Source organism: Cannabis sativa, chromosome 4 (genome assembly GCF_029168945.1).
Source record: "Cannabis sativa cultivar Pink pepper isolate KNU-18-1 chromosome 4, ASM2916894v1, whole genome shotgun sequence".
Lineage (NCBI taxonomy): Eukaryota > Viridiplantae > Streptophyta > Magnoliopsida > Rosales > Cannabaceae > Cannabis > Cannabis sativa.
In genome coordinates, this window is record NC_083604.1 from 65,683,424 (window position 1) to 65,755,512 (window position 72,089).

Genomic DNA, 72,089 nt, shown 5'->3' on the forward strand with positions numbered 1-72,089 from the left:
ATAAATTTGGTAATAAATAATTAAATGCACAATTATACAAATTGCACAATTATTACATGCCTAAATAAATCATGTAATTAATTACCATATTAAAACAAATTTCCATTTTCAGTTTATACTAAATAACATATTAATTCTAAATATATGTATTAAATTAAAAATGGAAATTAATGAATGTAATTTATTGACTAAATTAACAATAGGAGAATAATTTATATTTCCAAATAAATAAAAAAGTATATAAAAAAAAAATCGAAATTTTTTTTTTCCCTTTTTTTTTTTTTTTTGAAAAATACACTGCCATAAGCGACATGATAAAATTTCCTTAAACTTCCAAAAATCATGAAATCAATTCCAAATGAATCTAAATGCAAAAATTAAGACATTCATATAGATTTTATGCATCGAAAATACATAAAACAAAGACTTTAAAAATCACCAAAATTTTCTGAAAAATAATTTTGAGATTTCTTTGTTTTTTCAAAGTGGATTTTCATGCTTAGAACAATATTCTATATTAATATATGAATGTATTAATACATATACAATATATATATAAATATATATACATATATATACAGAAAAATAAAAATACTGTATGTATATATATAAACATGAAATGTATATATGTATATATTTGTATATAGCATTTAGATATATAAATAATATATATATATACAACATATATACGTAATGAAATGAAGAAAAAATATATATATATATGTATATGAATATATATATATGAACTGAATGAATAAACAAGTATATATGTATGAAAATATATATGTATATATATAATTGGGATTGAATGAATATGAATATATAAATATATACACAAACGAAAATAAATATATATATCAACACTGAATTAAATATATATATGTATAAACACTGTATATACGAGTATATATATATATATATGAAACTCAAATACAATCAAGACAGAGATAAAACCGCTCTGATACCAACTGTTAGACATTTATATGTATAAACTGAAATATATATGTTTAAGTATAAAGTGCGGAATTAATCAAACATATATGCACTATAATTTAAGGATCGAAATACCTCCAGCCATTGATTCTTGAGCTTCAAACCCACATAAGCTTTGATCTGCAAAGGAAATTGACTACCATGGGTAATCGGGCTTCCTCGCTCTCTCAACTCTCTTTAGATGGAATTTGCTGTTATGAACAGAATGAGTGAGGAGCTCGGGGACCGAGACTTTATATTTATAGGTGAGATACTCCATCAGTATCTGTGCCACATTAATTGTCAGAATATTTTGACAATTAATTCAGGAAATCAAATCAGGTAATGAATATAAAAATCTGACCATATATAGAATATTACGTAATTGATTCTGTCAAGATTCAATGAATATAAAATATTCATTTATCAGAATCAATAATATTATCTTATTTCCTTAATTAGAAATATTCTAATACTCTAAACTCACTTCTCACCAGGGTAGTCACTACTTTCAGCCACCATGCTAGTCGAACAACCTTGTTCTTTTTGTTCTTTATATATATGACAATTCTTCTAGTTAATCATATTTTGACACATCATTAAGTAAATGTTGCTTAATCTTGTGTGCAACACAGGAGATTATTAAAATTTTGCGTTTTTTTTTTCTTTTTAAATTGAAAAAAGTAAATGGTATGTGAGTGAAAAGCCAAACATTGTCGTAGTGTTTTCTAATTTCTCCTATTGCCATTGAAGCTTTTAGTATTAGTTTTTTGAAATAGGAACCTAGTCCATTTTGATGGTAATTATATTATTTGGATAATTTTCATTGTAAATTTGTTGTATTTATGTTGTTTCAAACCAAACTAATATGTTTCAAGTGAATTGGTTTGATTTGAGCATTTTCTTCGTCTATTTTGGTTTTAAACTTTTAAAAAACCATATATTTTGGTTTGGTTCCAAAAAGTGACAATACACACCAAATCAATTGAGAAACACCCTTAAATTGTATTTCTCTGTATTTGGATCACCACTTCAATTTGGTATCTTTTATTGTACAATATTTTTGTAATATATATTTTCATGTGATGTCCAAAGGCATCATTTTATTTTAACTACCTAAAATTATTCAAACAACTCCAATGTTCATGGTCAACTCATTAATATTTTAATATGTATTAGTTGTATTGAATTATCAGTTTCTCTTATTTATTTATTTGCTAATGTGATGTTATCATTGAATGTTCATTCAAAGTCCAAACCATGCGCGTTGGTGTGCTTTTTCAAAAAGGGTGCATATCCACGGAAAGGTGAGAGGAGACAGTCTAAAAAGAAAAATGAGAAAAAAACAGAATATCTATTTTATATAAAATGTAAAGATTATTGGATGATTTTTATTAACGGAATGCACTTATAGTGATCGTAACCTAATTCCCTAGAAAATTGTAAGCTTGATAGCGATAATAAAACTAACTCTCCTAAAATTGTGATTCTATTCGTACCCTTCATACCCCATTCCAACGTTGAAATCAGATATTAAAAAGACTTTCAAAGAATATTTTCGTCCTCCTATTCTCCGACGAAATCCTACTCACTATTCTCGCCAAGCTTCCCGTGTCTCATCGCAACACCAACTCACTCGTTTGCAAAAGATGGCTCAGTCTTCAAGATCGTCTGGTACAGTCTCTCAAGCTTCTCGATTGGGGCTTTCTTCAGTCGGGTAGGCTGACCCTTAGGTTCCCAAATTTGACCCATGTTGCTTTGCTTTCTGGGTCTTTGATTTCGATCCTGAATTCTGATATTTTGTTGAACCACAAAATGTTTTCTGTTCAAATTGGTTCTCATTTTTCGGCGGATGCTCAAGCTTTCCAGGCCCATTTGCTTCCTCCCGAGGTTATTGATAGAGGGCTTCAAGAACTAGCTAACGGTTGCCCAAATCTTCACAAAGTGGCAATGGTTGGTGCTACTGAACTGGGTCTGTTAAGTTTAGCCGAAGAATGCTCGACTTTGCAAGATTTAGAATTGCACAAGTGCAACGACAATGTCTTGCGTGGTATAGCATCATGTGAGAATTTATAGGTACTGAAGTTGGTAGGCAATGTGAAAGGGTTTTATAGTTCAACGGTCTCTGTTTGTTGTTCTATTATACAAATTAGAATAAAGATTAACAAGAGCATAAATACTTATTATGTATAGTACGGTAAATTAATTAAGTTTTTTTTTTACCATTTCACAATTTTATTGTTAAGTCCATAAAAAATTAAAAATTCCTTCAATAATGCTTTTTTTTCCTTTTCATTTAATAATTCTTCTCTTTTAATTATCAAAATTGTATGTTTCTTTTTTTTTTTTGAATAATATATGTTTCTTTTTAATTTGAAAACTTCTTACATTGTTTTCTTTAATTTAATAAATCTTAAGCATTATTTTTTCAAATATATATCAACAATATTTAATTTTAATTTTATAAATTTATAATTATTGCTTTTAAATATTTTATTAACATTTTGAGTTTAATTTTTATTTCTCAAAACTTTACACAATGTATATTTTTTTTAATATATTACATAATTATACATTCTCTTTCTTCAAATTATTATTATTATTTCCACAATTATCACTCTATATTAAGCATTATTTATTTTAAAATTACGTATGACATTTGAAAAAAAACTATAACTATAACTAAAACCTAAAACAAAACTAACTATGTGGCTAGGCACGTAACTTCTGTCTAGTATATATATATGTATTTTTTTTTGGCTAGTGAGGATTTATATATATGGAATACATAAGTATTACTTATTATGATTAAATAAATTTAATTATAAATATTAATTTTAAAAATATTAAATTATTAGATTTTGATTCAATAACGAATAATGAAAGAAAAATTTCAATATCTATACTTAATTTATGTACTTTATTAAAAAAAAATATCAAAAAATATATCTTTTTACACTATATTAAAAATAAGTTTAGAAATAAAATATTTAAGTCAAACTCAATTTTTTTTTATCTCTTTTTTATTGCCGAAAAACTTTTTTTTTTAATTTTTTTTCAGCTGATGGAACAATTCTAACCCATATAATATAAAAATAAGAGATTAAACTAATTAGATAGAAAAATTATGTTTAAAAACTAAAATTTACACATCCATATACATATATATATATATATTTATAATTAAATGTGATAAATATAAAGATAATAATAACTTTAGCATGTTGGTTAGGCTATCTCATATATATTATAAAGATTAAAAGTTTCAATCCTAATAAAAATATTTTTACTTTTAATATTTAATTTACTTTTTACCCTCATTACCAAAAAAGAAGTATGCCCCTCTTTAATTCTAAGTCAAAAAATCTTACTTTTAGTCACAATAAAAATTTGTGACTAAAAGTGAAAAACTTGTGACTAATTATGAATTATTATTCGTATGTTGTGACTAAAAGGTCCGTAGCTAAAGTATTAGTCACAACAATTACAATTTGTTATGACTAAAAGTATTTTTAGTCACAATACTTGTTGTGACTAAAGCTAAATTAATTAGTGACAATTTGTAACTAAATAATATATTTTAGTCACAAGTAACATTTTGCTGTGATTAAAAGTCACGTTTAGTCACAAAAAAATTATATTGAGAGTAAAAATTTATCACTAAAAGTAGCAGTTTTTTGTAGTATCTGCCACGATATGGGAGAAACGAATAAGTGGTGGTGGTTGTCATTTGAGCACTAGCGATTAACTCGAGAGAGCGACTACAAAGAGTGCTAGGATATTAAAATGCGATAAACAAAAATAATAAAAATAAGACAAATTACAACTCTAAAGTTACAATAACTAAAAGAGATTAATAAAGGATATTTACAAAAATATGAAAAAAAAAAAAACACTAAAGATGATATTTTTTAAAAAAAAAAACCTTGAAAATATAAAATAAATCAATTATTAAAGATAAGAAATACCATAAAAAAAATTAAAATCGTGATTTTTAATAGCAACTACAGAAGCTAGTTTTTTTTAGTAAAACCAAACTACAAAAGTTAAAACAATACTTGATATAATTTTGTTCATGCAATAAGTTAAGAAATCTATATATTCAAAATTGGTTTCTTAAGGCATTCCAAAACTCATATATAAATTTTACATGCTTCTCAGAACTCTAAGACTCGACCATCAACCCACTATTAAAGTTAAAACCAATAACACAGTAACCAAATTTAAACCAGTTACAAACTTCTATCTCGACAATCAAACCACTACCAAAACAGTCACTATTCGATAAGATAAAAAAATAGAATAAAAATATTTGCTAGAGTTATTATCATCATCAGAACAGTCATCGAAAAATTCATCAAAATTATTGTTGTTACTAAAAAGTCTTCACAGTTAGACACTGAAGTTGTCATAGTACTAAATCTTAGAACTAATTACGTAAAATATAATAAAAGCAATAATTACATACAGAAACTAGTTTACAATTAACTAATTATATGACACATAAATAATGAAAAGATAATCAAATACGAAAATTAATTACTTAAAATAAATATATATATATATATATACCATAGAAGAATTTTTAACAATGACTTATAAATTAAATCACAAAAACTAAAACTAATTACATCAAACAACTTAGTGAAAATCTGACAAAAAAATCAATTACGTAAAATAACTAAATTAAAAATTAACTCACATAAACTCGTTACCTAATTAACTTAAGATCAGGACTAACAAGAATGGTTGGGACAACAAATATAACAAAAATTAAATTCAAAAAATTGTTACAATAAATAAATATTTTGTTGGAAATTATTTTACCAGGATCTTAGATCTATTCACAAGTATGTTGATTAACACCCTAAATATGAACTTTCTAAAACGATGAAATAAACACATATAAAGTTTAGGAAACCTTACATTGGGTGCAGCGGAATTAAATGACTCCTTCCGTTCAGATCTCTAACCCTTGTATCCTTTCTGTCGCAGAGTATTATCAAGATCTGAACCTGGATCTCTTTCTCTGAATCTTTGATGCTGAAACTCCTTTTGCTGAAAATCTTTCTTCACGATCTTCCTCACTATGATTGAGGTATTGCTTGCTGTGTGTGGGCACTACTCTAATCACTAAGGGGTTTCGAAATTTTCAAGGAAGAAGAGAGAGAGAGAGTGGCGGCCAAGGTAGAGAGAGAGAGGCTCAAGTTTTTCTGAATGAAAAGTGTAATTTTCCTGAAGCCTTCACTACCTATTTATAGCATTCCACTAGGGTTAGGTTTGAATTATTTGGCATTAAAATAATGAAAATATCAGAGGTAAAACTCCTATAAAAGTGGCCGTCCATGGCTTATTGGATTTGGGCCTCACTTTTTACAATTTTGCAGTTTTATCACTTTTGTATCTGATTTTCTCAAAAACGCCAATTTTCTAATTCAACCATTTAAATGCCAATTCTAACTATTTAATAACTATAAATAATTATTAAATAATATTGTCATTTATCATATTTATTAATTGAACCATACAAAGTATCATAATTAACAAATATGCCCCTAATAACTCCTTCTTTACAATTTTGCCCTTACTTAGTGAAAATTTCACAAATAGACATAGTATAATATGAGAATGATAATTGATTAATCAAAACCAATTACATGAGTCTTACAAACAATATTATCACTAAAATTCACTAACTTATTAACTCTTCGTTGAATCCACGCATAGAACTTAGAATTGCACTCTCAGTATATAGAATGCTCTATATGTTCCACCATATAGACGCATCATTAGTCATCCATTGTTATAATCCTAATTTGATCAATGATCCTCTATATGAATGATCTACACTGTAAAGGGATTAGATTACCGTTACACCCTACAATGTATTTATTCCTTAAAACACTTGACCCCGTATAAATGATATTTCAGCTTATGTGAAATGAGTACTCCACCATTTATGTGTTGGAAGTTATTTTACCAGGAACTTAGATCTACTCACAAGTATGTTGATTTAACAACCTAAATATGAACTTCTAAAACGATAGAAAATTAAACACATAAGAGTATCAGAAATCTTACATTGGGTGCAGCGGAATATATGTCTCCTCCCACTCAGATTTCTAACCCTTGATTCCTTTCTGTAGCAGAGTATAATCAAGATCTGAGCCCGATAGTCCTTCTTTGTTGTTTCTGAATTCTACACAGCCTTCCTCACTATGATTGAGGTATCACTTGATGTGTGTGGGCACTACTCTAGCACTTATAGATTTCGAAACAGTGAAGGAATAGAGAGAGAGAGGGTGGCGGCTCAGAGAGAATTTTCAGAGAGAAAATTCTGTCAGAATAATGTTGTGTATCAGTTATTTTTAATACTGAAGCCTTTGCCTTCTATTTATAGAAGACTACCCAGGGCTATGATTGAATTAATTGACATTTAATATTGAAAAAATCAAAGGGAAAAGGGAACTTAAGTGGCCGGCCTAGGCATTGTGGAAACAAGGCTTGCCACTTTTCCAACTTTCCTTTTCCTACACTGATAGTTTCCTATTTTGTCAAAAACTGCCAATTCCTTTGTTCAACCACATAAATGTCAAATCTAATTATTTAATAATTAAAATTAATTATCAAATAATATATTGTCATTTATTTTATTAATAATGAAACTAATTAAAGTTTCCTAATTAATAAATATGCCCTTCAAAATCTCTATTTACTGTTTTGCCCTTAATAAGTGATAAATTCTCAAATAGACACAGTCTATCTTGAGAATTTTAATTGATTAATTAAAATCAATTAAATGAGTCTTACAAGTAATATTATCTCAACTAGTGGGGGGGACCATGGGTCTATATATCCGAGCTTCCAATAAGCAAATCTAGAGTTTACCACTTAAATTCACTGACTTATTAATTCTTCGTTGAATCCACACATAGAACTCAGAATTGCACTCTCAGTATATAGAATGCTCTATATGTTCCACCATATAGACACGTCATTAGTTATCCATTGTTATAATCCTAATGTGATCAATGATCCTCTATATGGATGATTTACACTGTAAAGGGACTAAATTACCGTAACACCCTACAATGTATTTTATCCTTAAAACACTTAACCCTGTATAAATGATATTTCAACTAAGTGAAATGAGTACTCAATCATTTATCTCGTTTGGTTAAGCTCGATGGAAATCACCCTTTGCTTACTATTCGCCAGATAGAAGCTATAGATTCCATATTTATGTTAGCGCTCCCACTCAATCGCACTACCGTGTTCCCAAAATGTATGTATTGCCCTGACCAAAAATTAGGCTTAACTAACAAATCAAAGAACACGAATAACACTCTTGAGATTGAGCCTAACCATATCAGGATTTCGATCATGTGATCTAGGATCAACTTATGATATTGAATTGAATAGATATTTACGGTAAGTTTCAAAAATCTATTTCAAAGTTTAATATCGGTCCATTCCAATGCATACTCCATGCATCCAACCTTAGCTTTACTTTAACCTATGTTCTGGAAAGAACATAACTTTTCTCCAAATGCAAGTAAACTCTGTTGTAGATTCTCATATCAGTAAAACCCAGTGTTCTGATAAATCTAGGAATACTTTATTCACATAGTCATGTTTACTTTCCACTGTGTTGACAACACAATAAACATGATCAAGTATGTGAAAAGGGGTTTGGATGAATTTATAAATCAAATAGACAAACAATTGATTAAGTGAACCAAAACATACACAAATGAATGAAAAATACTTATGTTACTTTATTGATATTGAATAATCAGGATTACATTGAAATAGAGTTTTATTTAGGGCATAAAACCCAACAAACTCCCACTTGCACTAACATAAAATAAATCAGTACATTTCAATTAATCCTAAATTCTGACGGTGCTTTTCGAATGAAGTTATTGCCAAGACTTTGGTGAATGGATCAGCTAAGTTGTCCTGCGTGTCCACTTTCTCCACCAGTACATCCCCTCTTGCCACATATTCTCTGATAATATGATACTTTCTTTCTATATGCTTACTTCTCTTGTGGCTCCGAGGTTCCTTACTGTTGGCTATAGCTCCATTGTTATCACAAAGCAGGACTAGAGGCTTTTCCATTCCAGGAACTACACCAAGACTGGTGAAGAACTTCCTAAGCCAGACAACCTCTTTAGCTGCTTCAGCCGCAGCTATGTATTCTGCCTCCATGGTAGAATCCGAAATCGCAGTTTGTTTAGCACTTCTCCAAACCACTGCTCCACCCCCAAGAGTAAACACCATCCCAGATGTAGATTTTCTGTCTTCAAGACATCCCTAGAAATCTGAGTCAGTATAGCCTAAGGGATTTAAAGCACCACCCTTGTAGACTAATACATAATCTCTTGTACTCTTTAAGTATTTCAAAATATACTTAACAGCATTCCAATGTACCCGTCCTGGATTTGACAGATACCTGCTCACGATTCCAACTGCATAGCAGATGTCAGGTCTAGTGCATAGCATAGCATACATTAGACTTCCAACTGCAGAAGCATAAGGAATTTTTGCCATGTCTTCTATCTCTTGAGGATCAGTAGGATACTGTTCCTTAGATAGACAGATACCATGTCTAGAGGGCATATTTGCCCCATTGGTATTGGTCATGGAAAATCTCTCTAGAACTTTGTCAATGTAAGCTGTTTGAGAGAGAGCAAGGGATCTGTTCTTCCGGTTTCTAATAATCTGAATACCGAGAACATAGGCTGCCTCACCCAAGTCTTTCATGTCGAATTGAGTGTCAAGCCATTCCTTGATGTGAGTCATTTTCTTGACATTGTTGCCAATGATCAAAATGTCATCAACATAAAGGACCAGGAATACTACTACTTGGTTTTCCTTGAGTTGGTAAACACAAGGTTCATCTTCATTCTGATGAAAGCCTTAGGTTTTGATGATCTCATCAAACCTTTTATTCCATGAGCGAGAAGCTTGCTTAGGTCCATATATGGACCTATTTAATTTGCAAACTTTATTCTCCTGCCCAGGAAGAACATAACCTTCTGGTTGCTCCATATAGATGGTTTCTTCAAGAAGCCCATTAAGAAAGGCTGTTTTGACATCCATTTGCCAAATTTCATAATCTAAAGCGGCAGCTATGGAGAGAAGAATTCGGATGGATTTGAGCATGGCAACCGGACTAAAAGTTTCCTCATAGTCCACACCTTCTCTTTGGGTATAACCATTGGCGACCAGTCTAGCTTTGAAAGTTTCGACTTCGCCTCCAGCACCTCTTTTCTTCTTGTAGACCCATTTACATCCAATTGGACGAAAATCATCAGGTGGTTCTACATATTCCCAGACTTTGTTCTTTTTCATGGAATCCATTTCTGAATCCATGCCGGCTGACCATCGCTTCCGTTGCGGACTTGCCATTGCCTGTTTATAGGTTAATGGGTCCTCATCAATACCGTCACCAACGACCATATTGATTTCACCATCCAAGCCATAACGAGATGGTTTTGTAGAAACCCTCCCACTACGACGAGGAGCGGTGACCTTTTGAACAGGAGCTTTGGTAGTAGTTTTCTCAGTTGCTACAACTGAGGGAGTGGGATGTTCCTCTTCTTGAGTAGAAGAGGATGGTACATTTGAAGGAACAGTATCTGTGAGCATTTCCTCTAATACAATTTCACTTTTCGGTTTGTTGTCTTTCATATAGTTATCTTCAAGGAAAGTAGAATTTGTAGAAACAAACACTTTGTTATCCTTGTGACTATAGAATAGTCCACCCCTAGTCTCTTTAGAATTTCCGACAAACATGCAAACTTCAGTTCGCGATTCCAGTTTGCCTTCTTTCTTTCTCAAGACGTGAGCAGGGCACCCCCAAATCCTATAATGGCGTAAACTAGGTGTACGACCATTCCATAGTTCGACGGGTGTCTTAGGGACTGCTTTAGATGGTACAACATTTAAAATGTCGTTTGCCATTTGAATAGCATATCCCCAGAAGGACGTAGACAGAGTTGAATAACTCAGCATAGACCTAACCATTTCCAAGAGAGTGCGATTTCTTCTTTCTGCAACTCCATTCTGCTGTGGAGTGCTTGGGGCAGTATATTGGGATTCAATTCCAAGTTCAGTTAAATGATCTTTGAACTGCATATCCATATATTCTCCACCCCTATCAGTTCGCAAGATCTTTAATGTTTTACCTAATTGGTTTTGAGCCAAAGCATGAAATTCCTGAAACTTTTCAAACGTTTCAGATTTCTTTTGCATTAGGTAAAGAAAACTATATCTAGAGAAATCGTCAATGAAAGTGACGAAATACTCATAACCTCCTCTGGCTTTTACATTCAGCGGTCCGCAAACATCTGAATGCACTAACCCTAGGGGTTGTTTGGCACGCTCTCCCTTCGCAGAGAAAGAACGTTTGGTCATTTTTCCTTCTAGGCAAGACTCGCAAACTGGCAGTTCTCCTAAGACGATATTTTTCAATGGACCGTCTTTGGTTAGCCTATTGAGTCTATCTAAGCCTATATGACCTAAACGTAAATGTCATAGATAAGTTTGATCATCATTATCAATCTCTTTTCTCTTAAGGCTTCTAGGTTTAGCTACATTGAAAAGTTCAGTATTTAGTGAGATTTGAGTATCAGGTCTTAAAACATAAAACCTTTGTTCCATGTTTGCAACACATATATGAAATCCATTACGAGAAATTGAACAATTTGAACTCGAAAAATTCAATATATAAAATTATGTTTGTAAACATGAAACGCTAATCAAGTTTCTACTAAAATTAGGAATATATAAAACATTCTCTAAAAGTAAAAACTTCTTAGAATTAAACTTGATTCAGGTTGTTCCTCTTGCTTTAACTGATACCAACTCGCCATTTCCAACCTTAAGCTTTAACTCATCTGGGTGAAGATTCTCCCAAGTTTCAAGCAGCTGCAATGAAGAACATACATGGTTAGTAGATCCAGAATCAACAATCCATGTGGATTTGTCGTTCTCTAAAACACATGATTCAAATACAAAAGCATCACCTTCGTTTGAATTGTCTAGAAGCCTAGGACATTGTTCTTCTTTATGTCCCTTTCCATTACAATTCGCACATAGAACATGATGTCTGATAATTGTACTTGAAGAAGCAGCTTTGTTAGAGCCCTCATGCTTAATCTTCTTCCTCTGATTAAAGTTTGCAATACCAGGAGGTCCCATTGCAATCAGATTCCGCTCATGGGCCCTTAACTCAGTCTCGAGTTTGTCCATGTCGGAGGAGTGAGGATTGTTCAATAAGTAATATAGAACAAAACTATCATACTCCTGAGGAAGACTATTAAGTATGAGTCTTACCCATTGTTCCTTTGATAAATCAATTCCTAGTAGATTGGCCTTTTGGAATTTCAGATTCATCAACAACAGGTGCGAGTTAATGCAACTACCAGGATGCATTTTCACACTATTGAGTTCTTTTGCAAAGATACTAACTAGGAGTGGATCGGGATGAGGGTTATTCATATTGGCTCTACAACATATCAATAAATAAAAGTAAGGTTTTGGTTCTATAAATTCATACACAGGTTCAGAAAACAAATAATCACATATGTTATAAAAATACTAAATCTAACATAGTTTATTTTCCAAGGTTTCCAACGAACTGATACAGTGTCCCGTTTAGGCGAGAGTCAAAGCATCATCCATTGAGTAGAGTTGTCAATTCATCTAAAATGTCAAACATTCTAGCAACCTTTTATTCGATCAAGATTGGAATTCAGCGTTGTCCTGTTTAGGCGAGAGTCAAGGCAATTCTATCTTATGAGCTTCTACCATTTTAGAAGATATTCCATTTTAAGTTCCCATATTTATAAAATATCAACTTAAAAAATATCTAAAGAATCTTAATAACCAATTCCTAAAATTCCTCAACTTAATTTATAATAAGAAATTCAAAAATATTCAAATCTAAGTTGATTTGATAGATTTAACTACATCTCAACTTAAATAGGAATATTTAATGAAATCATGAAATTAAGATTCAGAAAGAATTTATATGGTTATAATTCCATATTTAATTAAACACAAGAAAAATACATATAGTTTTCCAGAATATAACTATTCAAACTATGTTTTTCTTAAATTAATTTCAAGGAAGAATGAAATTAATTATGTTGCTAATCAATTTTTTATTAGGTCAAACTAATATAATTAACCTAGCACAGTTATCCAAATCAGGCAAATGGGTCTTCACAATTGGGGTTGTTCATGTGAGGGGGGCTGGGTCCAGTATGTCGTACCCACTTCTAAGGCTCCCAACTCTCACACAAGGCCCAAAAGAGAGGAATTTAACCTTAAAATGAACAACTGTTATTAATTGAATAGGCTCACTACTAAATGAGCCTAAATAAAATCTATCAGTTATGATATTTTATTTAGCAACAACAACCTATATGTATCTATAACAGAAATTAAACATATAGGCTCACACAGGCATACACATTTGGATGGATCCTATCATGTTACTAGGTCATACACAGATGAAAGAAGTTTGTAAAAATTACCTGTTACAAATTATTTACTTGATCTATCATCAATTGAACCATTGGTTAAAATTAGATCATTGGATCTATCATCAAGTTAACCAAGGCAATTTAGATCAAGCAATAATAGGTTTTAGAAAACTTACAAACAATCTAAAACACATACTCCTGCAACAAGGTTAGATTTGGATAGTTGGATGTAGGATTTATTTAATTTTAAACATGTATTTTGAAAAATAAAAAAATTAAAATTAAACCTACCATTTTGAAAAATTAGGTTTTGGGTAACCTAAATGTCATTTCAAAATTAAATTGCTAACTTTCCTTTTAAATTTCATGTTATTTAATAAATTAAATAATAAAATAGAAAATGGTAAATACATACCCTTTTCTTGTTTTACAATTTAATTTAATTAAAAATAACAAAATTTAAAAATTAACAAAAATACCTTATTTCCTCTTTTAAAATTATCATGATTATTTTGATCTTATTCTATTTAAGGTCAAGTTACCAAAAAAAATTAATATCTGACCTTAAAAAAAAAAAAATAATCAAATTTTAAAGGAAATAAGAAAAGAGGTAAGCAAAACTTGATTTTTTCTATTTTCAAAATTAAATTACACTAATAAATAAAATTAATTTATTTCTGATAATTAGATTTGAAATTTGAAAAATAAAAATCAACATACAAAACTACACAAAAAATCGGAATTTAATTCCATGAAATAGCATGAAAAATCGAAAAAATTGAAAAAATTATGAACTGTACGGATGGCATGCCATGCATGCTCATCCGCGCGCGTATCTGGGGTACACGCCGAGGAATCACGGCGCAGGAAGGCTGCTTGCAGCCATTCCGCGCGCGTGATGAGGGTGCTCATCACCCTGATTTTTCTAATTTTCAAAAATTCATAACTAATTCAAATTAAATCGAAATCGAGTTCTGTAAAAAAGTAAATTGCTTAGAATTTTCCAAACTATCCAACAAAAAAAATTACAGAGACAGAAAAGTAACTATTTTTCCCAGAATTCACAAACAACAACCAAACATCAGTTTGACACACAAAGCAACATGATACCATCCAAAACACAAGCAAATCGTTTTAAGTCCAAATTTCTTGCAAGCAAATCAATTATCATGGCTCTGGTACCAGTTGCTGGAAGTTATTTTACCAGGAACTTAGATCTACTCACAAGTATGTTGATTTAACAACCTAAATATGAACTTCTAAAACGATAGAAAATTAAACACATAAGAGTATCAGAAATCTTACATTGGGTGCAGCGGAATATATGTCTCCTCCCACTCAGATCTCTAACCCTTGATTCCTTTCTGTAGCAGAGTATAATCAAGATCTGAGCCCGATAGTCCTTCTTTGTTGTTTCTGAATTCTACACAGCCTTCCTCACTATGATTGAGGTATCACTTGATGTGTGTGGGCACTACTCTAGCACTTATAGATTTCGAAACAGTGAAGGAATAGAGAGAGAGAGGGTGGCGGCTCAGAGAGAATTTTCAGAGAGAAAATTCTGTCAGAATAATGTTGTTTATCAGTTATTTTTAATACTGAAACCTTTGCCTTCCATTTATAGAAGACCACCCAGGGCTATGATTGAATTAATTGACATTTAATATTGAAAAAATCAAAGGAAAAAGGGAACTTAAGTGGCCGGCCTAGGCATTGTGGAAACAAGGCTTGCCACTTTTCCAACTTTCCTTTTCCTACACTGATAGTTTCCTGTTTTGTCAAAAACTGCCAATTCCTTTGTTCAACCACATAAATGTCAAATCTAATTATTTAATAATTAAAATTAATTATCAAATAATATATTGTCATTTATTTTATTAATAATGAAACTAATTAAAGTTTTCTAATTAATAAATATGCCCTTCAAAATCTCTATTTACTGTTTTGCCCTTAATAAGTGATAAATTCTCAAATAGACACAGTCTATCTTGAGAATTTTAATTGATTAATTAAAATCAATTAAATGAGTCTTACAAGTAATATTATCTCAACTAGTGGGGGGACCATGGGTCTATATATCCGAGCTTCCAATAAGCAGATCTAGAATTTACCACTTAAATTCACTGACTTATTAATTCTTCGTTGAATCCACACATAGAACTCAGAATTGCACTCTCAGTATATAGAATGCTCTATATGTTCCACCATATAGACACATCATTAGTTATCCATTGTTATAATCCTAATGTGATCAATGATCCTCTATATGGATGATTTACACTGTAAAGGGACTAAATTACCGTAACACCCTACAATGTATTTTATCCTTAAAACACTTAACCCTGTATAAATGATATTTCAACTAAGTGAAATGAGTACTCAATCATTTATCTCGTTTGGTTAAGCTCGAAGGAAATCATCCTTTGCTTACTATTCGCCAGATAGAAGCTATAGATTCCATATTTATGTTAGCGCTCCCACTCAATCGCACTACCGTGTTCCCAAAATGTATGTATTGCCGTGACCAAAAATTAGGCTTAACTAATAAATCAAAGAACACGAATAACACTCTTGAGATTGAGCCTTACCATATCAGGATTTCGATCATGTGATCTAGGATCATCTTATGATATTGAATTGAATAGATATTTACGGTAAGTTTCAAAAATCTATTTTAAAGTTCAATATCAGTCCATTCCAATGCATACTCCATGCATCCAACCTGAGCTTTACTTTAACCTATGTTCTGGAAAGAACATAACATTTCTCCAAATGCAAGTAAACTCTGTTGTAGATTGTCATATCAGTAAAACCCAATGTTCTGATAGATCTAGGAATACTTTATTCACATAGTCATGTTTACTTTCCACTGTGTTGACAACACAATAAACATGATCAAGTATGTGAAAAGGGGTTTGGATGAATTTATAAATCAAATAGACAAACAATTGATTAAGTGAACCAAAACATACACAAATGAATGAAAAATACTTATGTTACTTTATTGATATTGAATAATCTGGATTACATTGAAATAGAGTTTTATTTAGGGCATAAAACCCAACATTATGTTCGTTTGGTCAAGCTCAAAGGAGATCATCCTTAGCTTACTATTCGCCAGATAGAAGCTATAGATTCCATGTTTATGTTAGCGCTCCCACTCAATAGCACTACCGTGTTCCCAAAATGTACGTATCACCCTGACCTAAAAGTAGGCTTAACTAACAAATCAAAGAACACGAATAGCCTTTCAAGATTGAGCCTAATCATAACAGGATTAAGAACATTTGATCTAGGATCAACTAGGCGATATTGACTTGAATAGATTTTACGGTAAGTTTAATAAATCTAAGTCAAAGTTCAATATCGGTCCCTTCCGATGCATACTCCATGCATCCAACCTGAGCTTTACTTTAACCAATGTTCTGGAAAGAACATAGCATTTCTCCAAATGCAAGTAAACTCTTGTTGTAGATTATCATATCAGTAAAACCCTGTGTCTGATAAATCTAGGAAACTTTATTCACATAGTCATGTTTACTTTCCAAAGTGATGACAACACAATAAACAGGATCAAGTATGTGAAAAGAGTTTAAGATGAATTTATAAATCAAATAGACAAGCAATTGATAAAGTGAACCAAAACATACACTACAAGAATTATGGTCAATACCAACGCCACTATTACCAACGCCTAAAAGTCCTCATTAAAAATGAAGGTATCAATAACGACATTTGAATGTCGTTGGGAAAGCTATTCAATTTTTTTTTTTTTTAAAAAAATAGTTTATTAATAACGACTTTTTTTCTCAATAACGACATTGTCGTTGGGAATGTGTGAGTGGTTTTTGAAAAAGAGCCATTGATTTGGGCGGCAATTTTCCCCCCAAAACTGTCCCCAACGACATGCCCCAACGACTATGTCGTTGGTGGCAGACTGACACGTTGCAGTGTCAGTCTGCCACCAACGACATAGTCGTTGGGGACAGTTTTGTATAAAAAAAAAATTGCAGATGAAAACCCTCATTTCATCTCGCCTCTCTCCCCAATTTTCCTAATTTCCACTCCGCCTCTCTCCCCCTAATCCCTCATCAGTCCACTCCGCCCATCCTCAGCCGCCCGTCGTCGTCGTCGTCGACTGGAGTGGAGCCGAACCTTCGACTACCACCACCACAACCTTCGACTGGTATTTTTTTAAAATTATTTTTAGTTTAAACAGATTGAAAAAATATATATATTATATGATAAAGAAAAAATAAAAATAATATATATTATATACGGTTTTTACCAAAAAAAAATATATATTATGTTTTTTAATTTTTTTACATGCAAATTTTATTAAAATTATTAGAATTAGTAGTTAGATTAGAGTTAAATTTGTGTATTTTAGTTTAAACAGGTTATGTTATTATTATTTTTATTATTTATTATTGTGAAGTTGTGATTATAATTTATTTTATGTGTTTGTTTGTGAATGTGGTGGCAGTCCATCTTCCTCCGCCTGAAGCTTCGCGCGTCAGCCCAGCACCGCACTCCTCTGCCTGAAGGTTCGTCAGCCCACCTTCGGCGGCCATTTTTGAGGTATACCCCATTTTTAATATGTATAGATTGTTTTATATTTATATATGTGTTTATATGTTTAGATATAATTTTGTTGTGTAAATATTTGTATTTATTTCAGATATATGCTTAAATATATATATATATATTTGATATATATGTATGTATTTTTAACAATGTATGTATTTTGTTGTTATAAGTGATTGTAACTTTTTTTTTCTTTGTAATATTTATGTGAATAATCTGAATTTTTTTTTAGATAATATTCCGAAAATAGTATGTGTGTTTATATGTGTTTTTTTTGTTATTTTTTGTATTGTAATAAATTTTTGATTTATTTTGAAAATTAGTAATATTTAAAAATTTGTAATGTATTTAAAAGTTGTTAAGATTGTATAAATCAGGTTATTAAATTTTTGGGTATAGTTTAAAATATAAATGTTATTCTGCCCAAATTTTAACAAAATTTTGAGATAATAAAAAAAAATTAGGTTAACTTAATAAATTTTAATAAATTAATAATTTTTTTTATAAAAAATATTAAAGTGATATTTAAAAAGAAAAATTATAAGTTAATAATTATTTATAAAAATTAATGAAATTAATGTTAAATTAAGTAATTTAAGTAAATGAAATTTGTATTTTGTTTAAAAAATAATAATAAATAATTAAATATTTAATAACTAACTTTTATTAGTTGAGAATAGATAATTAATAATTGAATAAGTAATGAATTTAATATTGAATAAATTCTTAAAATAAAAAATATTAATAAATAATTATATTAATAAAAAAATATAATATTTTATTAAATAAAAATAATTTAAATAAAAGAATTTCGATTAAATTTTGAGATAATAAAAATTTTGTTATTTTAATAATTTATAATAAGTTAATAGTTTCTTATAAAACTAGTAAGAAGTTATTTTTTAAATGGACAATTATTTAAATTAATATTTATTTAACAAAATTAGTGAAATAAATCTTAAAATTAAGTAATTGAATTTAAAAGATTTTTTGTATATTTATAAAAAATAATAATAAATAATTAAATAATTATAAATAACTTTAACTAGTTGAATATAAATAATTAATAATTGAATAAGTGATAAATTTTATAATTAATAAATTCTTGTAATAAAAAAAATTAACAAATAATTTGATAAATACTATAATATTTAATATAAGTATAGTTTAAAATAAAAGTTAAAAAAAAGTTTCATAAAATGACATAAGATTAGCCTTAGCTCAACTACACAGTCAAAATTACCAAAATGTGGCAGAGCCTCGGATGCCACAAATGTCACAGATGCTGCAAAATGTTCAGATGTCGACACAAGGGCAGCAATATCAGAACACATCGCAGACGATGCCGACACAACCATGGGAGCAGACATCTCAAATGATGCCGACACATCTAGGACAACAGACTTCTCAGATGATGCCGACACAACAAGGGCAACAGACATCTCAAATGATGCCGACACTACATGGGCAGCAGACATCTCAGATGATGACAAGTTCGCAAATGCCGCCATACTACCCACAGATGTCGGATTTTCCTGGGTCGGATGTTCCTAGAGATGCTAGTGATGAGGACGATGCTACTACAAACTTCTTTTAGAATATTTATTTTAATTTTACGAACTATCGGTCTAATATGTTTGTTAATATTTTATGAACACTAATTTATATTTAGGTATGCAGTACTTTAATGTTTATGACTTATTTTTTATTGTAATATTAGTGACTCTAAATATTTTCTTTTAGTTAAATGATTTCATATCTTAATTAATTCAATAATTTTTATATATTAATTAATTAATTAAATAATTAAAAAAAATTAAATTTAAATTAATTATTTAATTTAATAATTTTAATATAATATTATATATTGATAATTAATTACAAATAATTTTAATATAATTATTTTTTTTTTAAAAAAAAAGTGCATCAATAACGACATTGTCGTCATTGATAATAATATCATTGATAATAATATCAATAACGACAATGTCGTTGTTGATGCACTCAGGTTTTTTTTTTAAAAAATAAATGAAATATTATTCCCAACGACAATGTCGTTGTTAATAATTTTTATTCCCAACGACTCAAAAAGTCGTTGTTGATAATCGTTTTTACCAACGAAGTATTCCCAACGACTTTTTACCAACGAAATGTCCTCATTGATGCACAATACTGACGAAAACAGGAGTTTTTACCAACGAAATTTGTCCTCATTAATGCTCATTTTTCTTGTAGTGATACACAAATGAATGAAAAATACTTCTGTTTCTTTATTGATGTTAAATAAAATAGATTACATTGAAATGGAGTTTTATTTAAGGCATAAAACCCAACATATTTAACAACCCACATATTAATGTAATATGAAAATCATCTTAAAAAAGATTGATCAAAAAAAAAAAAAAAATAATGTGAAAAAAACAATATCCAATAATCAGTTTATTAACTGAATCATTGTAGAATATTATATAAATAGCCTACAAAAATAGTTACTTACTTACGTCTAAAAAAATAGTAAAATTTGATATGTTTGAGGGCCGTGAGGTTTGATACCATTTGATACATCTTAGTGCCTTTAAATTCCTGATTCCATACTTTACCAATTCTTTACTGATATTGAGGATGAGAAGACCACATCCTAAAGTATTTAAAAGCTTCCTTCCACTAGGGGTTAGGATACACAAGTAGAATAGCAGGAGTATGGATAAATAGGCCTTCATTGAGGAAAATAGATTCAACATTAGGGTATCTATCAAGCCAAATTTGATTTGCCAAAATTCTATCTATCTTGGAGTATATTCTGTCATTACCCCGTAGCTTACTACTTTAAGTAAGAAAATTCTCACTATACTTTCCATCTTCAAGATGACAAGATCAAGCACAGTCCTGAAAAGATGTGTAGGACTATATCTGACTCTGGTACCAACTCTCTTGTCTCTATTCAGGATATTATTAAAATCTCTCACAACAATCCAAGGATCAGTTGTACTTAAATGCTGTAATTCTTTCCGTAAGATTTTTCTTCCATCCTCATCATTAATTTTATAGACAAAAATAACAAAAAATTGTTCATATTATCAACAGTAGAAACATAGAGATGCATAAGCTGACTAGAGCAATAAAAAATACTTACATTGAATCTCAAAGGATTCTAAGCTACAATGATTTGACTATTTTTGTACCAAGTATTGTTAGCAGTAAAACACCAACTTAAGAATATATGAACATATAAGGTTCCAAGCTTCAAAGGCTTAACTCTCGTCTCGAGGAGACCAATAAGATCAACATTCTTATTAGCAATAAACTGCTTTACTTCGCTTTGTTTTTATTGACTATTGATTTCTTGGACGTTCTAGCTTAGTATCTTATCCATTGGAAAGAGGATGTTCTCCCCCTCTTCTTATAAATTCCAATTCATTCAAACTAAGGCTCACTTCAAACACTTCACATGTTGAAGCAATTTGATCTAGAAGAGCAGAAAATGAATTTATCACACAACAATCCATAGGCTTCTTAACTTTATGCTTCAAACCTTTAGAAACTGGCCTAAATTCGTCTGCGGTAGGCTTTTTGACATCATCCTTGTTGATCTTTGGCTTTTTCCCCTTATCCTGAACGATACATTCTTATTTCCTCCCTTCTTTCTTCTTGTAATCACTTGTTGAATGTCCCATTCCTTTGCAATTACTACAAATAATGGGTTTCCATTCATAAGTGATTGCAACTAATGTATCACAACCAAACTCATCTCAAAAGTATATAAATTCCTTTTGCAGGGAGACTTCAATAAGAATCCTAGGATAGTTGAGCTTATTTCTTCCTTTTGTTACTTCATCTACCATCAAAGATTTTTCACCTGACCAATAATTTTGAAAAGAGATTTTTGACCCCAGTATTTTAACTCAAGATCCTCTAATTGGACCCAAATTGGAATGGTGTAAATATCTTCTTTCTTAAAATTTGTGTTCAGATCTCAAGCGTTAATAATGACATGCCTTTTATTAAAGAAGATATAACTCCCTGCAAGAACAACATCTCTTCCTTCCATACAAGTAAATCGAATTAGGAAAAATCCACAAGAAAGCATACCAACTTTGTCCACCTTGTCCTTCCATAGCCTCCTTGCAAAGCCTTTAAGGATTGATCAAGGTGGATTAACTCCCAATACGTAACAGACTATGGGTGAATTCCAGTAATTGACTTCTTCCTCAATATCTTCCATAGTAATCTTGATCTTGTTATCCTTCCCTAAATTCGCAAAAGATGAAGCTAGGTTCCTCGGAATATTCTCAGATCTGAGGATCGGGGGAGTTTCATGGAGACCTTGCGAAATAGATTTCGAGCATTCCTAATTTGCTTCCAAGAAAAAAAAATCAGAGAAAATGTCCTCTAGTCTTTTCAGCGACTACAAAGAAGATCATGGAGATAAAAAAGCTTGGAATAGATCGCGAAGCAGAGGATCTTGATGTTTCCCATCCATGTCTTCATCTTCATCTGTAAATTCCAGTGGTTCAACACCTAGAATTTCTTCCATGGATTTAGTCTTTTTCACATCAGTAGTAAAACTAGGTCCTCTTTACTTGCTTTTCTTATTAGAAATTTTTGACTTCCCCTAAATCTTAGCCCTTACTTTTTCCATGGCACCAACTCGAGGAGAGCTGCAAGACGCAAAGAGATAGAGAAAATTAAGCTGAATCACTATTTGTTTTGAGATCCCTAAATTTGAATAAAAAAAATACAGATTAATTAAAATGTAGAAAATGTATATATATATATATATATATATATGAGAAGGGGCATAAGAAGTAGAAGAAGAAGGAAATGAGGGAAGGGCGTCTTACCTCCAGTTGCCGCGGACTAGAACGAAGAAGAAGAAGGCAACATACTGGAACAAAGATGAAGAAGAAGAAATGGGAGGAGGGGTTCGTCATTCTTTATTATTTAGGTCAACTTTTACCGACGCATTTCTATGCATCGATAAAAGTATTCGTGCACACCGTTAAAACCACCACTTAAATTAAACGATAACATTTTCATCAACCAAAAAAAAAAAACATTAAGACTTTTGCAGCACAATCCTGTGTTGGCAAAACCTTCCCCCTTACTCCTTTTTCTTTTGTGGGAATTTTCTCACCTTGGGTTTAGCCAGCGTCATACTACGCCAAAAAAATGTTGACCAAGTTATAAACGTTTTATCGGTGCCATATTACGCCGACAAAAACCTTATATTTTGGCGCTCAACAATCCTGCATTTTGGTGGAGGGAAACCAACACTTTCTACCAACGTGGTTAACGAAACACGTTGTTAGAAAGACTTTTGCTGGAGCTTTTTCCTTACTACGCCAGTAAAACTATCTTTCACTGGCACAATTTTACGCCAAAAAAACTTGCCAAAATTTTTTGATATTTGAAGAGTTTTGCCGACACTGCAAAGAAAAGGTGGCGGTAAAACTTAACCTTTGTTGGCGCAAAACTCAAAAGGCACCGACATAAGTGATCATTTTTGTAGTGTCTCACTTATATGTCTTTTATAATTTATAGAATGTAAAGTAAAAATTAGATAGAATGTTTATTTTAAATTCAAAAACTCTTTTGATTTTTATTTTCAATTGTATTATGTTATTTGATTATTATAATTTTTTTTTTTAATTTTCATGGATACCCAATAAGTCTCCATACCCAATGGAGATTTCCTACCTCAAACCCATTGAGGATTAGGAGGGGCGGGGGCAGGGCAGGTATGGGTACATAAATAGGGAGCAAGGATGGGGTTTAGGGGTGCATGCCTTGCTCATTACCCACCAAATTTCTATCCCTAGTTTTATGGAACAAAGGTTATAAATTATGGTTGCATTTGCATTAACTTTTCCTTTTTATTTGATTTAGTTTTAGTTGCCTACATAGATGTTCTTGTGACTTTTTATAGCAACTTTTAATGTTTATAGCTATTTTGGCAATGTATGAACTTGGATAAAAATAAAGGAATATACTAATTGACTTGCTACATCAAATAGTAAATTTGTTGCTGCAGATCAATCATCATTTAATTATGAGTATAATTTTTTTCAAAAAAAGATTTTAGACTATTGTAAAACGTATATAAGATATTCTATAATGTATAAAAAAATCTACAGAGTAGCTTATTATTTTATGTTCATATCTTAGATTGGGAGAAGAGTATATCTTTTGTAAAAACTTAGAGTAGTGTAGGTCTTGGGGAGAAAATTTTTTTATGTCTCATTTCAAGAGGAAGTGAGTACATATCTTCGTCAAAAGGCTTTTCTAAAACTCATTTGGAGAGAAAGTGAGCACACGTTAAGAGCTAAAGGGAGTTCACTTAGTAACCGAAGCTAAAATTTTTTTGCTTCAGTTCATAACTGAAATAAATAGTAGTGCACCAATGCAAATTAGTTTTTTACTTCGGTTATGACAAAACAAAAAAATAAAAAATAATTAAAAAATATGAACCACGACCACCACCACACCCCTTTGGACCTCTACAACAACCCAACAACAACAACCACAAAAACAACAACAACAAAAAAAAACAACAACAACAACAACAAAAACAACAACAACAACAACAACAACAACAACAAAAAAAAAAAAAACAACAACAACAACAATAAATATCACCACCACAGCAACCCATCTTACAACCAAAAGCACAACGAGAAAGAGGGAGAGACTGAAGAAGAAAGAGAGAGACCAGAGTAGCAAGAACTGGGCCCGCGAGATGGGAAACGAGAAAAAAAAAATAAAAAATCTCACCTTTAAAAACTCCATTTGAGAGAGAGAGAGAGAGAGAGAGAGAGAGAGAGAGAGAGAGAGAGAGAGAGAGAGAGAGAGAGAGAGAGAGAGAGAGAGAGAGAGAGAGAGAGATGATCCTGGGACAATGGCCGACAATGAGAAAGAAAGAGTTAGAGTTTGAGAGGTTCGTGCTTTTGAGTTGGGTCGAGAAGAAAGGAAGAAGATGAAGGTAATGATGGGCAAAGAGATAGAGGGAGAGAGAATAAGGTTAGAGAGACAGGAGAGAGGGGGCGATTGAGAATTGAATTAGGGTTAGAAGTTGGTTTTATATTTTAAGTTTAAGCCCGTGACCCTAATTAATAATTAGGCTAATTAGTAATTTTTTCCCCCGAACTTTGACATGTACTAAATCGTGCCCCCTGAACTTTTTTGGCCGTTAAAAATTTCCCTCGAACTATTGAGATTGTTAAATTTAAGGACTTTTATCTAATTTTAGTAAAAAAATTGTAACATGGATGAAAGTTCATGGGGCGTGATTTAGTACATATCAAAGTTTGAGGGGCGTGATTTGATAGATATCAAAGTCTGGTGAGCATGGTTTAGTACATAAACAATCACTGAACAGTAAAATTGAATAAAATTAGACAAAAGTCCTTAAACTTAACAATCTCAATAGTTCGAGGGGAATTTCTAACGGCCAAAAAAGTTCAGGGGACACGATTTAGTACATATCAAGGTTCGGGGGAAAAAATTGCTAATTAGCCAATTATTTGGTTTTGTATCGGTTGTACACACCGATGCCAATAGTTATATATATATATATATATATTTCATTTTTTGCTTCAATTTTTTTTAGCATCAGATATACAACCGTCGTTAATTAATAATTATTTGTGCGCATCGTAGATAACTAAAACAAAAAAAAAAAATTTGAAATAATTTGTGTCGGTCAACAAATTTGACCAAACGCATTAATTAACGCCAAACCCATTTTGTAGTATATATAAAATTATTTACTACTGCAAGTACTATTTTTATTTGAGAAAGTAACCAATTGTTATAACTAATTATTACAGTAATGTTTTAATAATTATTATTGTAAATAAATTATTTTCTTGCAAAATACCAAATTTCACTCAACATCAGAGAATCTCATTAATATATCATATTGTTAATCATGCAATCGTATATACACGCCAATACATATATATGATCACACAATCACACATACACATATATTTATGTGCAATATAGACAATATATATAATTGATATATATGTAACACATATCAAAGCTATATATATATAATTATATACCTCTTAAAGTTAATCAAGTGTTCTTAAATCTTTTTATATGAAGTGTCCTAGGTCATTCTTCATAATTTAAATAATAAATTGTTCTTAATTAAATTTTTTCAGGGATCATCAACTTGTTATTGATATAGTTCAAATTCGGGTTCAATCTATGTTTACAAAAAATAATAATAATAATAATAATAATAATAATAATAATAATAATAATGAACAATGTCTTTCAAGTTAAACTATGGGAAATGAATTTAAGACAAATAATGGAGTAAATTTTTTCACATGTTACGACACTTGGTTCTTTGATTCTCTTGCCCACTTTTTCTTTTTTATTTATTTATTTGGATTCTCTTGCCCACTTCAATACATGCTTATTTGCTTTCTCAGCCTGCAAGAGTTTTAACCAAAATTAACATCTTGTCATGAAAATTTAAAAGAAGATTCATTCATAACTATATATAAATTTACCTCTTTTTCCCAATCACAACGAATGATAATGATGGCTAATATAAAAGTTTGAACTGTAGTCCCTCCAAAAATCATGCCAGCCCAAATTCCCTAATATTTTGTGTTTGTTATTTTGCAAGTATTATAATCTAAGATCCATAATATTTTGTTATTAACTTTTATATTAAATTAATTTATGTTAAACTTACCATAACTCCTTGGTGGAATCCCCAGCCCATCAATAACCCAAGTGGCACCCCAATAAGATAATAACAGCCCAAGTTTATGTATGCTACATACGACTGCCAACCAGATCCTACAGCCACTCCTGTAAATTATTAAGAGAAATTAGCATAATAAAGCAATTTAATTTATTATAATTTTTTCGTTAAGAAATTGATTAGAAAAATTAAACTCGGGAAATTTAGAAAATAAAAAAATTACCAGAGAGGACAGGTTGAACACTGTTAAGAAGAATAGTGAAAGCCAAGAGGAGAGATAGTTTATTAACAACTTCAAGGACAACTTTGCTTGAAGAGAATATCAAGGCAATCTCATTGTGGAATATCATAATGGAAACCCAAAAGAAGAGCCCTATTACTATTGATGTCACCACTGATACTATAGTCGCAAACTTTGCCCCTTTCCCATTTCCAGCTCCGAGCTCATTTGACACCCTTACTCTGTACTTAAATGTTTATTAGTCAAATCTGCTTATATAATTAAATTTTAACTAATCGAATTATATTACTCTTGATAATTAATATATCTCATATTATTATAAGTTGTAATACGTAAGGAAATTCTTTAAACTTTGTAAACGTTAATTATTAGATAACCCTAAGTTAAAATATTGTTTAAATACTGCAACATATTGTATAAATATATATATGATTACACCATCTTGAATATTTAATTGTTATAATTTATACAAGTAAATGATAGCATGTTTATTATCTTTCAAATATTAATTTACACGCTAAAATTAATGTATAATATATATATATATATATATTTTTTTTGAGATATAGCCTCAAAAAACACTACTAAGGAAAAAAACTCCAAAGGGTAAGTAGCTGTAAAGCATATTTAGCAAGAGCATTCATTACTCCATTGAGAGTTCTGGGGCAATAAATAAAAAATACAGTAGTATAATTAGGATTTATATCTGTTCTGTTATACAATTTTCTTTTATAAGGAAAAAAAAATCTAGTAACGATTTTTTTTCTTTCTACAAAGAATCCTATTTGTTAAAAGAGTAATTTGCGGCAAAACTCCCTCAACTGTCAATTTACTTGTAAAGAACCATCTAACCTCATATTTTGGTGGGAAAATCCTCTAAAGTACTATTTCGTTTACATTTTTAAGGTCCCGTCTATTCAGCCTCATTAAGTTCTAATTTTGTCCATGTGGCAATGACAGGTCACTAAAAAATTAGCCATATTTTACAAAATAAAAATTAAAATAAAAAATTTAAGAGTAATTTGCGGCAAAACTCCCCCAACTATCAATTTACTTACAAAAAACCATCCAACCTTAAAGTTTTTTGGATGGTTTTTTCAAAGTAAATTGATAGTTGGGGGAGTTTTGCCGCAAATTACTCTTAAAGTTTTATTTTTATTTTGTAAAATATGGCCACATAGGATAATTTTTTTAGTGACTTGTCATTGCCACGTGCGCAAAATTAGGACTTAACGAATTTGGACAGACGACACCTTAAAAATATAAATGGAACAGTACTTTGGAGAGTTTTCCTACTAAAATATGAGGTTGGATGGTTTTTTGTAAGTAAATTGATAGTTGGAGGATTTTGCCACAAATTACTCTTGTTAAAATATATTTGACTAAGTCTGTTAAGTTTACACGTCACAATTATCATGTTTAAAGAGGGTGCAAAGTCAAATCAAATAACATGTATTATACATTAAAAAATATTAAAGTTTTTCTATGTTAAATAAAGAATATTTAAATTTTTTCACTTGCTATTTATTACTTTCCAATGGACCCTAATCCAGATAATTAAAGAAATCCTTAATAATTAAATTCTAAGAACTAACATGTAGTTTAGTTTTTAGTTTTTATGTGTTATTTTTTATGCTCTTTTTTGTTAATATATACTCATATGTCAAATTAAAAACCCATTAAACAAAAATGATCCAATCTAACATAGTATTGGATTAAATTTTGAAGCCTAATAACAAGATTGGATTGGAAGATGTTTCTCAAAATCTAACTATATATATAGATTGGATTAAATTAGAAGAAAAATGTTAAATTGGATTGGATGCTTAAAGAGTTGTGAGGAGTATATTGCAGCTCTTTCTTTTTCTCTGCTTGAAGAAGCAATGACTTTAGATTAATCCTAAAGGAGAAAATTCTAAGGAAGCTGGAGGGTTTGGAGGTAAAATGCTTTTCTCAAGCAAGATGGACAATTTTCGTGCATATTGGAAAGCATTGTCTCATATGGATTAAATGTAAAAGTATTGAGCCATATATAAGAACATGGGCTACTCCACTCATTGCCAATTGGTTTTGAGATGGAACCCTATGATTTTCAGCATGGTATCAGAGACATATCCTTAGCAGGCTTTCAATCCACACCTGTCTAAATGGTTAGTAAACCGCACGAGATCCAGATGGTGCAAAGACACTTGAGATCCGAACAAAAATAAGCGAGCAAATGGCATAGCCTGTGATAAGGTGATTCAAGATTGGTGAGCAAAAATAGCCAACATCTTGAGGGGGAATATTGGAGAACATTATCCCACATGGATTAAATGTAAAAGTATTGAGCCATATATAAGAACATGGGCTACTCCACTCATTGCCAATTAATTTTAAGATGGAATCCCATAATTTTCAACACTGCAATTAGTTTTATAGAGCATCCACTATATTTAATTAATGATGGCCTATAAAGTTTCAATTTCAGCTGCGAAGGAAATGAAAGTTTTTTTTTTTTTTTTTTGGAAATGTACCATGAATGGTAATAGATATTTGGCGTTTGCTCTTACTTTTGGTTATAGTCACTACAAAAAAAATAGTTACTTTATAGAGACAACTTTTTTAGTCACAACATAATTTTTTGTAACCAAATGTGACTTTTGTTCGCAGCAAGAAAATACTTGTGGCTAAAATATAGTATTTAGACACAAGTTGTCACTAATTTACTGTTAGTCACAATAAATATTGTGACTAAAACTATATTTATTCATAACAAATTGTAATTTTTGTGACTAATACATTTAGCTACTGACATTTTAGTCCTACCATAGGAATAATAATTAATAATTAGTCACAACTTTTTTATTTTTAGTTATAAATTTTGTTGTGACTAAAAATAAATTTTTTGTAGTGAGTTTAGGTTCTTTAATTAGCAACTTTTAGGAATTTTTAGAGAAAAAAAGGGAGAAGAAAAAAAGAGAAGTGAATGTATGTTTTCTTTTTTTTTTTTTAAAAAAAAAAGAAAATAATAGTGTTTTTAATAAATAATTATATATAAAAAAAATTAAATAAGGAAATAATATTTAATTAATATAAAATAAAATAATAACACATTAAAAAAATAACTTTTCATGAAATCATTATCTTATAATTATTTTCTATTTTCTTTTTATAATTTCAAATTCAGTCAATTTAATATATATTTTGAAAATTCCCTTATTTAAATTGTGGTGAAATACAAATATAGATATGAATTTTCAAAGATTTATAATTGAAATAAAGATTTAATAAGTAAAAGGGAAGAGTAATTACCCGGTTCCAGCAAAGAATGCTAGAGGAATCATCATCTCCCACCCGTTAATCGTCATGCTATATACCAATTACCATGCCAATCAATTTGAATCACCATTTGATAGAGAATAATAACATATCTTACGAAATATATAAATATATATATATATATATACTATGTGATTGTTACGTGCCAAGCCACGTAGTGTTAGTTTTATTTAATATTTTAGTTTTTTATTTGAATTAATAATTAAAATAGTATAATTATTTGAACGATTTGTTTTATAAAAATAAAATATGTGTCAGTATATTTAGTAAGTAAAATATAGTTGTGTTATAATAATGTATGTTATTAATAGTAAAATGTACATTAATCTTCTAATTGAAAAAAGTTCTATTATCTCATTTCATATCTAATAATAGCTACACAACTATATATTTATAGACTTTCACATTCTTTGCAAATTACTAATAAGCACCAATAATATTTTCATATTCTAATATTTTTCAACCTTCTCCTCTTGGTGGTAAAATTAAAAATAAAACTAAAAATAAGCACAAACATATAAGGTAAATACTAATTACAGCCCATTTTATCTTTTTTTTTTATTATTTTTTTAAGCCCAAGCCCAAAAATCTCTAAGCCAACACATCAATCTTCTTTTATATTATCTTTTCTAAATATTTTATCTATATATTTTTTTTAAAAAAAAATAAATAAAAAAATTATTAATATTCTCCCAAGATAGGTTTGTTAGAGAGATATGTGGCTAAGATGATTTTTTTTTTAATTTAAAAAGAGATTATTAATATTTAAAAGATTGTTTATTTAAAAGATTGTTTAATTTTTTGGGTTTAATTATTGGTTTTATTTTTTAACGGGAGATCAAACCTAATCGTCAAATTTAACAGAATATTCTTTTATTTTTAAGTATATTCTGTTAAACCAAGAATGTTAAACCAAGAAATGCCGTTAGATAGGCACTTTTAAGATATAAAGATATATAACTTTAAAACAATTTTTTTTTTTTTTTGTCATTTTTACGGAATTCTACATATAAATCTTTATTAGAACTAGCGTTGCAATTTAAATTTCAATAAAAAATCGTACGAAAACCCCTATTTCAACTAATGCTGCAACTACTTAAGAAATCCAAACAGTAAATTTAAAAAAAAAAAAGTTAAAAAAATATTATAGGAAGTAATTCCCTAATATAGTAATTATAAATGACATATTTAAGTTAAGGTAGTTGTTAACCAAGAACTTTTGACTTAAATAATAACAAAAAAAAAAAAAAAATTAGAAAAATAATATAAATTAAGCAGGACATACCAAATAGCTAAAGCATCCAAAGCGATTTCCGCATTTTCCAGGTTTCCCGTCATTAGCATCAGTATTCTATAGTACCAACTTTCCAAGCTGTTCATTTTTATAATTTCATTCCATAAACAAATAGAAAAGACAACTTTAGAAAAAGGATAATAATATAAACATATCTCTGGAATTTAAGAAAAATGTTTGAATTTTACCAAAGCATGACCCCAGAAGAAGCAGAGAGTTTGGTGAACTCCCAAAGGCCAGAGAAGGCTTCACCTGATAACCCAGTCCAAGTAGAGGGACAACCACCGCGGACGGCGTAGCCCATAAGCCCAAACGTCATAGTCCACCATGAGAAATTCATACTAAGAGCCGTGCCGATAACGCCCAACTTGAGTTGGTACACAAATAACCAACTCACAAACAGGTGCACGGCCAGGGCTGCCAGCGACACCAAGGCTATCACCCTCGTCTTCAGTTGGCTCTGTAGAAATCTCTGTAGCGGGAACTGAAATGCCAAACTGAAGTGCAGGGGAATCATGCACATCGCCACCTTACCCGATAACTCCGCCACCTCGGGTGGCTGGCCCAACAATTTTAGCACCGGCGACGCGAAGAGGTAGAGAGGGAGTAGCAAAACACAACATATCGATAAAACGATCCACGAACGTTGCATGTACACCCCCAGCATGGCGTATCGCTTTGCCCCATATGCTTGACCGCATAGGGTTTCCAAGGCACTCGCCATCCCGAGCTGAGAAATAAAAGACAATACAATATAATAAATAAACTAATTGAATTAATCCTTTTTGACTATTGTAATGATAATGTGAAATTTTATTACTAGTAGACCAAAGGTGAAGCCAATGATGATGTTAATGGCTACTGAGATTGCGGCGAGCTCAAGGTCTCCAAGGTGGCCGGCGAAGGCTTGTGTGATAACGAAAAATGAGTATGCGGTGACTCGGCTGAAGATAGCTGGACCAACTATGTGCCACAACTTCTTTGATTCAATTTTAACCCTTTTCCCTAGAGAAAGTTGTCGGGTAATATAATCGTTCTTTTCATGAACAACAACAAGATTATTATGTTTTGATTGCTGACGATGATCGTGATTGTAATTGAGGGAAGCTTTGTGATCTGCTAGTAGTGGGACCTTTACTTCTTCCTCTATTATGTCATTAGAGCTCTGCATTTTTAAAAAATTCTTTGAATTTCTAAAGATTTGTTTTTAAGGTATCATAAGACCAAGAACCATCTATAGAAAGTACACTTATATATATATATATATGGTATAACTTTTGGGAGATGCATCTCGTGGCATCAACCTAGCTTGCTAAGGGAGGACTACGGCTGCTAGCTGAATACATATTTGTTCATACATCTTTATGTAACACATTTTATTTTATAAATATATTTTTTTGGAAAGCTGATTGTATATTATTTTTGATTTAAAACAAAACAGTGGCAGAAAATAATTAAACATATTGGCTACTGACATGTGACCTTGCGATACGGTTAATATAAAAATATATAAATGTATTGCGTGCGAGTATTTAAAAACCAAGAACAACTCAATTATTAACTAGTATAAAATACGGGGATATTATGAAAATATTAGGTGTGTGTCTTTTAATTTAGGTGGTGTTGTGAAGAATAAAAATATAAAAATAAGAATGAGAATGAGAATGGGAATTAGAATAGAAATAGAATGAAATAAAATTTAAAAATGTATAAAAAAAATTAATAAAAAATTTTATTAAATTTTTTTCAAATCTTGCATTTGAATGAAATTCCTTTCTATTTGAAAATAAAATAGTCAATCCACCAAATTAGTGTAAAGGTCATTCCATTAGAATGATATTCTAATACTTTAAAATGCAACTAAACAAAAGTTAAGAATGAAAATTATTTTATTTTATTTTATTACCTCCAACCAAACGCTATCTAGTTCTGAGACTTTACTTAATGTCAACTTATAAATAAAACAAAAGCCAAGGGTGTAACAATATTTTAAGTATTTTTTTAATTTTTTTAATTTGAGAAGTAAAAATATGTTCAAAAAACATCATTGGTAAAACTGTTTTCAATTTTTTTAAAGACAAATCCAAATCTTAAAGTTTTTGAAAAAAAAAAAATCTTTATTTAAAAATTTATTTAAACAATTTTTTTTTCTTTAATTATACTCCATTTGAATTTTCTTTAATCAATTTTGAACCCTAACCTCGCAATTGGACTCCAACCCCGACCCCAACCCTAGCTCCCGACTCTAGCCCAGACCTCAACCCCAGCCTTGACTCACACCTCAGCCTAAATTTGGGCCCTGACCTCGACTTCTTACCCATGGACATGAACCCCAACCTGGGTCGCAACCCCCTAATAACCGTGAACCCCGACCCTCAAAATTGGACACTAGCCCTGACTCTAACTTGGAGCCATTTGCTCGGACCCAGACCAAACCATGGCCTCGACAATAACCTGGACCCAGACTTGGATTGTAGCCTTGAACCTAACCCAGACCCTGATTGGGACAAAGACCCAAGCCTGGACCAGATCCCTGACACGGTTGTTGGCCCAAAGCACGACCTCAACCGAGCACCTAGCCTGGACCCCAACACCTAGCCCCTCACCGCCCCAAACCACGGGGATGCAGATCAAGCCCCTAAACTTGGACCCAGCCTCCGTCGCTCAGACCCAAACCCAAACCCGAACCAAATCCCAACGCTAGACCCCCACCTATACCCCGAACCCCGACCTTGAACCCAGCCTTAGACCTGGACCCATCCACTAGCCATACCTGAACTTGAACCCCGACCTTAGGCCTAAACCTAGACCTGGATCCAAACCGCAGCCTAGGCCACCAGCCTTGACCCCAACCCTGATCCCTGACTTAGACCTCGACCCTGGGCCTTAACCTCTAGCTTGGAACCATACTATGGGCATTAGACCCCTACCCGGAGCCCAAATCCGAACCTTTGGCCTAGAGCCAAACCCTGGCTCAGACGCCCAGAGCGAACTCGATCCTGGACCCAGACCCTAGCCCACATTCTCTCATTTCTCTTTCTTAGTCCTTATTTTTTTTTTTTAAAAAAAAAAAGCAAGAAAAACGAAAAAAAATTACTAAATAAGTTTTTATTTTTAAAATCAAAAACAAAATAGATATGATACAATTTTTTTTAAAGAAAATAACAAAAAAAAATGCTTTCATTCATATTTTTTTCAAAAAAAAAGTAAAAAACCAAAATTATTATAACACACCCTAAAATATCATGTATATTTTAACAAATAACATTAAGAAAAACTCTGATCTAATGTTTTAGAAAATAGTAATATTTTTGTGCATATTTTAGATATACATTTTATTATTTATGAAAATAATAATATATCAAAATAAATAAATATCATCATGTTATAAATAATATGACATGAACTAAATTGTGTGTCCCTTAAATTTTGACATGTACTAAATTTTACCCTCAAAATTTTCGTCCATTTCAACGAACCGTTAGTAAAATTAAATGGATACAAAAATCTCAATAGTTGAAGGAAAATTTTTAATGGCCAAACACTACGGCAAAATAACCCTATGGCTTCAATTTTTTTCGATCTTTTAGCTTTGGTTTTGATTAAATTCACAACTAAAGGCATTCCAGGCGAAACAAAATGGGTCAAAAAAACAGAAGGCAAAAGGGATCCTATAGCTTAGGTCATTTGGTTAATAACTGAAGCCATATGGGGTTGTATCTGCAAACATACAACCCCTATATGGCTTTGATTAATAGCCAAATAATTGAAGCCATAGATAGGTAATTTTTTTTTTAAAATGTTTTTTTTATTTATTTTTAGTCTAATGGAGAATGACTAATATAAAGAAAGAAAGTTTGATTTAACACAAACAGTTGAGAATCATATTAACAGTCCATAATGATATTTAGACTATTTACCGAATTTTTAGAAATTAAATAAATAAGAACTTTCGAAATTATAATTGTAATAATAAAGAAGACGAGAATTTTTACGTGGTTCGGATGTTAAAAAACCCTAGTCCATGTGTTAGCATTATTGGTCTTAAAAGGCTTGCATATTTTTACAATAATTTTACAAGAAACCCTAACTCTGCTCTCGTGTTTCTCTTGAAGAAGAAGGCTTAGAGGAATCTTAGCAGAGCTTTGACTCTCTTTTTTTAATTCCCCCTTCATATAAAAATGAAAAGATATTTATAGGCTGAAGTGCGAGTACGGACAAGCTCATGACCTGCCTAAGATTTTTTACAATAAGCCCATTACTGGGATAAAATACGTATAAAAATCTGACTATTGCCCCCCCCCCCAAGAAGGTTGTGTGCTCGTGCGTGGAAGCAACTAGACAATAGGGGACCACCAAGATACGTGTTGCCAAAAGGTTTCACTTTGCAAAATAAATGCTTGAAGTGGACACGTGCTGTTAAAAGATTTCACCTTGCAAAGGAGATACCCAGAAAAACCGTTAGGCAAAAAGTTATGTTTAGAGATGAGGCAAACACAATACCATGGTCTAACACGGGAGACAAGATTTGATCTTGTGTTGGAAAAATCATAACCGTCTCTGGGACTATTTGGATTCCTCTACATGGAAGACCTCCGACTTCTTTTGGGTGACTGTTGTCAATGCTAACCTTCTCGAGTACCTTTCGAATGTCTTTTGGGAGTACATTAAGACTTCGTCATCTCTGGACCTAACGGGGCTAATCAACCTTTCAGATTCCAGATACTTTAAATTATGTGCCACGTGTCTTTCATCTAGAAATGCAGATAACATTTACCCCCAAGCTTCTCGAACTTCATAAGTTGCGGAAGCTTGCAGTCTTCTTCCAAATTACTAGAGCGTAATCGTGACACATGGGCATTTTTGGATCATGCACACACACTTTTAATATTTGGCTTTTAATAATAGTAAGGCTCGGAAGTTTTTAGTGAACTCACTTAGTATTAACCGCGTGTTGTATATGTATTTCTTGACTTCATGGGTGACACTCGCTTGAGAGATGCATCCCCTTGGAAAAATGTGTCTGTTAGTAGAGTGGTGACGTGACAACCCTTTCTAATGGGCTTTGGACCCAACACTGGTAGTGATGAAAAATTCTTCGATTTTGGCGAGAGAAATTAAAGGCCATCTTTTCAATTCCCTAGCTGTTGGATCAACTTGTGCCGGTTATGGAGTTAATCTAGATTGTCAATTTTAAATTCTACAACTCATCTTTAGATATAAATTGATGCGGGGACATTCATCTTCTTCTTCTTTTTTTTTACCGCTCTGCGATTTACAAACTCCCTCTATCTCTAAGAACCTAAACATCTTCCCCAGAAACTTAGATAGGAAAAGGTTTTGCACCGACGTTCAGTATCCTTACTAGTGGTAGAACAAAAGCTTTGCCTTTATTTTTGGTTGTTTGTTTTGAATTCAAGCGTGTTATTTTCCAGACGCACCAGTCTTTGATCTCAACTTGAATCACCCTCAGTTAGATGAGGAGTTCAACGTCCAAGTAGGCTACAACCGAGTTATCAACTGGGCACGCATATTTTAGGCCACTCTCAGAAACTGACCGCCCTCTTCAAATCACATCACAAGTAAGTGATGTTGAACTTGTCAATTTTTGATTTTATTGTTGAGCTAAATTTTGTATTTTTGAGCTCTATTCTGAGTTCTTTTGCGTGCAATCGCGTTAAAGAGTGTATTTTGAGTGACAATGAATATTAGGGTCGGTAATAGAGAACCATGATTGTGCGTGTATATTCTTCTAGGTAACAGACATAAAAATCCCAACTTAACAGATATGAGTCTTAGGAAGCTTTTGGCTGATTTTGTCTTTTCCTATCCCTTTGGAGCTGCTAGGGCTTTGAGTGGGATGGATTTCTAGAAGTAGGACTATTTAGTGGATATCTGGTGGGTTCCTGACCTACTACTTTATGGCATTAATCTATGAGGACGATGCCCTTCAAGTGATGGGTCCAGTTGGGACCTCTCCAAGTAATTTTAGGGGAGGCCTTCCCCAGTACCTACACCATCCTTAAGACATTGGGTACTGATTTTCTTGGGTTTTCTTTCTCTTTTCTCTCTAGTGGCCAACCTTGATAACGACTTCGATCTTTGAGGGCTTCCTTAACCGACTTGGGTTCTGTTGGCAACAGTGCTTCAGGTAAAGGATGTTTTGTTGCACAGTAAGCTTTTGGTTTCCTTATCCCATTTAGAGACCTAGTTGTCATGGCATGAGTTTGGGTGTGACTGTTTGGGGGAAAATGAGACTAGTGTTGGGTATTTAATTCAGTGTTTGAGGATGCTATTTGGTGTGTTGTTTGCCGGGGATCCTGTTGAGGTATAGTTTGAGTACTAGGTTCAGAGTTTGGATTTAAAGAGGAATTGATTGGTTGAATTGGTTCAATGGGACTAGTAGGTAGATCCTGAGTAGGGATAGGAGTTTGTTGATGGGCAACAGTACTATTTGTGGCAACTGGACCTCCAATTTGAGTAGTAGCCTGATTACATTGGTGTACAGTTGTTGTTCAGCATGATCCTCCCTTAGAACATTTCCAGTTGATGTAGAAACATTAGAAACCGGATTAGTGTTAATGGTAAAGAATGTAGCAGAAGGAAATGTAGAGATAGGAAAGTTTGTATGTACCTGTTGACAATCTTGATGACCAGTTTGCTTGCTAGGGAATAAACCTTCATTGAATATGACATTCCTAGGAATATACATTCTCCCTTGGTTATTCTCACACAAGTAACCTTTGTGATAAGAGGAGTATTCCAAGAACAAACATTGTTGAGATCTCATCTCCATTTTGTGAGCATTGTAAGGTCTTACATGAGGAAAATAAGCACACCTGAATGGCTTTAGGATGGTGTAGTCTGGTTCTTGACCAAACAAGCATTGAAAAGGACTAACATTGTCCAAAACAGGAGTAGGGAGTCTGTTTATTGTGAAGGTTGCACAGGAGAACGCATGCCACCAATATGTTAGATAAAGACATGCGTGAGCAAGTAAAGTGAGTCCTGTTTCAGTAACATGCATGTGCTTTCTCTCCACTCTTCCATTTTGAGCATGAGTGTGAGGACAAGGATGACTGAACAAGATTCCTTGGTCTGTCAGAAATTTCGCGAAAGGCTTGTACTCACCACCTCCATCAGCTTGCACTGTAATTCAAATTGTTTTTCCACCATGCTTTTGAATCAAATGAACATATCAAAGGACTGAGATTTGACTATTAGAGGATATATCCACGAGAACCTACTAAAATCATCCACAAAAATAATGTAATATCTATACCCTTCTTTTGATGTTATGTGGGAAGGTGTTGGGTTTTATGCCCTAAATAAAACTCATTTCATATAATCAGATTTACTTATGAATAAAGATCAGAAATAACATTTTATGTTGCATGGAACATGATTTATTTCATGATTATATGTATATAATGTATGAATTCTTTTTAAGTCCAGAACATATGAATTTGTTAAAGATTATAGTGTTGTCAGTACAGTGGAATATAATCTTAATTATATGTTCAAAAGTTTATTCCCTGATTTGTCAGAACACTGGATTTAGACTGACATGGTATAATCAGCGATAGGTATTTTTACACCTTGGAAAAGTGTTATGTCCTTTCCAGGACATTGACAAAGTTTACCAGTATAGGATGTATGGAGTATACATCAGAAGGGACCGATATTGAACTTTGATTAGATATATTAAAATTTACCGTAATATCTATTCAATTCAATATCACCTGTTGATCCTAGATCAAATGATCTTAATCCTGATATGGTTAGGTTCAATCTCAAGAGTGTTACTCGTGTTCTTTGATTTGTTAGTTAAGCCTACTTTTGGGTCAGGGTGATACGTACATTTTAGGAACACGGTAGTGCAATTGAGTGGGAGCGCTAACATAAATATGGAATCTATAGCTTCTATTTGGCAAATAGAAAGTAAAGGATGATTTCCTTCGAGCTTAACCAAACGAAGATAAATGGTGGAGATCTCATTTCACTTAGCTGAAATATCATTTATACACGGTTAAGTGTTTTAAGGATAAAATACATTGTAGGGTGTTACGGTAATTTAATCCCTTTACAGTGTAAATCATCTATATAGAGGATCATTGATCACATTAGGGTTATAACAATGGATAACTAATGACGTGTCTATATCGTGGAACATATAGAGCGTTCTATATGACTGAGTGTGCAATTCCAAGTTCTAAGTGTGGATTCAATGAGGAATTAATAAGTTAGGGAATTTACTTGGTAAATTCGGTTTGACTTATTGGAAGCTCGGTTATATAGACCCATGGTCCCCGTACTAGTTGAGACCATACTGCTTATAAGACTCAGTTAATTGATTTTAATTAATCAATTATAATTCTAAAAGTTAGACTATGTCTACTTTATGAATTCTCACAGTTTAAGGATGAAATCGTAAAGAAAAGGGTTTCTAGGTTTAATTATTAATTGAGAGACTTTGCATGTCTAATTAATAATTAGTTTAAATGACAATATTATTTAATAATCTATTTTAGTTATTAAATAATTAGTTTTGGCATTTAAATGATTAGAATTGGAAAAATGGCATTTTTGGAGAAATAGAAATAAAATTGAGGAAACTGCAAAATCCAAGTGAGGCCCATTTCCCTCTGGCCGGCCACTCCCTTTGCTTGTTTCCCAATTATTAGTTTCAATTTTAATTGCCATGTAATTTCTAATCAAAGCCTAGCAAAAATAGGAAAGCGGTGGATCACACTAAGTAAGGCAGTTAATTAATTACACAATAATTAAGGAAATTGTTTTATTTGGAAAGTTGTGCTCTCCCTTTTCCCTATATAAAGCAACCCTTGTTCTCTTCTCTTGTATGCTTATGTATGCTTGAAAAGCCACGAAAATAAGAGAGAAAAATAGAGAGAAAATTTGAAATCCTTGTGAGATGAGTAGTGCCCACACGCATCAAGTGGTACCTCAATCATAGTATGTAAGACTATGGAAATTCTGTTGGGTTTTATGCCCTAAATAAAACTTTTTACAATCTGATTAGTTATCAATAAAAGAAATTTGAAGTGATTGATGTTTGCATGAATTTTACATGCTAATGGTTTAATATGTTTAATATGTTTATTACATTCATACACACAAAATCAGTTAAATTCAGATCATATGTTTATTCACAATTACAGTGTCGTCAACACAGTGGAATGTGATTGTGATCATATGAATCAAAAGTTTTGGTCCCTGTTTCATCAGTGTTATTGGATTTACACTAATGTGATAATCAGCGATGATGTGTACTTACACTTGGAGTAAGTGTTATGTTCTTTCCAGGACATTAGTAAAGTATACTAGTTTCGAATGTATGGAGTATACATTGGACTGGACCGATATTGCAACTAAGTTAAGATATTACAAACTTACCGTTATACATATTTTTCCAAGTCAATATCAGTAGTTGATCTTAAGATTGAAAAGAATCTAAATCCTGATATGCTTAGGCTCAACTCAGGAGTGCTATTCATGTTCTTAGATTTATTAGTTAAGCCTACTTTCGGGTCTGGGTGATACGTATATTTTGGGAACATGATAGTATGATTGAGTGGGAGTGCTGAACATAAATATGGAATCTATAGCTTCTACTGGTGTATAGAAGTCAAGTGATGATTCCCTTCGAGCTTAGCAAATAGAAGTAAATGGATGAGCTCTTGTTTAACTGACTAATTATTAGATCACTAAACACCATTTACAGGTAGCTAAGTGTTTTAAGGGGCAAAATACATTGAGGGGTGAGAACGGAAAAGAAATCCCATCTCGATGTAAATCATCTACATAGAGGATCTTTAAATCACAATAAGATTATAACAATGGTTAAATGAGATAGTATATTGGTATCGTGAAACATACAATATGCTCTATATAAGTCTGAGAGTGCAATTCTAAGTTCTAAGAGTGGATTCAACGAAGAATTAATAAGTAGGAATTTACTTGGTAAATTTGGTTCACTTATTGGAAGCTCAGCATATAGATCCATGGTCCCCATTCTAGTTGAGAACATTCTGCTTGTAAGACTCATTAATTGATTCGTGATTGATCAATTATAATTCTAAAGTTAGACTATATCTAATTTTATGAATTTTCACTAAGCAGGGGTGAAATTGTAAGGAAAAGAGTTTTCTAGGTTTATTTATTTATTAATAGACTTTATATGTCTAATTAATAATTAAATTAAATGACAATATTATTTAATAATCTATTTTAGTTATTAAATAATTAGTTTTGGCATTTAAAAGGTTAGAATTGGAAAATTGGCGTTTTTGAGAAAATAGAGATAAATTTGATAAAATTGCAAAATTAAGTGAGGCCCATTATTACCATATGGCCGACCACTTAAAAGGCTTTTTCAAATTATTATTTTCATTATTTTAATGCCAAATAAATCCTAACCTAGACCTAGTAGTTGCCTATAAATAGAAAGTGATGGCTCAGTCAAATCATAAGTTTTCAACAAGCCTTTCTGACAGAAATTTCTCTCTTCAGAAAACTGAGCCTTCCTCACTCTCTACCTTGGCCGAAATCTCTCTCTCTCTCTTTTCCCTTCATCTTTTTCGTGACCCTAGTGAAAGAGTAAGTGCCCACACACAGCAAGCAATAACTCAATCATAGATTGGAAGACTGTGAAGGATCAAAGCTTGAAGAAGAAGGAGATTCGGGCTCAGATCTTGATTATACTCTGCTACAGAAAGGAATCAAGGGTTAGAGATCTGAGTGGAAGGAGACATTTATTCCGCTGCATCAATGTAAGGTTTTCTTAACTTTATATGTGTTTATTTTATCGTTTTAGAAAGTTCATATTTAGGATGTTAATAAACATACTTGTGAGTAGATCTAAGATCCTGGTAAAATAATTCCCAACATCTGGCCTCAGAGCCATGGTAATTGATTTACTTGCATGTAATTTGGACTTTAAAACGATTGTTTGTATGTTCTTTGGATGGTATCATGTTGTATTGAGTGTTATTTGATGATTGATTGATGTTTGTGAAATTTTCGTGAAAAATAATTGTGATTTCGTTTCTGGAATTATTTTTATTGGATAGTATGGAAAAAATTAAGCAAGTTAGCCTTTTACAGAACTCAATTTGGATTTTATTTGAATTAGTTATGATTTTTTGAAGATTTGACAAAATCGGGGCTGTGCTGATATTTTTCTGCGATCGCAGAACTGTCCGTACAGTTTCGAATTTTTCCTTTTTTCTTCAATTTTTCATACTTTTTCATGGAATTAACTTCCAATTTTTTGTATGGTTTTGTATATATACTATTACTATTCCTAATTCAATTCTAATTATCATTTTGAATTAATTTAATATTTTTTTTATTTAATTCAAAATATTAGTGTAATTTGAATTTGAATAGAATTAGTATTTATCTTTTTGCTTAAAAATCTATCTTATTTTTAAATTTGATTATATTTTTTTTTTTAAATTTAAAGTCAGATTTTATAAGATATTTATAATATCTTTTTAGATATTTTAAAAATATCTTATCTTTTAAGATATTTTAAAAATATCTTATCTTTTAAGATTTTTTTAATTAAATCTTTTTAGATATTTTGACCTTATTTAAATTTAAAATAAGATATTTATAATCATGTAATTTTAAATAGATATAAGATATTATGCTAACTTTTAAATTTTGTTATTTTATTTATTTAAATTAAATTTAAAAAATCTGAAAAGATATTTCATTTATCTTTTCTATTTTTTATTTAATTTTTATCTATAAAATAACATTTAATTTTTAAAAGTAGTTAGCAAATTTTGAAATGATATTTAGGTTGGTTGAAACCTAATTTTTCAAAATGTAGGTTTAATTTTAAATATTTATTTTTTAAATAATTTCGAAATTTATTTTTTTTTTCTTCGAAAATTAATTATTTTTTTTTTTTATTTTTATTAATTAAAATATTTTTTTTAATTATTTGTTTTTCGAAATTATTTATTTAAAATTAAATAAATCCTACATCCAACTATCTAGCTAACCTTGTTGCAGGAGTATGTGTTTTTAGCTTGTGTGTAAGTTTTTAAAAACCTATTATTACTTGATTGCAAATAGCCATGGTTACTTTTTGCCAGATCTAATGATCTGATGGCTCCCTTGGTCAAGTTAATAATTTGTAACAGGTAAATTTTACAATCTTCTTTCATCTGTGTATGACCTAGCAACATGATAGGATCCATCCAAAGTGTGCCTGTGTGAGCCTATGTGTTTATTTTATTATATAGATGCATATAGGTTGTTGCTAAATAAAATGTCACACCATGATAGATTTTATTTAGGTCCATTTAGTTTTTGGACCTATTCAATTAATAACAGTTATTCATTTTAAGGTTAAATTCCTCTCTTTTGGGCCTTGTGTGAGAGTTGGGAGCCATAGAAGTGGGTACGACATACTGAACCCAGCACCCCCTCACATGAACTACCCCAATTGTGAAGGCCCATTTGCCTGATTTGAATAACTGTACTAGGTTAATTATATTAGTTTGACCTAATAAAATTGAATTAGCAACATAATTAACTTTTAAAATATATGAAAATTTATTTTTCATTTTAATATTTTAAAGTTAATTTTAAGAAAAACACTTTTAGTTTAGATATTATTTCTAGACAAACTATTTGTATTTTTCTTGTATTTAATTAAATATAGAATTTTAACTAACTAGATTCTTTCTGGAGCTTGTTTAATTAAATATTCATATTTAAGTTATAAATTAGTTGTATCAACTGATTTTTCTTAACTAACTTAAATTTGAATATTTGATTTAAATTTTAAATCAAGTTGAGGAATCTTAGGCATTAGTTATTAAAGATTCTTAAGATATTTTTTAAGTTAATATCTTTTCAAATATTAACTTAAAATGGAATATTTTAGATATTTTTTGGTTAATATCTTTTCAAATATTAACTTTAAAAAGATATCTTCAAATTAAGTGGTTACAACTTAATTTGTGATATTTAATTAAATCTAGATTTGAAATTATTTAAGTTTTAGATTTTTTCTATATAACTTAAATTAGATATTTTTCAAATTTTGAAAAGATACTTAGTCAAATAAGATATTTTCTAGATAGTAATTTCTAAACTACTTATTATTTCTAATATTTAAATAGGAAAATCATACTTTGTGAAATTAATTATTTAAATAATTAATTTTGGTACAATTTTATTAAGTATATTTTTCCTAGTATTAAATAGAAATTAATAATTAAGCCTTCTCTACACTTAATTATTTATTTCTTGAATTTAATACATTTAATTAACTTGAAGAATCTAAATATCTAAGTTGATTTTCATCATGATACTTAAATATTTATTGATTTTTTCATGACACTTAATTAAATAGAAAATTATTTTTAGGTTGAAATCTAATTTTTCAACTTAAATTTAAATAATTTTCAAAATATATATTGTTCTTTATTTTATTAATCAATTTCGAAAATTGCATTTTATTTATGCAATATTTTCGAATTTTTTTATTTTGAAAAATAGATTGGGTTGTAAATTAATTATTTATTTTAATTAATTCTTGGACCAACTACAATCAATGATTTTTTCATTTAATTGATTAATTTAAAATAAATGAATTTAAAATATATATATTAGAAATTGAATTAACTAGTCAAAAGAATATCTAGATAGGTGATATTTTTGCTTGAAGTATTTCTTTTCTATTTTTATTATTTTCGAAAATTGTATTTTTATATACTTTATATTTTCGAACTCAATAAATATATTCTCAAAGGAAATTTTTGAGTTGCTAATTAATTTTATTTAATTCAACTTAAATTAATTTCCTTAATATTTATATTTAAGATTATTACTAAGATGGAAATAATTAATTTTATTTCAATCACCATCTAAGTATAATTTTATAAATATTATATTAAATTCTTATTTTTGAATTTTAATTCTTAAATAAAATTTAATGAGATTTATTTATTAGAATAATAAAGAAAATACATTTTAAACAATGAGCTTTATTATTATTAAGATATTCGATCTCCATTATGGGTTTTACACCGCGTTTGTTTTAGTGAGTAATCCTCCCTAATGGAGGAACGTTCATTAGCAATTTCGCACCGTTTAATCTCGCATGATAAGTGGTTTGTAAGTGTTTTATATGGTATAGATCACCCTAATGATGGCGACCATATTTGACTTGCAAATTGCGAAACAATGGTAGAAGCTCATGAGATAGAATAGCCTTGACTCTCGCCTAAACGGGACAACGCTGGATTCTGATCTTGATCGAATAAAAGGTTGCTAGAATATTTAACATTTTAGATGAGCTGACAACTCTATTCAATGGATGGTAGCTTTGACTCTCGCCTAAACGGGACACTGATATCAGTTTGTTGAAAACCTTGGAAATTATTTAGGATTGAATTTTTTAAGTATTTTCTCATATCATTCCTACCTGCTATGTGCTTATAATTTCTGAATTGATTTTGTGTGTTAAACCATTATTAATTTCTATTATTTTGTAGTATCCTGTATTATCAAAATGAATCCCATGTTATCACTGTTGACTGAAAACAAGCTGAATGGATCTAACTTTAATAAATGGAATGAGAACATTAATATTGCTCTCATAGGAGAAAGTGCCTTGTTTGTTTTAACTGAGCCGTCACCTGAAGTGCCTGGGGATAATGCATCCAAAGCTGTGAAAGAAAAGTATGAGCGTTGGCAGAAGGCAAATGACAAAGCTCTATACTTTATGCTTTCTAGCATGGTTGCACCCTCAAAACTCGGTTTTCTAAAACTGAGAAGGCTGCTGAAGTTATGACGAAGTTAAATGAGCTATTCGGTAAGGCATCACTTTAGTCACGCTTTGATGCGACTAAGAAGTACATTAATGCACGGATGGAACCTTATCAAAACGTGCGTGATCATGTTCTCCTCATGTCCAGTTATTTCCAAGAAGCCCAAGATCATGGTGCTGAAATGGACAGTGCTACTCAAGTTAGTCTTATCTTGAATAGCCTGACTCCAGCATTTCTACCATATACATCAAATTATGTCATGAATAAGAAGGAAATTGACTTTCATGAATTAGTCAATGACCTTCAAACTTATGAAAATTTGATTGGAGGACCCAAGAAGAAAGGGAGTAAACCTCATAATCCTGGTAATGGTAATGGGACGATAAAACCTGAAGCAAATGTTGCCTCTGCTTCAAAGCCCAAATCGAAGAAGAAGTGGAAGAACACCAAGAAGCGAACAAAAGTCATGAAAAAGACTGCTCCTTCTGGTGATGCTACACTTAAAGGAAAGTGTTTCCACTGCAATGAAAAAGGTCATTGGAAACCCTAATGTCCTAAACTTCTTGCAAAGAAACAAGGTATTTCCATTTATTAACTTTAAAAGTTTTAGTGAATTATTATCCAATTGGATTTATGATTCTGGACTAAACTTTGTTTATTTGTTTTCTTCTTCTTATAGGCCAAGCTACTTGAACTCAATTGAGTTGGATCAGCAAGCTGGACCAAGGGTGAAATCGTCCAGATGAAGATGAAGCTCTTCAATTTATTTTGAATTAATTGTTTTAGTTTTAAGACAATTTGGATTTCAAATTTTAATAAGGGATATTTATCCCTGTTTCTCTCATATTGTTGCAATACATTTTTTTTATTAATAAAGTTTTAATTTTTTCGAAATTCCCTATTGCAAATTATGAGATTGAGCTTCATTTATTTTATCTTCATCAATTATTACCACATTATATTTGTATGTTTGTATGTGTAAGTGTTTTTATTATTGATGCAAATTCTATAATATTTACAACTCTTCATAGAGTTATATTATATAAACATTAGAAATTATTTCTATGTTTATCAATAATTGTTAATTCTCATACAATTATTAAGAATTTGTTTAATAAAAGGATCTTATGATCTGATAGGGGTGGAGAAAAGTTAAGAAAACTATGCAGTTCAACGATCTTTTATATCTAATGAACTCTGGATAGTATTCAACTCCACATAAACTCTATCACACTAAGAGAATCATGATCTTTACAACCTTTAGGGGTGGATCATAATCTCTATATACTTAGGGGTGGAGGTTATCCACAAGTACCCTATATGTATATTCTTAGGGGTGGAGTTTATTCCACAATTCCCTATGAAACACATATCTTGTTTAAACATAGAAGTAATATAATGAGTCAGCTATTGTCAATATAAATTCTTGATCTTGATTGTATGTTCCATTTCGATTTTACTGTTGTAAGTAAAAGTATGATACCTTTGAAAGTTCTTTGTTAAAGTTTCACACTACCTTAATTGAGTGGGAGAATTTTAAAGTTCTATACCCATCTTCATTAGGTTGATACTTGTGATAGGTACTTAAGAACACTACTGAAAAGCAAATCTGACCATTCACATGGATAGGTATAGCTTATCAGAATTATGAGAATAAGATAAAGAACTCTATTTCAGTCCATTCGAATGACTTGAACCAAGAATTCTTAATCCTCATAAAATTTGATGGTATCTTAATTTTGATTACTTTATCTCTGGCATGTATTTTTCACTTCAAATACTAGTCTGCTATGTTGATGACTTAGTCTTAACTTAAAGTTTCAGACTAATACAAAAGTCACAACTAGGTAACTCTCTAAACAATCAGAGGTTAAAAGTATTATTTAACCAGACATCTGCTATTGAGTGGGAGCTATCTGAGATGTAATCAAATAGGGAACATTAGAAGATATTCAAGAAGGATTTATGAAAGTGATCTATATGTCAGATATTAAGGAACTGTGTATCAGTTGTCCTTGTATCTCACCATCTAATTTCGATTTATATGAGATGGTGCTTACTTTGGGGGTGGAGGAATTATTGTATAATAATTCAAGCTCTACCAGAGAAGAACTATAACTTGGTCTATTCAAAAATACCAGAAAGTTATATCACTGAAGAAAAGTCTACACTGTATTATCTCAATTACATATTTTAAAATATGAGAGATATGTCTTCTGTTAATTCAGATGTACTTTTAAAACAGTAAAGATTTCAGTATCCCTTGATAAGTAAAGCATATAGTAAAGGATGTTTCATAAGTGTATTTATGAACTAGTTTCCAGAAGTTTGGGTGGATTCAAATATACTACACTTGATCTGAAGATCAAGACATCAGATTGACCTATTTGCACAGTTTGTTTTATATTAGTGCAAGTGGGAGTTTGTTGGGTTTTCTGCCCTAAATAAAACTCTTTACAATCTGATTAGTTATCAGTAAAAGAAATTTGAAGTGATTGATGTTTGCATGAATTTTACATGCTAATGGTTTAATATGTTTAATATGTTTATTACATTCATACACACAAAATCAGTTAAATCCAGATCATATGTTTATTCACAATTACAGTGTCGTCAACACAGTGGAATGTGATTGTGATCATATGAATCAAAAGTTTTGGTCCCTGTTTCATCAGTGTTATTGGATTTACACTAATGTGATAATCAGCGATGATGTGTACTTACACTTGGAGTAAGTGTTATGTTCTTTCCAGGACATTAGTAAAGTATACTAGTTTCGAATGTATGGAGTATACATTGGACTGGACCGATATTGCAACTAAGTTAAGATATTACAAACTTACCGTTATACATATTTTTCCAAGTCAATATCAGTAGTTGATCTTAAGATTGAAAAGAATCTAAATCCTGATATGCTTAGGCTCAACTCAGGAGTGTTATTCATGTTCTTAGATTTATTAGTTAAGCCTACTTTCGGGTCAGGGTGATACGTATATTTTGGGAACATGATAGTATGATTGAGTGGGAGTGCTGAACATAAATATGGAATCTATAGCTTCTACTGGTGTATAGAAGTCAAGTGATGATTCCCTTCGAGCTTAGCAAATAGAAGTAAATGGATGAGCTCTTGTTTAACTGACTAATTATTAGATCACTAAACACCATTTCACTACTAAAAAACCCCAAATTCCCGTCAGTTTTACACCGTCGGGTAAAGAATTCCCGACAGTCCATAAAACCGTCGCCTATACGAGCGTCGCGGATACTGGGTAGAATATGCGACGGTTAAAAACAGTCGGGGAAATAGTATGAGCCACGGTTTAAAACCGTCGCCTATAGTGAACACTATAGGCGACGGTTTAAAAGTGTGGCTTATAGTATAGGCTACAGTTATAAACCGTAGTCTATACTATAGGCCACAGTTTTAAACTGCCACCTATAGTGTTATAGGCACAGTTTTAAACCGTAGCCTATACTATAGGCTACGGTTTTAAACCGTCACCTATAATAAAATTTTCGATTTAATTAAAATTTTGTATTTTTCAACTACGGTTCTTACCAGTCATTTTATTGCAAAAAAAAAAAAAAGGAAAAAATAAAAAAAAATCTTTTATTTTTCTCCTGCATAAATTAATTTTTACTAATTCATATAATATCACTAATTAGTTAAGGTAAAGTATAAACAAAAATTTAAAATGAAAAAAAAAATTAAAATATATACCGACTACGTACTCTAACTAAATCGTTAGTTATATAAAAGTAGTTGATTTTAATGTAAAGTATTAACAAAAATAGAAACTGATCATTGTAATAGCCCTTGTCGCACCACTTGTATTCGGACGTATCCAATCCATTGATCACGCAGAAAATTCATCTCATCATTTGAGTACGGGTTACTCTTACCCTACAAAACAAAATAAAAAAAATTATATATTAATTAGTAAAAGATCTTGTATACTACACTACACTACATTTTCTTTTGAATTGATAATTGCCACTTTAATTTTTTGGAATAACTTTGTGAATTTAGAAGACTCTAATATAGCTGACCAACTAATCTTTAATTTTTATTTATTATTTTTTATAAGTTCATAGCAAGAAAAGCAAATATTTAGAAAATATAATCTACAGTAGTCCAGTGTAAAAACTGGAGCTTTTTCTTTTACACGAAAAGCCCTTAAGCAAACACCAACTTAAGCAACTATAAATCACAATCACCAAGGTAAATGAAAAGTATGCTACATCAGAACATTGCATGATCAAGAAAAGCTTAGAGCCAAAATTTGACCGTCACTCTGCTTTATGTACATATAAATATCTATACTAATATGAGCCTAAGAGAAAATTAATAAAACACATACATATGCCTTTTTTTTTTGGGGGGGTGGGGGGTAAATATTTGAACAATCCAACATGGCAGGATTCAAGGACATGATTTTGGGTCCAATGGTAGACATTGATATCAGCATGATGTAAGCATACTTGTATATGTATATATATACGCATATATAACTTCTCAAATATGCATACAACCTAAATCAATGCATTTGGTACCATCTTCATTCTCAAACACTACACTCATTTTAACATTCCTTTACAATTCTCAAATAACTTGGTTAAAATTTATGGTGTGTTCCACTATTTATAGTATCAGTTGGACCAAAAATAGAGCCACCCCGAAACCCTATTAAAACTACAAAGTAATAGTACAAAATAGAAATAAAAGCAGTAAATTAATTTAATTCACTTATTTATTTGTCTTCAAAGCAAAATTTTAGTCATCACAACTATAATGAACTCTAATTGGAAGAAGACATTTTTTGTTGAATTTCATAAGGTATAAGGCATAAAGAAAAGACAATGTTTAAAAAATTTGATATAGAAAACATAATTCCCAATATTTGTTGTGAGTCTTGTGACACTTTGGTGAGCAACTTAAATCATTTCACAACTTCAATATGAATACATCACATTATTTCAAAAAATAACATAATTATAATGCTTAATGCAAAAATTTGCAGAACTGTACTCAAAACCAAGAAATAATCAGAAAACTCCCTAAGTGCAAAACCCATTAATTTTGAACAAGGTCAGTCCATAAAAGACTTGGAAAATAAACTAGTAACCTCATCAATTTCTGAGTGTTACAGATCATTATGCCTTGACATGTTTCTGAACCAGATGAAGGGCTTCATGGTGTTCACCATAATCCTTGACAACAACATAATTATAATGCTCATGCGTATAATAAAAAAATAATAAAATAACAAAGAGATCCCCTAATTAAGGTATTTACCAGTAATTATAACTAAACCAACAAAAATATCAATAAAGAATTCTTCAATTTTTTTTCCTCCCTAAATTCTTGTTTCATGAATTTTCCTTTCAGAACACACAAAACAAAATATAAAAAAGGAAAACAGAGTCACTCTTGTAAAGAGACAGTGCAATCCCACCAATTCGTAGTGACTCTGCTTGCTCAAGCACTAATGATCCAACAACTAATCTGATTAATTTAATTATATATATTAATTATGTTTCTATAATATAAATTTGTTAAAAATTAAGGTATACATGTACCTGTGGAGGGATACAGTAGTGGCAAGACCAGCAATTTCTCCACCCACAATGACAATATCCTCTTCATGCACTTTGTTGTTATTATTATTATTATTAATTTGAGCTTTGACGATTAATCTGAAATTTCAATTGGATTTGGACCCTTTAATAATCCAGTGCTACCCCGACCACCATATTTGCTCTCAAAAACTCCTGCTGATGATGAGAACACGAAGCTGCGGCCATGGCACCTGTTTAGTTTTGCTTAATCTCTTAGTCTTAATGTAATTTGTAAAACCTAGAATTCTTATATTAATCTTGAAAACTCAGAAAATGACGAAACAAGAAAAGTAAAAAATTGTAAAGGAAGACTCACGAGACGAATAGGATCAGCGGGCGCCACCGGTGACAGAGAGAGAGAGACCGAGGGAGTGAATGGGTGAGATCGAGAGAGATCGAGGGAGTGAGAGAGTGAGATTCAGAGAGATGGAGGCGCGAGGGTTTGGTGTCTTAATGTTTTGGTGAGAGGCGCGAGGGTTTTAATTTTTTAGTATTATTCCCGACAGTTTTGAACTGTCGGGTAAAGCATTTTACGCGACAGTTCAAAACAGTTGAGAATAGTTTATTATTTTATTTAAAAAAAAAATTCTGCACTTTTAAACTGTCGCCTAATCTATACGAGTGTTAAAAACTGTCGCCTATAGTATAGTATAGGCGACGGTTTTCAACACTCAGTTAATTTTTTTAGCGACAGTCCCCCAAAAAAAGTGTTTTTGGGACCGTCGCGAATTCTACATTTTGTAGTAGTGTTTACAGGTAGCTAAGTGTTTTAAGGGGCAAAATACATTGAGGGGTGAGAACGGTAAAGAAATCCCATCTCGATGTAAATCATCTATATAGAGGATCTTTAAATCACAATAAGATTATAACAATGGTTAAATGAGATAGTATATTGGTATCGTGAAACATACAATATGCTCTATATAAGTCTGAGAGTGCAATTCTAAGTTCTAAGAGTGGATTCAACGAAGAATTAATAAGTAGGAATTTACTTGGTAAATTTGGTTCACTTATTGGAAGCTCAGCATATAGATCCATGGTCCCCATTCTAGTTGAGAACATTCTCCTTGTAAGACTCATTAATTGATTCGTGATTGATCAATTATAATTCTAAAGTTAGACTATATCTAATTTTATGAATTTTCACTAAGCAGGGGTGAAATTGTAAGGAAAAGAGTTTTCTAGGTTTATTTATTTATTAATAGACTTTATATGTCTAATTAATAATTAAATTAAATGACAATATTATTTAATAATCTATTTTAGTTATTAAATAATTAGTTTTGGCATTTGAAAGGTTAGAATTGAAAAATTGGCGTTTTTTAGAAAATAGAGATAAAATTTGATAAAATTGCAAAATTAAGTAAGGCCCATTAACACCATATGGCCGGCCACTCAAAAGGCTTTTTCAAATTATTATTTTCATTATTTTAATGCCAAATAAATCCTAACCTAGACCTAGTAGTTGCCTATAAATAGAAAGTGATGGCTCAGTCAAATCATAAGTTTTCAACAAGCCTTTCTGACAGAAATTTCTCTCTTCAGAAAACCGAGCCTTCCTCACTCTCTACCTTGGCCGAAATCTCTCTCTCTCTTTTCCCTTCATCTTTTTCGTGACCCTAGTGAAAGAGTAAGTGCCCACACACAACAAGCAATAACTCAATCATAGATTGGAAGACTGTGAAGGATCAAAGCTTGAAGAAGAAGGAGATTCGGGCTCAGATCTTGATTATACTCTGCTACAGAAAGGAATCAAGGGTTAGAGATCTGAGTGGAAGGAGACATTTATTCCGCTGCATCAATGTAAGGTTTTCTTAACTTTATATGTGTTTATTTTATTGTTTTAGAAAGTTCATATTTAGGATGTTAATAAACATACTTGTGAGTAGATCTAAGATCCTGGTAAAATAATTCCCAACAAATTCTGCATCAAAGAAGGAGAAAAGAAGATGCAGGTTCAGATCTTGGTGATGCTCTGCTACAGAAAGGAATCAAGGGCTAGAGATCTGAACGGAAGGAGTCATAATATTCCGCTGCACCCACTGTAAGGTTTTCTAACTTTATATGTGTTTATTTTCATTGTTTTAGAATTCATATTAGGTTGTTAATCCAACATACATGATAGTAAATAGATCCTGGTAAAATAATTTCCAACAACTGGCACCAGAGCCATGGTAATGATTTACTTTCATGTAATATGAATTAAAACAATGTGTTATATGTTTTTGTGTTGATTTGGATGGTTTCATGTGGTTTATGTGTTTTGTGATGAATGTTTATGTTGTACGAATTTTTTCCATGAAAAATATTTTTTTCGATTTTTGAAAATATTTTATTTGGATTCTTTGTGAAAAATTGATCAATTTTCGTTTTTACGGAACTCGATTCCGATAAAAATTGAAAGAGTTATGATTTTTGGAAAATCATAGTTCAATGGTGTTCCCTACAAATTGCGAATTTTGTGGGGTTTTCCCCAAAAATCCAATTTTTTCATGGATTGTTTCCCAAAATTCATTTTTCTAATTTTAAATATTTCTAAATTGAAATGTTTCTAATTTTAAATATTTTCAATTTGTAATTTTTCCAATTTTTAAATATTTCTATTTTGGAATGTTTCCAATTTTAAATATTTCCTATTATGGTCAGATTTAAAAATTTGTTAACTTATTTAATATTTATTTATTATTTAATTATAAGATTAGATATTTTGATATTTAAGATATTTTAAATTAAAAGATAACTTTGTGTAATACCCTGGAATTAAGGAAATGGATTAGCAAAGTCCTAACTAGTTAATTGAGTATTATTGTAGAATTATATTATATTATAATTTATTATATGCGAATTAATATGAGAAATGACATGTTAAGACCCCGTTGGTGAGTTAGGGGCATTTTAGTAATTTTGACCCGAGAAGGGTAAAACTGTGAATTTAATTTATTTATGTGCTTATGAACTATATTATTATATAGTACATCTGGTGTGTCCTTTTTCAGGTGTGTTCTGACAAGTTGGCGCGGTATAGTCACAATCGTGTATTTCAGGCCGAACCGGGTTCGGGGCCGAAATATAATTTTGTGATAAATTATTGGCATTTTATTTATGTGTGAATAATCTGAAATTATTTAAATATGTGTTATATATGAAATGAATTCAATGCCCTTGATTGTTTGAGTATGTGAGAAATGGCCCTAGGGGCAAAATGGTAAATATGTATTTTAGATTTATTTTCAACTAAAGGCATTCTTTGTAAAAAAAAAAATGAAATTCATTTCTGCATTTACCTTAACCCTAAAACAGCCCCCTTTCCCCTCTCTCTCTCTCTCTCTCTCTCTCTCTCTCTCTCTCTCTCTCTCTCTCTCTCTCTCTCTCTCTCTCTCTCTCTCTCTCTCTCTCTCTCTCTCTCTCTCTCTCTCTCTCTCTCTCTCTCTCTCTCTTTGTATTTGGTTGAAAAATTAGTGATTTACTTAGTATTCAAGCTTGAAATTGAAGAATTGTTTGAGGAGTTGTGGCTTGATCATTGCATTGAAGCTTCAGGTAGTTTTTCTATTGCTGAAATTTAATGAATTTGCTGCTGTGATTTTATGGTTGAAAAGCATGAAATAGGTTGGGATGGTCTTGAGATGCATGTTAGTGTTTTCTTGTTGATTTGAGCATGTTTGTACTTGGATCTTTTGAATTGATGTTGGGTTAGGTTTAGACAGAATTTAAAAGGAATTTTATTGTGTTTTTATTCTGTTATTGAACTTTGAAATTAATTGTTCAAGTTCAAGTTCTTGAGCTTGAAGTTCTTGGTGATTTTGCTTAAGTTGGAGCTTTGAAGTTTATGATGTTTAATCTGAATTTTTGGGGTTTTTACCATTGAATTTTTAATGCATGAATTGTGTTTTAAGCTTTTGATTTAATTACTGGAAAATCTATTTAATGGATTTAAGTTTTGGTTGTGAATTGAGTTGAAATGGATGAGTTTTGGGGCTGAAATTCATTGTTGAAGGCTGATTTTTAGTTGCTGGTTTTTGGTGTTGTTGGAGAGTGAATTAGGTGTAATTCCTCTCTAATTACTTGGTTTATGTTAGGTGAAAGTTTGGTATGATTGTGGGTTGATATAGCATGAAAATTGGTATTTTTGGATGCATATTCGTGGCTGGAAACTGGGTTTCCTGGGTTTTTAAACCCAGTAGCCGCGGCCATTTTTGGTAGCTTATTGTATTTTTTTTCAGATTTTTGTTTTGGTCATAACTTTTGACTCGGGACTCCGTTTGGGATGTTCTTTATATCGTTGGAAAGCTCGTTCCGAGCTCTATCTGAATATTTGGAATTGAAATGCCCAGTTTTTAATTTGTGGAAATGAATTTTGGGATTAACCCTATACTTGTGTATCCCGGAATTGTGACTAGGATTACCGGCACTTGGTCAGGAGCACCCGGGGATTTGGAATCTCCATATTTGTGGGACATCAGGTAAGACAGTAGTTAGCACGTAGAGATATGTGCAATGGCGCTTATATGGAATGTGATTTATATGAGAAACTAGAAACCGGGATTAGAGTTATTACTCTAAAGTGAGCGGTTTATTGGCTTAGGGTTATTACCCAAGTGAATTGTTAATATGTAATTGTTATGCCATGATGTATATAGCTGTATATTGAAGTAAAGGGTTATGTGTTCAAGGCATAATCGGGTTGGACTCGGTAACTAGAACCGAGATGAACCGTTCTAAGGCCTTATTGTAATTAGACGTGTGAGCGTAACATGTAGGTCTATGCCACATAGACATAAATAGGCGTGTGAGCGTAACACGCAGGTCTGTGTCATACAGACAAATATGAAATAAAATTATTATTATTTATGTGATGAGTTATATATGATTAACGATATATCTTACTGTCTTGCTGGGCTTGGCTCACAGGTGCTCTACTGTGCACGAAAGGGTAAATCTATCTCTGATTAGCCATGAGTATAGGAGTTGGGCGATGTATGTACATGTTCGGGCCACACTAGACCAAGCGGGTTGGGGTCTACCAGCGTTGAAGCTTTTGTAACTCTATTTTTGTCGCTTAGGTCGGCTAAGGAGAAAAGACTTGTAATATTTTGTAAAATGATTTTTTTGGGATCCCGAAACATGTAACTTTTGTTTGTAAGGTTAAAATTATTACAAGTTTATTTTCATTCCGTTTTCGTTTAAAGTTTTAATTTCCGCGCTTATTTTAAAACCAATCCCGTTTAGGGGATTAGGGTTTCTTAATCATATTGGGTAGCGTGCCTAAATCTTAGGGCGTTACAGTTTGGTATCAGAGCGCCAAGGTTTTTAAACTTCCTGTAGACCGGCCGAACATGTACAATCATCGTCAGAGATAAGCTCGACTCAAGGTGCAATAAGTGTTGACAGTAAATACTTTACTGCTTATTTGATCAATTATTTACCGCTTTCCATTTTAGGCAGTATGTAAGCATCTAGAGTATTTATGTGATATATGATGCCATGCTTAAAATGCTATATGTTAAGTGTTTAATTATATGAAGTAAATAGTTGAGTTAGGGTTTAAGGTAATAAGTGCATAAGTGTGGTATTGGTGCTTAACTCGCTAGGGTTGTTGGTTACAGGGGTACTTGTAAAAATGGACCCTCCGCAATCATCTAGACCACAGGGCGAGCAAGTAGAGCATGGTGTAGACCAAACCAATCCACCAGCACCGCCTGCACCTCCGTAGAATCTGGGGGATAATGCGGGGGTTGGCAATGCTAATCCTCCTGCTGACTGGCAGCAGATGTTCCATGAAATGCGAGGTATCATACTTCGTCAAGAGGAAGAGTTGCGTCGATTAAGGCAACCGGCACCGGCTGCCCCTGTTGAGCAAGTGTTACCACCAGTGCCTGTGCCAGTGGTGGGTAACCAGGGGTTTATGATGCCGCATAGAGATTCCGTGTTTGAGCGGTTTGTGAAGCTGCAACCTCCTACTTTTCTGGGAGGTACTGACATAATTAAAGCTGAGCAATGGATGAGTACAATCACCCGTATCCTTGATAATATGGGAGTGACGGGAACAGAGAGAGTGAATTGTGCAGCTTTCATGTTACAAGATCATGCCCGCGTCTGGTGGGATATTGTGGGACAAACTCGTGATGTCAATGTAATGACTTGGGATGAGTTTAAGAGTTTGTTTTAAGAAAAATTTTATAACATCGCTGTGAGGACTTCACACATGGAAGAATTTGTGAAATTAACTCAGGGAAAGATGTCTGTGGCCGAATACACTCTAGAGTTTGATCGGCTGTCCAAGTTTGCTGGTGATCTGGTGCCCACAGATTTCACCAGGAAACAGAAATATGTGAGAGGACTGAATGCCACAATCAGTCGGGACTTGAAGATTACCACTACTCATGACACTTTATACAAGAAAGTGGTAGAGCTAGCCTTAATTTCTGAGGAGGCTGAGCATCAGGTAATAAAGGAGCAGACTGCAAAGGATGTTGTCACGGCATCGAACCCTGCTGCTAGTGGTAATATCAGTAAAGGGACCGACAGTGGTAACACTGATCACAAACGAAAGGTTGATGCTTCCGGAACATCAGGGGGTAACAGGAAGTTTTGAGGAAACAGAGGTGGCCGCCAGGGCCGCGGATCTTCATTCCGATCTTATCCTGAGTGTCCAAAATGCAAGAAACACCATCAGGGTGAATGTCGGGCCAAGACTTGTTTCCAGTGTGGCATGGTGGGCCACTTCATCAGAGATTGTCCTCAGACTAAGAAAGAGGAGCCTAAGAAGAATGTTACTCAGAACCCGGGACGACTTTTTACCATGACTCAGGCTGATGCTGATGCTAGTCCGTCAGTGGTGACAGGTCAGTTGTCTATAAATGGTTGTTCTTATACTGTATTGTTTGATTCGGGAGCTACCCACTCTTATGTGTCAAGTAGAGTAATTGAAAATTTCGATAAACCATGTGATATTTATGCTTCGGGGTTTGGTACCCTTTTACCTTCGGGAGACCTTATAGTATCCACTAGGTGGATTCGGTCCTTGTCCTTCTGGATTGACGGTTGTGAATTAACCGCCAATCTAATAGAATTGCAACTGTCTGATTTTGATATAATCCTGGGAATGGATTTTCTGTCTAAGTATGGGGCAACGATTGACTGCAAGCGGAAGATGGTGGTGTTTGAGCCTGATAGTGCCAACCCAACAGTGTTTGTGGGTAAAGTTCAGGGGGCACGCATACCAAGAATAACACTTTTGAAAGCTAAGGACCTGATGAGCAGAGGTTGTCTGGGATTCATAGTTACTGCAGTGGATACCAGCCAACCTGTGACATCTGGACCTGAGAGTACAAGATTGGTATGCGAGTTTCTTGACGTCTTTCCAGAAGATCTACCGAGATTGCCACCTACCCGGGAGATTGAATTTGTAATTGAGTTGGTTCCGGGAGCGGAACCAGTATCAAAGGCACCGTATCGAATGGCTCCAGCAGAATTAAAAGAATTGAAGATACAACTACAAGAATTACTGAATCTGGGATTCATTAGGCCGAGTTACTCTCCTTGGGGTGCTCCGGTATTATTTGTGAAGAAGAAAGACGGGTCTCTGCGAATGTGTATTGATTACCGAGAGTTGAATAAGCTTACCATCAAGAACAAATATCCTTTACCTCGAATTGATGATCTTTTTGATCAACTGAAAGGGAAGATGGTCTTCTCCAAGATCGATCTTCGCTCAGGCTATCATCAGCTGAGAATTCGAGAGGAAGATGTCCCGAAAACTGCTTTCCGTACTCGGTATGGACATTATGAATTTCTAGTGATGTCTTTTGGACTCACCAATGCCCCGGCGGCATTCATGGATCTTATGAATCGGGTATTCAAGGATTACCTGGATAGATGTGTGATCGTGTTTATTGATGACATCTTGGTTTATTCTGAATCGGAAGAGGAACATGAGTTGCATCTTAGATCTGTATTGCAACGATTACGAGACCACAAGCTCTATGCTAAATTCAAAAAGTGTGAATTCTGGTTATCTCGTGTCTCTTTCTTGGGGCACATAGTAGATAAAGATGGGATAATGGTGGACCCGGCCAAGATTGAAGCTGTTCGGGATTGGCCAATACCAAAATCGGCTACTGAGGTCAGAAGCTTTTTGGGCTTAGCTGGGTATTATCGTCGATTTGTTGAGGGTTTCTCAAAGATCGCTGTACCCTTAACGGAGTTGACTCGAAAGAATTTGAAGTTTGTTTGGACTGATCGGTGTGAGAAAAGTTTTTTAGAGTTAAAACAGCGCTTGATTACTGCTCCAGTGCTAACTCTTCCTTCAGATAAGGAAAAATTTGTTGTTTATTGTGATGCCTCGAGACAAGGTCTCGGCTGTGTTCTTATGCAAGCTGGAAAGGTAATAGCTTATGCTTCTCGACAGTTAAAGGAGTACGAGCAGAGGTACCCTACTCACGACTTAGAACTCGCGGCAGTAGTATTTGCGCTAAAGATTTGGCGGCATTACTTATATGGCGAGAAATGTGAGATATACACTGATCATAAAAGTCTGAAATACTTCTTTACCCAGAGAGACCTGAATATGAGACAAAGACGCTGGCTAGAACTGGTGAAGGATTATGATTGTGAGATCCTTTATCACCCTGGTAAGGCCAACGTGGTTGCCGATGCCTTGAGTAGAAAGGGGCAGAGTCAGATAAATACTGTGAATCAAATCTCGCAGCAGTTAGCAAATGAGATGACCCGAGCTAAAATCGAGTTGGTTGTAGGGCAGTTGGCTAATATTACCCTGCAATCTACTCTTTTAGAGCGAATCAAAGAAGCACAATTGCAAGATCCAGAGTTAATGAAATCCCGAGATAGGGTTTTGGCTGGGAAGACTAGTGACTTTACAGTGGATGAAACAGGAATGTTACGATTTATGAATCGTGTTTGTGTGCCTATGGATGACGGTATTAAAAGAGAGATTATGACTGAGTCTCATACGACTCCTTACTCAGTTCATCCGGGGTCAACGAAGATGTATCAAGACCTCAAGGCCATGTTTTGGTGGCCAAGCATGAAGAATGACATCGCTGAGTTTGTTGCTAAGTGTCTTACCTGTCAGCAAGTGAAGGCTGAACATCAGAGGCCTGCAGGGTTGCTGCAGCCATTGAATATCCCAGAGTGGAAATGGGATGACATTGATATGGACTTTGTGGTAGGCTTGCCGAGAACTATGGGACAGTTCGACTCTGTATGGGTCATAGTGGACAGGTTTACAAAGTCAGCGCACTTTTTGCCTGTTCGAACGAACTTCTCCATTGATCAGTATGCTGAGTTATATGTTAGAGAAATTGTTCGTCTTCATGGTGTCCCAAAGTCCATTGTTTCGGATAGAGATCCGAAATTCACATCAAGATTTTGGGAGAGTCTACATCGAGCTATGGGAACTCAGTTAAAGTTTAGCACAGCATTTCATCCTCAGACGGATGGACAATCCGATAGGACCATTCAGATCTTAGAAGACATGCTACGGGCATGTGTGCTTGACTTTGAAGGATCATGGGTAAAGTACCTTCCCCTGATCGAGTTCTCGTACAACAACAGCTATCAGGCAACAATCAGGATAGCCCCTTATGAGCTTTTATATGGAAGAAAATGTAGATCACCTATTCACTGGGATAAGGTAGGTGAAAGAAAGTTCTTGGGTCCCGAGGCTGTTCAGAGAACAAGTGAGGCAGTTGATAAAATTAGAGCGCGAATGCTCGCGGCTCAGAGCAGACAGAAGAGTTATGCTGATCCAAAGCGACGGGATATTGATTTTCAGATCGGGGACATGGTGTTTCTCTGAATATCGCTGATGAAAGGCATCAAGCGCTTTGGTAAGAAAGGAAAACTTAGCCCCAGGTTCATTGGACCTTTTGAAATCCTTGAGAGGATAGGGCAAGTAGCGTACAGGTTGGCTATGCCCCCAGCGCTGGCAGCCGTACATGATGTATTCCATGTTTCGATGCTTCGAAAATATGTCTTAGATTCGTCCCATATCCTGAGTTATGAAGCATTAGAACTACAACCAGATTTATCATATGAGGAACAACCGGTGCAAATACTTGACAGAAGGGAGAAAGTCTTGAGAAACAAGACAATTGCACTGGTGAAAGTGTTATGGAGGAACAGTAAAGTAGAAGAGGCAACCTGGGAACTCGAGACGGATATGCAGCAGAAATATCCAGAGTTGTTTAGGTAAATTTCGGGACGAAATTTCTATAAGGAGGGGGTAATTGTAATACCCTGGAATTAAGGAAATGGATTAGCAAAGCCCTAACTAGTTATTAATTGAGTATTATTGTAGAATTATATTATATTATAATTTATTATATGCGAATTAATATGAGAAATGACATGTTAAGACCCCATTGGTGAGTTAGGGGCATTTTCGTAATTTTGACCCGAGAAGGGTAAAACTGTGAATTTAATTTATTTATGTGCTTATGAACTATATTATTATATAGTATATCTGGTGTGTCCTTTTTCAGGTGTGTTCTGACAAGTTGGCGCGGTATAGTCACAATCGGGTATTTCGAGCCGAACCGGGTTTGGGGCCGAAATATAATTTTGGGATAAATTATTGGCATTTTATTTATGTGTGAATAATCTGAAATTATTTAAATATGTGTTATATATGAAATGAATTCAATGCCCTTGATTGTTTGAGTATGTGAGAAATGGCCCTAGGGGCAAAATGGTAAATATGTATTTTGGATTTATTTTCAACTAAAGGCATTCTTTGTAAAAAAAATAAAATTCATTTCTGCATTTACCTTAACCCTAAAACAGCCCCCTTCCCTCTCTCTCTCTCTCTCTCTCTCTATCTCTCTTTGTATTTGGTTGAAAAATTGGTGATTTGCTTAGTATTCAAGCTTGAAATTGAAGAATTGTTTGAGGAGTTGTGGCTTGATCATTGCATTGAAGCTTGAGGTAGTTTTTCTATTGCTAAAATTTAATGAATTTGCTGCTGTGATTTTATGGTTGAAAAGCATGAAATAGGTTGGGATGGTCTTGAGATGCATGTTAGTGTTTTCTTGTTGATTTGAGCATATTTGTACTTGGATCTTTTGAATTGATGTTGGGTTAGGTTTAGACAGAATTTAAAAGGAATTTTAATTTGAAATTAATTGTTCAAGTTCAAGTTCTTGAGCTTGAAGTTCTTGGTGATTTTGCTTAAGTTGGAGCTTTGAAGTTTATGATGTTTAATCTGAATTTTTGGGGTTTTTACCATTGAATTTTTAATGCATGAATTGTGTTTTAAGCTTTTGATTTAATTACTGGAAAATCTATTTAATGGATTTAAGTTTTGGTTGTGAATTGAGTTGAAATGGATGAGTTTTGGGGCTGAAATTCATTGTTGAAGGCTGATTTTTAGTTGCTGGTTTTTGGTGTTGTTGGAGAGTGAATTAGGTGTAATTCCTCTCTAATTACTTGATTTATGTTAGGTGAAAGTTTGGTATGATTGTGGGTTGATATAGCATGAAAATTGGTATTTTTGGATGCATTTTCGTGGCTGGAAACTGGGTTTCCTGGGTTTTTAAACCCAGTAGCCGCGGCCATTTTTGGCAGCTTATTGTATTTTTTTCGGGTTTTTGTTTTGGTCATAACTTTTGACTCGGGACTCCGTTTCGGACGTTCTTTATATCGTTGGAAAGCTCGTTCCGAGTTCTATCTGAATATTTGGAATTTAAATGCCCAGTTTTTAATTTGTGGAAATAGATTTTGGGATTAACCCTATACTTGTGTATCCCGGAATTGTGACTAGGATTACCGGCACTTGGTCAGGAGCACCCGGGAATTTGGAATCTCCATATTTGTGGGACATCAGGTAAGACAGTAGTTAGCACGTAGAGATATGCGCAATGGCGCTTATATGGAATGTGATTTATATGAGAAACTAGAAACCGGGATTAGAGTTATTACTCTAAAGTGAGCGGTTTATTGGCTTAGGGTTATTACCCAAGTGAATTGTTAATATGTAATTGTTATGCCATGATGTATATAGTTGTATATTGAAGTAAAGGGTTATGTGTTCAAGGCATAATCGGGTTGGACTCGGTAACTAGAACCGAGATGAACCGTTCTAAGGTCTTATTGTAATTAGACGTGTGAGCGTAACATGTAGGTCTATGCCACATAGACATAAATAGGCGTGTGAGCGTAACACGCAGGTCTGTGTCATACAGACAAATATGAAATAAAATTATTATTATTTATGTGATGAGTTATATATGATTAACGATATATCTTACTGTCTTGCTGGGCTTGGCTCACGGGTGCTCTACTGTGCAGGAAAGGGTAAATCTATCTCTGATCAGCCATGAGTATGGGAGTTGGGCGATGTATGTACATGTTCGGGCCACACTAGACCAAGCGGGTTGGGGTCTACCAGCGTTGAAACTTTTGTAACTCTATTTTTGCCGCTTAGGTCGGCTAAGGAGAAAAACTTGTAATATTTTGTAAAATGATTTTTTTGGGATCCCGAAACATGTAACTTTTGTTTGTAAGGTTAAAATTATTACAAGTTTATTTTCATTCCGTTTTCGTTTAAAGTTTTAATTTCCGCGCTTATTTTAAAACCAATCCCGTTTAGGGGATCAGGGTTTCTTAATTATATTAAAATTATCTTATATGACAAATTAAATAATTAATAAATTTGAAATTAACATTGATATTTTTATAGATATACTTACCATAATATTTTCAAATTCAAAATTTGTTATTTTGTTAAATATTTAATTATTTATAAATTATAAGTTTAAAAATGATATTTTTTCTATATATATCATTTTTTTCCTTATTGGAAATTTATAAATCATATCTTAAATATTTAAATAACATAGATATTTTTGTAGAGATTTGAATATTGCTTAATTTGAGATATTTTGACATATTCCTAAAATAATAATTATCTAACCAAATCTATTTTAAAATTGGTTTATTTTATTAAATTATAATATCTGAAAATAATATTGAAGATTCTTTCCTTTCAAATCATTGATCTTATTAGATATTTAATTTAATTTGATTCAAATAAACCTAAATATTTTAAAATTAGTTTCCTTTATTTGGTTAGTTTAAGAATAATAATTTAATTATATTAATATCTTACTTCACATCTGTTACATGGACAATGTTCGTTTATTAATATTGTTTATTCAAAAAAATTTTACAAACCTATTATTTATCTGATCTAAATTGTTATGATTAACTTGTTGACAGATCCAATGATCTGATTTTAATCATGGTCCAATTGACGATAGATCTTATAAATAATTTGTAACAGGTAAATTTTGTACTTCTTTCATCTGTGTAAACCTAGTAACATGATAGGGCCCATCCAAATCATTTGACATGTGTGAGCCTATATGTTTGCTATTGGGCTTAGATGCATATAGGAAGCCCATTTAAGTTTTTACTAAGTAAATGGACTAGGTTGCTAAAATAAATTTTGACATAAGGAAATTTATTTAGGTCCAATTAGATTTGGGCTTATTCAATGTATAACAATTGTTTATTTAAAGGTTAAATTCCTCTCTTTTGGGCCTTGTGTGAGAGTTGGGGGCCAATAGAAGTGGGTACGACATACTGAACCCAGCTCCCCCTCACATGAACTACCCCAATTGTGAAGGCCCATTTGCCTTATTTAAATAATTGTATTAGGTCAATTATATTAGTCTAACCTAATTAAAATTGAATTAGCAACATAATTAACTTTTAAAATATATGAAATTTATTTTTCATTTTAATATTTTAAAGTTAATTTTAGAAAAACACTAAGTTAATGATATATTCTAGATAGTTATTTCTAGTACTAATTATTATTTCTAATATTAAATAGGAAAATATCATTGATTATGAAATTAATTATCTCATAATTAATTTTGGTACCATCTAAGTTTAGTATATTTTCCTAGTATTAAACTAGAATTAATAATTAAGTTTCCTTTATACTTAATTATTTATTTCTTGAATTTAATACATTTAATTAAATTGAAAATTTCAATATTTAAGTTGATTTTTTAATCATGATACTTAAATATTGTTATTTTCATGATATTTAATTAAAGTTGAAAATTATTTTTAAGTTTGGAATCTTATTTCAGAATAACTCAAAGCTGAATAATTTTCAAAATATATTTTATTTTATTTTATTAATCATTTCCCAAAATTTCAAAATTGCATTTCTTTGATGCAGAAATTTCAAATTTTATTTGAAAAATAGATTAAAGTTGAAAATTTATTTTGGACCAACTTAAATCATTGATTTTTTCATTTAATGATTAATTAAAATAAATGAACTAAAATATATTATAATTAGAAATTGAATTAATTAGTCCATGAAAATCTAGATAGATATTATCTGTTTTGCTTGAAGTATTTTTCTAGTGATTTTTAATTAAATAGAAAATTAATATTTAAGTTGATTTTTTAATCATGATACTTAAATATTTGAAATTTTTCTTAGATATTTAATTAAATAAGAAAATTATATTTTTTTGTTGAAAATTAATTCTTATTAATTTTGGGCCAACATAAAATTAAGGTAATTTTCCAGGATTTATTTTTATTTTATTTTAAAGCATTTTCGAAAATGCAATATATATTTAAAGAAAATTAAATTTGAAGTTGTAAATTAATTTAAATTAATTTTGAAACAACTTGAATTGAATAATTTTCTAAATATTTATGGAAATTATTACTAAGATGGAAATAATTCACGTTATTTTAATATCCATCTAAGTATAATTTATAAATATTAAATTAAACTTTATATTTGGAATTTTTCATTCTAAATTGGAAATTTTAATTAAATAAATATATATTTAAAATAAATGGATTAAAATAAATATTAGAAGAAAATAAAGCCCTTCATTAAATAATGAGCTTTATTATTATAAGGACATTCGATCTCCATTGTTGGTTTTACATAGCTATTGTTATAGTGAGTAATCCTCCCTAATGGAGGAACGTTCATTAGCAAGTTAGCACCGTTTAATCTCGAAAGATAAGTAATCTTGTAAGTTTTTTATATAGTTTATGATCACCCAAATGGTGGCGACTGTATAAGACTTGCAAGAATATGAAACAATGGTGAAAACTCATAAGATAGAATAGCCTTGACTCTCGCCTAAACAGGACAACGCGAATTCCAATCTTGATCGAATAAAAGGTTGCTAGAATGTTGATCATTTTAGATGAGCTGACAACTCTATTCAATGGATGGTAGCTTTGACTCTCGCCTAAACGGGACACTGATATCAGTTTGTTGAAAACCTTGGAAATTATTTAGGATTGTATGTTTTAGTATTTTCACTTGTCATTCCTACTTGCTATATGCTTTCATAATTTCTGAATTGTGTATGAATTTGTATTGAACCATGTTATTTTCTGTTATTAAATTATAGTTTAATTTCGAATCTTCATTGTTGGTCTAACTTAGCTTGTTTTTCTAATGAGATAAATCCCTAATGGATTTTCACCATTAGACTAACATAATAGTGTTAGATCTCGAAAGATAAATATTGTATACGCAACATCTAGCTGTTCATCAATTGATGACACCTTAGACTAGTATTTTACAATATGAAACAAGAAGATTGTATAAATAAGATTACTTTGACTCTCGCTAATCGGAGCATCGTTGGATTCTTATTTAAAACGAAATTATCCTAATTCCTCTTAGCTTATTCATTTCGAATTAGCTTAATGACATATCATTGGATGAATGGTCTATAAATCATATAAAGTCTTATTTTCTCTTAAGAAATTAGATGACGCATATGATTATATTCCCGGAATTCTATCCCAAAATGATATAAATCCTCAATCTTAGATATCTCCTACTTGTATTGGCAAATCAACTTAGAGTTAGATTAGTAGTGGTGGTACAAAAAAGAATTACTCATAATACAGTTACACTTTCACAAGTGTTTCATAACTATTTTCTTTCAATGGATTTAAACTGTATGAGTTTAGTATTCTGTGACCAGAATCCACTTGCACTATTCTAAGAACTCTTTGATGCAACTAAATTAAGTCATCAAAAGATACAACCACATATTTTATAAATCTATGGCATTTGTATCTTGTTCATAGTGGTTTTGACAAGATCATTCTCTGCAAAGAGTTAATATGCCTATATCCACTGAAATTAAGTTCATCTCATTCGCAGATGGATGTACATTCAGGGATGGATATGAGTTTTCGTTGTATTCATAAAACGATCACTCTAGATTTTACCTTATGCAAAAGAAATTTGAAATGTTTGAAAAATTTCATGAATTTCTAGCAATGGTAAGTGGTTAAAGATCTTGCGAACTGATAGGGGTGGAGAAAAAGTTAGTTGATATGCTGTTCAAAGATCATTAATTTGATTTTGAATTTATCCAAACTTACCTCCCCAGAAATTTGAGTTGCATATTGATGATTAATTACTAGTAGTTGCCTAAATCCTTCTATGGTAATAAAATTTCAGAATGATGCAATGGTTGTATACTTAATGTAAATCATTACTAGATTCATGGATGACCTAATCGAAATCTTAAGAAAAGCTAGAACTGCTAACCTTGGTTTGCATGTTTGTTAGCTATTCTAAGTGATTAGGGGTGGATCATCCCATAGTCATTAGATAAGAAAGTGTTTGTTTAAACAAATACTACTTTTCTAAGAAAATGACTAAGTCTGAAAATAAAGTAGCAAATAAAGAAGATATTTTTTTTTCTTGATTCCATAAGTGTTCTATCATCTTATTCGTTACAAGATGATCCCACTGCCTTTGTTGTCTTAACACAACTGAAGAGGTCTATACCATTTAGTTTTCTTAGACATAGTTCACGGTACCTTGTTGTAGTGAGAGAGTTTCTAGGAACTTTACTTTCTCATGACTTGGAAGATACTAGTGATTAAAATCTATTGTGAGTTTAAACAAGTAATGGATTGTCAAGATAAGAAACTAAGAAGAAAGCCAAGAGAACTATGGTTTGATCCATTCACATGGAGTAACCTAAAGTTTTCTGTTACAAGGACATGAAAGGAAATTTTCGTTAATAAGTCTATTCAATGGACTTAACAAAACTTCCTGTTCCTAGTATTATATGTTTGAGTTTATCTAAACCTATGGCTTGTGGTATACCTGGTAATTACTTACTCTAATGCAAGCATAAGATGTTGGAGCATTTTCTTTCCAATGGCAATCTATAGAAGCTTCACAACTTCTAAGCATAGATTTTATTTATCTAAGGAAAAGTCTCAACTATTCCAGAAAAGATAAAGCCATGAAAGAATTTCTTGAATCAATAGTGAGAGGTCTCAGATATGCTTTAGTATGTCTTAGACCAGACACCTGCTGTTGAGTGGGAGTAATGAGTAGGTATCAGATTAATCTAGGAGAAGAACATTGAAAGACAATCAAGTAAATCTTAAGATTAAGAAGAGGAACTATATGTTAGTGGATAAGGGTGAAGAGGAACTATATGTTAGTCGATAAGGGTGGTTTTTTGAAACTCTTAGACTACACCACATCAGATTTCGAGACTTGCCTGTGTGCTAGAAAGTCTACTGATGAGATGGTGATTACTTTGGGGGTGGAGTAGTGATTTTGGAGAAGTGTAAAAACCTATCTGAAATCTCTTGGTCTACCGGAGAGAGACTGAATGTTAAAAGTTGCAGGAAAGATACTTATTCAGTCTAAGGAAAGTTCTATACATTTGTGGCACCGTTCCAACTTGCCTTAACTACTAGGGTTACTTCCTGAATAACCAAAGAGTAGTTGCTAAAAGTATAGAATCCAGTATCCCAAGAGAGTAGACATATAATCAGATTTACTTATTAATAAAGATCAGAAATAACATTTTATGTTGCATGGTTCACATGATTTATTTCATGATTATATGTATATAATGTATGAATTCTTTTTAAGTCCAAAACATATGAATTTGTTAAAGATTATAGTGTTGTCAGCACAGTGGAATATAATCTTAATTATATGTTCAAAAGTTTATTCCCTGATTTGTCATAACACTGGATTTAGACTGACATGGTATAACCAGCGATAGGTATTCTTACACCTTGGAAAAGTGTTATGTCCTTTCCAGGACATTGGCAAAGTTTACCAGTATCGGATGTATGGATTGTACATCGAAAGGGACCGATATTGAACTTTGATTAGATATATTAAAATTTACCGTAATATCTATTCAATTCCATATCACCTGTTGATCCTAGATCAAATGATCTTAATCCTGATATGGTTAGGTTCAATCTCAAGAGTGTTACTCGTGTTCTTTGATTTGTTAGTTAAGCCTACTTTTGGGTCAGGGTGATACGTACATTTTGGGAACACGGTAGCGCAATTGAGTGGGAGCGCTAACATAAATATGGAATCTATAGCTTCTATTTGGAAAATAGAAAGTAAAGGATGATTTCCTTCGAGCTTAACCAAACGAAGATAAATGGTGGAGATCTCATTTCACTTAGCTGAAATATCATTTATACAGGGTTAAGTGTTTTAAGGATAAAATACATTGTAGGGTGTTACGGTAATTTAATCCCTTTACAGTGTAAATCATCTATAAAGAGGATCATTGATCACATTAGGGTTATAACAATGGATAACTAATGACGTGTCTATATCGTGGAACATATAGAGCGTTCTATATGACTGAGAGTGCAATTCCAAGTTCTAAGTGTGGATTCAATGAGGAATTAATAAGTTAGGGAATTTACTTGGTAAATTCGGTTCAACTTATTGGAAGCTCGGTTATATAGACCTATGGTCCCCATACTAGTTGAGACCATACTGCTTGTAAGACTCAGTTAATTGATTTTAATTAATCAATTATAATTCTAAAAGTTAGACTATGTCTACTTTATTAATTCTCACAGTTTAAGGATGAAATCGTAAAGAAAAGGGTTTCTAGGTTTAATTATTAATTGAGAGACTTTGCATGTCTAATTAATAATTATTTTAAATGACAATATTATTTAATAATCTATTTTAGTTATTAAATAATTAGTTTTGGCATTTAAATGATTAGAATTGGAAAAATGGCATTTTTGGAGAAATAGAAATAAAATTGAGGAAACTGCAAAATCCAAGTGAGGCCCATTTCCCTCTATGGCCGGCCACTCCCTTTGCTTGTTTCCCAATTATTAGTTTCAATTTTAATTGTCATGTAATTGCTAATCAAAGCCTAGCAAAAATAGGAAAGTGGTGGATCACACTAAATAAGGCAGTTAATTGATTACACAGTAATTAAGGAAACTGTTTTATTTGGAAAGTTGTGCTCTCCCTTTTCCCTATATAAAGCAACCCTTGTTCTCTTCTCTTGTATGCTTATGTATGCTTGAAAAGCCACGAAAATAAGAGAGAAAAATAGAGAGAAAATTCGAAATCCTTGTGAGATGAGTGGTGCCCACACACATCAAGTGGTACCTCAACCATAGTATGTAAGACTATGGAAATTCTGCATCAAAGAAGGAGAAAAGAAGATCCAGGTTCAGATCTTGGTGATGCTCTGCTACAGAAAGGAATCAAGGGCTAGAGATCTGAACGGAAGGAGTCATAATATTCTGCTGCACCCACTGTAAGGTTTTCTAACTTTCTATGTGTTTATTTTCATTGTTTTAGAATTCATATTAGGTTGTTAATCCAACATACATGATAGTAAATAGATCCTGGTAAAATAATTTCCAACAGAAGCTCCCCATAAATCGGTGTGGATTAATTCTAATGGTTTTGATGCATGACTGTGGGACAAAATGGCACTTTGTGGCTTTTACCTAACTGACATGCATTGCAAAATTGCAGAGTTTGGATATTGCCCGAGCGGGACAATTTGGACAACAGATTACTAAGAATTGTTTTAGATGGATCGCCTAACTTTTGGTGCCAATTATTAACATCATTTGGTTTGTAAGTAACAAGAACAGATGGCAAACTAGAATGAGAACATGTACTTTTATTATCAAGATGAAGATTACAACAATTTAGAGATTT

At 32.0% G+C, this 72,089-nt stretch overlaps 1 protein-coding gene and 1 long non-coding RNA gene across 2 annotated transcripts; one reads left to right on the forward strand and one right to left on the reverse strand.

Annotated features, from left to right (window-relative positions):
* Nucleotides 1-26,184: 26,184 nt before the first annotated feature.
* LOC133037306 (protein DETOXIFICATION 27-like) lies at nucleotides 26,185-32,844 on the reverse strand. Its single transcript, XM_061114318.1, has 8 exons — nucleotides 32,461-32,844; nucleotides 31,829-32,370; nucleotides 31,632-31,718; nucleotides 30,320-30,376; nucleotides 27,008-27,246; nucleotides 26,773-26,891; nucleotides 26,585-26,674; nucleotides 26,185-26,504 (listed from the first exon to the last, which is right to left on the reverse strand). Exons 1-8 carry the CDS (start codon nucleotides 32,809-32,811, stop codon nucleotides 26,454-26,456), a joined length of 1,536 nt encoding a protein of 511 aa, XP_060970301.1. The 5' UTR covers nucleotides 32,812-32,844; the 3' UTR covers nucleotides 26,185-26,453.
* Nucleotides 32,845-63,855: 31,011 nt separating this feature from the next.
* On the forward strand, nucleotides 63,856-64,627 carry LOC133037304 (uncharacterized). The gene is made up of 2 exons (XR_009687423.1): nucleotides 63,856-63,917; nucleotides 64,382-64,627. It is a non-coding gene; the product is annotated as an uncharacterized LOC133037304 (long non-coding RNA).
* The last annotated feature ends 7,462 nt before the right edge of the window (nucleotides 64,628-72,089 follow it).

Excerpts from the sequence above, each read along its gene's own strand:
- LOC133037306 (XM_061114318.1), bottom strand. The coding sequence starts at position 32,811 with ATGCAGAGCTCTAATGACATAATAGAGGAAGAAGTAAAGGTCCCACTA. Across the intron at positions 26,892-27,007 it reads TGTTCAACCTGTCCTCTCTG|GAGTGGCTGTAGGATCTGGT; the intron begins GTAATTTTTTTA and ends AATAATTTACAG. Across the intron at positions 26,675-26,772 it reads GATTCCACCAAGGAGTTATG|GGAATTTGGGCTGGCATGAT; the intron begins GTAAGTTTAACA and ends ACAAAATATTAG.